Below are 50,759 nucleotides of genomic sequence, written 5' to 3' on the forward strand. Positions count from 1 at the left end.
CATGCAATGTAAAATTTTGCTACAGTCTTATGAATGACGTATGTAATATTTGTTTTTTAGAAACAAAATCAGGACTTGAAGATTTACATATAGTTTGGTGAACTAGGCAGTGAAAGTCTTAGATCTAGAAATGAAAAAGAACAGGCTAACGTACTTGTGTAAGCATTCCAGATTTTATAATTATTTGTTCTCCAAAAATCATAATTTTAGTAAATTTATATGGAGAAAGAATATACGTTTAAAGCAAAGTGCACGCACATTTTCGTATATACACAATCAGTTCTGTACAATGTTAGTAACTGTTTACATCTTGAAAAACTTGGAGAAGATGTAAGAATTTTTCTTTGGCTTTGTAGATGATTTTCGATCACATACTTTTCATGAGCTGAATCTAGATGGGATTCGGGGGGTGGGGGAGGGGGAGGGGGAGGGGGAGTTGGAGTTCCGCCCCCGTGGAACAAATCAAATTTCTTAAATTTCCTCGATCCCCTCCCTTAACAAACCTGAATATACCCCTCAAAATTATTCTGGATAAACGGATGGTTTTTATTACGTTTTAATATTGATAATAATCATGTATACGAGAGTTATTAGAAAAGTTCGCGGACAAGTTGACTTGTGAGCGGACTATTTACATGATACTAGCGAAACTTTTCAGATTTAACTTTTATTTTCTAAGAAATATGAAACGTTGTGTTTGTTTTAAATGCACCGTAAAAAATATACAGCTTAATTATTTGATGAATATGCTTCACGGAGCATGTCAGTTTTTTTTTTTTTTTAATTTTTTATATTTTGTACGCATTTTTCCTTATTAAGAAAATGTACCGTTGAAGTGCATAAAAATATTTTTAAACGATATTTCATATGACATCACAATAACTTATGAGGGTCAATTTATGAAGGTTTTAAGTTGAAGAATTTCTGACCGTTTTATCGCCGAACTTGGACGAACAACGCTTGAAAAATGAGTCAAAAACTTTGACGTCTGTTATATTTATGGACTTCTTGGAGCACCGGGCCGTCATTTAATTTTGTATGCACGCAGGAAAATCTCCGATGAAGACCAAAGGGTTCTTATATGAATGCTACTATTTTTTTTATAGGAAAAACGTTTACAAGTTGAATCACAGAGGTTTAAAGATGGAAAAACTGGGTTTCTTTTAGCCCTTGCAGCACCCCCCCCCCCCCCTTTACAGCCGGGATCTTGCACTTATAGATTTCGCTTATTTACCTCATCTGAAGTCGAAACTGTGTAGACAGAAATTTTTGGACCTAAATGATCTACGATATGCCACAAAAGGCATTATACAAATGCTTGACAAATAATGGTATGAACGTGCATTTTATAAATCGGTTAAATGTCTTAAAAAGTGTGTGGAACTGAAAGGTGTTTACTTTGAAAAAGAGTAACATGTTTGACTTTCAGTTGTTTGACGTCACCTGACTTCGTGGAAATATGAAATGTTGCTCCGTAAATCTAATTCACGCAAAGTAAAAATCGCTGTATCTTTTGGGAAAAAAAATTAAATTCACATGATTTTTTGCATACTTATTTTCAAATGGTAGTCATTTAATAAAAATACGCCATCCTACAAAGTTCACAGTAATTTTGCCGTAAATCACTGTCCGCGAAGTTTTCTAACAACCCTCATACGTACAGTTGATTAAAAAAAAAGGTAATGAAAAAATCATATCCATTAATATAGGTAGGTATTCGACAAGGGTAATTTAAGCGTACACATGTACATTCCTTCAGGCTTGTGTGTTTCGTATAGACTAGTTCTTAAATCTTTCACTGTATAATAATTTATCATAAAAGCCTCAGTGAAGGCATAATAATTTTTTTTTATTAAAATGATCATTTTTAAGTTAGAAAATATAAAACATGAAAATAACCCATCCGGTAAGCGGCAGGAGTGCCCTTTTCGCGGCGGGCGAATGCATTCTGCGTATGAATTGTCTACTTACCTGATTTTTACTTAGTTTGTGTTAATTAATGAATATAAAGTCAACTTTTTACTGCTATTAGATTTTATTTTGTTGGAGAAAATTAAAATTATCCATCAATTAAACGGCGGGCATATAGATTTCTTCTGCTACCGTATGAATTTTACGTACGAGTTATCTACCTTTACCAACATCTTTGATTTTTCGTCGATAAATCCGTAATAAAAGCTTATACAAATATTTTGTTGTGTGAATTATAATTATTTTATCACATTTAATCAGAATCAATCATTATTATATCGATATATAGCCGCATTTGCCGTGGGACTTACGTGGGACTTACGTGGGACTTGTTTTCCCCGTGGGACTTGTTTTAGTATCAGCGGAGAAAAAGTCCTTCTGCAATGTTTTGTTGTCAGTTAGATCATGTTTTCCGTTGAGTTGGCGTTATAAAGACGTCATTATTTAGGATTACTGTTTTAGATAGGATATTAGGTATTTCTATACAAATGGGTGAGGAGAGTTTGTTTTTAATTAGTGTTGGTTATTGATGTAATATTTGACTAATGATATCAGTTATGAGCAAAAATAAAAAAAATGATAGGCACACCCTATATGTTCATCACCATGATCATATGCATAAACCATGTTCATTATGATCGTGTACTGCAAAATGAGTGGATTATTAATAAATGAAAACACGGATGATTTATACTAAAGAATTACATATGTTAATCAAGGAAGGTAATAATAACTGATCCTGAATTATTAATGAAATTTAGGATTCATAAAACACACTGCATACATACATATATCACACTGCATAAATAAATATATGTAGTGTCATTTAATTTTATTTAAAAAAGAGAAATTTTCTCCATCAGGTAAAAATATTACAATACTTAATCATTGCAACACTGGAAATGTTTAGAGATGAAATTGTCTTCAAACATTTTGTTTTAATCTTCTACTGGTAGAATTTAGAATTATAGATTTGCACAACTTGCAGAAAAAAGATGTACAACTAACTGCTACATATTTATTGAAATTTTTATAGTAGAAAACAATTCAGCTTTATGAATCCTTATTTAGGAAGATGAAATCAAAGCATCATTGACAGCAATATGAAACAACCTTATTTCATCGAGTGACCATGTGATGTGATTTGGCCTCCTCAGTCACCATAGGTAATGAACAAATTGTGGAAGTGGACATGAACCAACCCATGTCCTTTGGTGTCCAGCGTGAGGTTCAGTTCCGCTTCCTCTGTCCCAATGACATTGATGAAGTCAAAAGACTGTGTACAGAATGGTTTCCTATAGAGTAAGTACCAGTAATACTACTAAATCTGGATGTGAAGGCTTATTTTTCAATATTTTTTAAAATGCCGTTTAAATCTAAATCTCTTCTTTGCAGTTTTGGCTCTTGGAAACATGTATTGAAAAACCTTAATTGGAATCAAATTGTTTGCAACTTATACTTATGAAAAAAAACAAACCCACCAATATTGGGATTGTCAAACTCTCTTTGATGGTTCTCTTAAACTTTTATGCACAGAAATCAGTAGTCTTCTTTGTGGTCAATCATGCATATTTGTATGGTCATAATTTTCAATTTCAATTTCAATTTCAATTTCTTTATTAACCAATTAAGGGCCCTCAAGGGGCAACATGAAGACTGTTGACATACAACATCCAATGAACATAAAACATTCAATAAACATATACAAGAGGGAAAGAGCTGGATGATTAAAAGAACTATGACAGACATGAACAATTAAATAATATATATGTATATATATATGTATAATTATGTATGTTTCCATACATTCAATATAGTGTCTTCTATATATTTATGTTAAACACCATATACATAAATATGTCAAGATACAAATGCACATACAAATTTGAAATAGTTTATCATATGATTGAAAAATTAAAAAAACCAATATTTGAATAGGAAATACAAATTAGGTCATATGTAGTATCAACAATGAGGTAAAGGTTGCAGCATTTTTGCAGTAACACTGGGTGAAAATAATGCTGTATACAGTATTTTATCACATACCAGAACATGTACTTAAAAAATGTAAGTTTAGTAATATCATGCAACTTATGATGTATTTCATGCTTTGACAGGTACCCTGACACCTGGTACCAGGAGATAACTTCTAACCCCAAGTTTTACTCGCTGGCAGCCACATACCATTCCAGGATTATAGGGATTATTGTGGTGGAGGTCAAACAGCTGGCCAACACCAACAAAGAGGTCAGCACACTTTTTGTATGACAATTGACTTCAGTGTAATGATATTGCCTTAATTAAGATTCATGGCTTATGATGTCTAATCAACTTTTCCTTTACTGTTGTAGGATGCAGACATTCTGGCTTCATATAACTCCTCAACTTGTCAGGTGGCCTACATTCTGAGTCTGGGTGTAGTGGTGGACTACCGGAAACATGGAATAGGTATATATTGTGCATGGAATAGGTATACATTTTACACGGAATAGGTATACATTGACATGGAATAGGTATACATTGTACACGGAATAGGTATACATTGTAGATGTTTTTCTCCATGAAACATGGAGTAGGTGTACATTGTAGATACTTTTCTCCATGAAACATGGAATAGGTATACATTGTATGGTAGATTCTTTTCTCCATGAAACATGGAATAGGTATACATTGTACGGTAGATTCTTTTTTCCATAACTTCTTTGATTACTGTAAACATATTACATTTGGCTGTGTATTCTTTTTAGTATTTTTGTGCGAAAAGCTGCTTCAGCTAAATCAAGTACATCTCTAAATGTCATTCATGTATGTTTAAGAAAAGGCACATACAGAAATATGCGAATTCAAATCCACGAAAACTTGTGACAAAATCTTTTTTCACCAATAATTGTACATGCTGAATCGCTAAATATAATACATTTACAGTAAGCTGTTTATGGCCTATTGGCTGATTCCCATTAGATTTTGATGTTACAAAATGTGATTAAAATGTTTCAAAATAAAGATTTCTGTCAGTATTACTTCTTTTACTTTTTGGATACTTTGCTGTTATATGATGAAAGGCTAACCTTTTCTCAAATCTGACTGCACATCAATGCCAGGCTGCAGGCAATATGCAAGTATATGTAATTGAATTTAGGTTTTTATACCCACTGCAAAAAAAGGTTCAGGGGTATAAAAGAATCATCAGTCTGTCTTACACATTATCATCAACATGGCTTTTATATGTATATAAAAAAAATTATACAAAGATTTATTGGGGTATTACATGTGGTCCTTCTTGGAAATCTGTAGCTAGCTTAAAATGCCATTTCCTTGATATTCAGTAAACAAAATGTATTACTGGGTAAATATGTACATATATTGAGTTTCAATTGTTACAAATATCAACTTCTTTTTTTCCAGCCTCATTACTGTTGGATAGCTTGATCTCATACCTCACTGCCAAGGACCGCTACAACTGTAAGGCCATCTATCTCCATGTCCTGGCCACAAACTGTGTGGCCATCAAGTTCTACGAGAGGAGGCGATTCAAGGTTCACAGTTTCCTCCCCTACTACTACTCGATACAAGGAAAGCCCCGGGATGGATACCTCTATGTCTTGTACATTAATGGCGGCAAGCCTCCATGGTCCACTTTATATCCTTTTATTCTTATGAGATGTGTAAGATAGTTCAGTATTTTATTCACTCAAGACCAGTTCATTGGTATAAGACGTACGTTCAACATAAGTAAATGCAAATGAACACAAAAACAGGCATGGATCACAAGTACAAGTTATTGTAATAAAGATAAGAATATACAGTAGGTTGTATAAGTTTTCATAGGAAGAGCAGACCTCGAGAATTTTCTTTAAAAAGTTTGAGTTTTTAGTTTTTCTACATACTAAGTATTCATCTGCTTTAGATCTTCATAATATCCCGTAGACAAAAACATTTTTCTATCATTTGCAAAATGTGTACATTCTAAAATATATCATTTTTAACAGATGATAAAGTGCTTTTTGTATATATATATTTTTTTTCATCCTTTTTTCTTCCTTAATGAATTCACTGATTATATCATGAACATGGGAGAGATTCTAATGAAGCTACAACCTTGTGCCCTACCAAGGCAGATCATACGGAGCGTACGTGGATGGTTTTGTCGTCTTCTGGCTGGGGCCACCTCTGACTAGTCATCATTCCATTTCCTACTGGGGAGCATCTCAAAAGAATGTGTTTTTATCAGGGAGCATCTCAAAAGTATTCTATGGATATGTATAAGAATATATATCTAGTACCATGGTCTTTCTTCCATTATCCATAAATGTATTTCTCAAAGTGTAACTTCTAAACTTTATGATTTTATTTATTTATGTGAGATATCAGGAATATTGCAGGATTTATAAAGATTAGTTTTATGTGTAAAAGTTCAAAATAAAACCACTGTATTCTAACATACAGATCTTAAGTAGTAATATTTACCAGTATATGTATTTGATAGGTGATCATACGATATTAAATATGCACACCAAGATGTGATGGAAAATTATTAGTTTTACTGAAATCATTTTTACTCTGTAATACAAAATGGAATTCTACAAAAAGAAAAAAATCATTGCTTATCAAGTTGGCAAGTCAGAGTATTTCGAAAATTTCTTCTTCTTTTTTTGATAATAATTCAAATAGATAATTCTCCTGATGTCATGTTACCAATAGTGGTATTTATTTTTGCTCTCTCTCTCTCTCTCTCTCTCTCTCTCTCTCTCTCGTCGTCCTTACAAAATTACATCATCACTGTTGTATACAAGTTAATTGTGTGCATTGATGACAATAGATAGTGCTTTAAGTTATGTAAGTACACATTTTAAACAATCTTAATTTTTCATTTTGATTATTTGATGAAGTTTTGCATGTGTATTAAGCAAAACAAACTTCTTAATTAGTGTGTGTATGGTTTGTATGAAATTTGTGAATGTGTTGATATAACATTTTATTCTAGCAAAGAATTTCATTTTTTTAAGGGTTTTTAAATTACTGCCTACTGAATATTCATATATATTGACACATATTGACACTGATTATTCATCATATTGACACATGGCATTATTTACATGTAAAAAAAAAATCACACATACAGGCACTCCTAATTGTAATTTCCTCTCTGATACCCTGTGTAGTAGTTTTAATGTCCATTCTAACTCAAAGGAAATGAAGTAAAAAATTTAAAGAAAATTATTCATGCCACAAGTCCTTAACATTCCACATAATTTATCACTGTCAAATTGAAGTCTGTTTTAAATTAGATTGAGATGATTGAGGCACTTTTATATCAGTAAGAAGATTTTAAACAATCCTGTTGAGGATATCAGTACAAAATGCTCTTTTGATCATGTATCATTTCTTCAAAAATTCCACCCATTTTTTATATTTTTGAAACACAGAACAACTAATAACCCACTGAAACAAAACCAAAGGGTTCCCTTTTCCAAACATGCCCATGGTGCATTTTTTGTGTGTCATGAATGGAAATTAATTTTATTTACTTTGAATATTTCTATCTTTGAAAAGAGACTGATTCTTCATGCCTGTGCAATTTTTCTTTGGTCAGAGTGCATGAATTTAACATATATGTAAACTACTTTAAAATGAGAAATACTTTTATATCCATTTTCGAAACTCAGTATCGATCACCAACAACATCATTTTTTATGTAAAACTTTGGGACATCTACACTTAAGACACATACCGGTACTTACGAATGAGCAACTGGATGAATGTATTGTCTGCAATGTTATAGATTGTATGATTGTGTTGCTTTTGATTGACTCTATTATGAGTGTATGAAAAGAATGATCTCATTAAGGTTCATGAGACAGTTAGCAGGGTATAACTTTGTTTGTTTCCTGGCATACTTATTTACTGATAAGTATGATCCCAATTTTACTTACTGAACATTTAGCCTTCTTTAGAGAAAAGTGTTAAACTTTTTATTTTAGCTTTCTTAACTTTATATTTATTCCTTTTTTACATTTACATACACTTTTAAGTTATTTTTTGTAGAGGAATGTAAAACTTTTCAGATTCAATACATGTACTGCAATTGCATTGAATATATCGCCATAAATTCAGTATGTTGATGAGATCCTGTAGAGTTTTTTTGTCCTAAAATGATTTCAATTTGTGACATGAAAATTGATGTCATATTTCATGTATCAATTTAATGCATAATAGATTTCTTGATGAACAAATGTATAAAGATTGAACCCCAAACCAAAGTCCTCTGTCAGTACAATTCATATCTTCTTCTCTTGAAAATGTTCCTGAGTCAAAATTTTTGTTTTGATGAAGATGAAGGTCATGATAATTTGAAAGTTCGTTGATGTTTAAGACTAGTACTTGTAAATAAATTTCATATACTGTTAGACCAGTAGGATTTCGGATTACATGTATAGGAGTCTTGACTCAGCTGGCTTAGTTCAAGGTTATGAAATTAAGATTGTACAAATCGTGTTTCATGCTTTTGGTCTACAGATAGCATGAGCATGACTTAGTTATTACCGGTACATGTACAAGCATTTGAAAAAAATGTGTGATTTAACAGTGGAATCTTTTTTTATTTGTATAATTTATGTTTACAGCATTCCTTAAAATCACAAAATTTCCATTTTCAATTGTTCCATTGAAAGAGAGATGATTGATTTAAATTGTATCAAACTGGGGTTGAATTTAGCTCAATTTTAAAAAGGAAAAAAAAAAAATAATAATAATTTTACATACCAACCTGTAGGTTGGTTCTGAATTAGGAGTAGACAAACAATTCTTTAAAAATTGTAAATTTTATCATTTTATTGATTTTTTTTTAAGGAAAACATCAATAGTGTAGAAAGAAGGACATTTTCATATCCATTCCATGGCATTTTCATCACATTGAAAACTAATATACATGTAGCCTCTCAACTCTCGATCCTCTTCATGTCACTATCCTACTAAATTGTCACATCTACAACATCTTACATGTATATGTCATGGTATTACATTATGTGTATAATATTATAATGTTGATCACAACGCCTGATAACTCACCATACCATCTCTGTGATATATAACGTGTTATATCACACATAAAGCTGAAATCCAACTTCACATGACTGTATTATGGCTAGAAAAAAAACAACTGTGTGCCATGAATCAGAAAATATCAATGTGTCTACAAATGTTGTTTAGGTTTCAAGTGCTAACTGACAACACCAATAAGTTGCATTTCGTCTGTGATAGTGCTGAACACCTGTTTGTATTGTACACCAAGATTTTCTCTGTCCTGTACTCTTAAAATTTTGATTTTTGTTCATCCTTTAGTTGTAAATCCATATTATCTGTATGATACCGATTAGTACCAAGTACATGTATGTATATGCCAGTTCAGAAAAAAATTATTATAATTATGGTACATGTAAGTTGATGTAATAATGACATTTGGATTTTTTTATTTTAGTTTTCTCTGTTTGAATGTAAATTGTCTTTTCTTTTAGTAAATTAAATTTCCATGACATAATGTCAAACTTAATTATTTCTATTTTTTTGACATTACAAATATATGCAAAAAACACAAAGACATCCTGAATATATTGGTTTTAACTAATATTTAAATGAGGGATCTATATGATTAAAAATAAAATTCAATAAAATGAATGGAAAAAAAAAATTGTACAGTATTAATTAATTAATATCTATCTAAGTTTCTATGTATATGAAAACTGCTATTATATTTTTCATGTGTTGACCATTTATAAGTCTAAGAATTGGTATAAAAAAGTGCATACATGTATTAACGTCTGTGTCATACCATCAATTCATTAGCTGCAATCTTTTCTGAAACACAGAGTTACATGTACTGGTACATTACAAACTTGATGTGTGTGTACAATGTAGTGTCAAAATCACGAAGCACCTTACCTTGATTTCATTGACTTTATACTTACATATAATACGTCCTAATTACTGCCCACCTAATGCAATTGAATTTATCAGGTGTAACCTTGCTCTTTCTTCTAATGTTACAATGCTTAAGTCATGAATTTTTAACTTAAATCAATCTAGAACACAAGCAATATAAAAACTGGTAAAATGTGATTGGATTTGCCACATCTATTATTACTCAAGAATTATCCAAAACCTTGAATTTTATTTGACTGGACCGTGTTCTTTTGATGTTTTTTTTAAAACAGAGTAACAAGTTAACCTGTTCCAGTAACAAGGGCAGTGATTGGGACTGATTGGTTTCTGTTAATGTTTGTATACAGAGTGTCCATTGATTTGTGAGGTTCTATTCCTTGTTATCTACACATTGTATGATTTGTTAATGTCTTTGTGTTATTGTTTTGGAGTCTAGCATTCATTACCATATTATTGATGAAATAAAAGAATCGAAATTATCAGAAAATTGACTTAGAGTTTATTCTTACTCTTCTGATATGGGGATTTAAAGAATTATGAGACATAAAAACTTAAACAAAAATTAAGTCTCTTGGGTAAGCTTATAGAAGTACCTGGAATGATGTTTATCTTTAAAAATGCAATGGGGTCTCAGTTTATTGCATACTTTAGATGGCAACTTTGCTATCTCAAAAATCATCACAGTCAAGAGCTAGAAGACATAAGATAATGATCTCTAAAGCTCTGTTTATGTAGAGCAGGCCAATATGAACTTAATCATTGTCCTATAAATTCAATCAAGGGAAGTGCTCTCCCCTTGACCATAGACTCTATGTGAGTGAAGTATGAACCAGATTGGACCAAAGGGAGAAAATTTTTCATAAATTCTGCTATTACCTTAATTTCAGACCTATAAAAATGGTTCAAGGTCACTGCAAACTCTTTACCCAAAGGTACTCTGGGTGATGTGTGATCCAGATAGGGCCAAGGGGAGAGAAGATATGCTCTTGACAAACAATTTTGAATGGAAAGATGGACTGATCGACACGATAAGGTGCCGCAGAGCATGGCCCTCATAATAATTAAATGAGATAAACAAAATGAAATCTTCAACGAACATTTTTATACCCCCCCAAAACGAAATTAGCCCGGGGGGGGGGGGGGGGGGGGGGTATATATAGGACAGAGAAACATTGGAAGTTCTTACTTCACACAAAAATTGATAATGACCTTTGGGTGTGTCATGACCTTGACCAAGGTCATTCAGGCCAGGGCAAGGTCACTGGCAGAAAAAGTGCAAAATTTCTTATGGTGAACCATAGGAAGTTTTAACTTCACATAAAGATTGCTTGTGACCTCTGGGTATGTCATGACCATGTCCCAAGGTCTCTCTGGCAAGGTCAAGGTCACATGCAGGAAAAGTGACAAAATTTAAGTCTGGTCCATTTCTTTCATTAGTTTACTACAACCATTGGAAGTTTTTACTTCGTAAAAAGATTGATTATGACCTGAGAGTGTGTCATGACCCTGACCCGACGTCAAGGTCAAGATCACTGACAGGAAAAGTGCAAATTTTTGTCAGCTTTGTATCTTTTTATGTAGAAGCATTAGAAATTCTTACTTCACTCAAAGATTGCTTATGACCTGATGGTGTTATCAACTTGACCCTAGGTCATTTGGGCTAGTTCAAGGTCATTGTTTAAAAATGCTTAATACCTGTCTGTGTCATGTCTTGTATTATTGGAAATGATTAGAAGATAAAATTTGACACAAAGCTTGCCTGTGTCAGGCCACTTAAAATTGTTAGATTCTCATCCCCACCTGCCCCTCTGTAAATGGCCCTCCCCCATGTATTTTATCTTTTTTTGAAAAAAAAATTGTGTGGAAAAAAATTTTTGGAAAAAAAAATGGGCTTGGTAAAAATTCAAAACATTTAATGGCTGCTTAACATATAGATTATCATTTGATTCTATTTCTAGTCATGTTTGTTATCATAAGGATACACGTCTTCGTGCATTAACAGTTATTAAAGTTGAAAAACAAGTGAAAAGCTGTCAATGTGACAGCAAACCGGGTTTTTTTTAATGTAAACTGTATCCATAATCCATGTCAACCGGTATCCAGTGAAATGGAGTACCCTATATGCAATATTTTGCAAAAAAATGACTAAGTTCAAAAGCTGGTATTTTTTTCATAAATTACCAGAAATCAAAATCCTCTGATACATGTACAATTGATCTGCAAAAGAACAACTTCCTATCTTGAGAACTGTAGGAGGAGATATCCGTACAATCAGGGTACCCTTTTGGCAGCCGCCCACCTTCCCGCCATTTTCACCATTTTAATAACCGGATTTTTCCGTTGGAAAACCCGGTTAAAAATGGAATTAAAAAAAAATAATAAAGCAGTTGTCATTGATACAACATGGACATAGCATCAATCATTTTCTATAATAGAAAAATACTGGAGTTATGATTTTTTTTTAGCGGGGGCTATCATTTGTGAGCTTCATCACAGTACCTCTGATTGCTTTAGCAATACAGTTTTTGTTGACTCAATACAGTTACATGTAATTCCTCTCATGAAAAAGAACATAGTTTATAATAACAAACAATTTTAATCTTTTATTTTGACAAACACTGTTCCAGCATTTTCCCATTCTGGGTCCGTTCTTCCAGGAACTATCACAATCACTAGTGAGTTCTGTTTCACATTCTTCAGAATCTTCCCCACTCGTTTGTCCATTTTTTCTAAACAATGCTGTGGAGGAAAATCATAATCAAAATGAATAAGTGCACTGATTTAACATCACCAGTATACATTCCTATTGTTTGGACAGAATTACTGGTACATGTATATGATACATGTAATAGCATTTGCATTGTAAATTTGAGTATTTTCAAAAAATTTTGAATTGTAAAAGAAAGCACTAGTACTCAAATTTATTTCAGGACTGATACACTCAATTTACGGATCCAGAATTTTTTTCCAGGGGGGGGGGGGGGGGTCCAAGGGATAATTGTGTTTTCCAGGGGGTCAAGGGCATGTTTTCAGTAGTTTAACTATGTGAATTTAATAAATATGAAATTACCAGTGGTGGTCTGGACCCCTGACCCCCCTCTAGATCCGTGCATGCACTTCAAAAACTGTTGCTACAAATAAGGTCTTACTTTAACTTTTTCCTGTGTTGTTTCTCCATTTATGTGGGGAAGATAGTTATCAAAACTGCAGTATACAAAGTCATGAAATTGCACATGAGATTTCACAAGTGACTTGGTTTTCTTGTCCGAATCTGATTCTATGGCCACGACTCCATTGTCCATTCCAAACTGATTTATTGTTGCTTGGTCTGTTACCATGGCAGCTACAAATTCATAACAAACACCAAACTATTACATGTACTGGTTATGTGTTACTGACTTAAATAAAAATAGTTTGTTAAACATTTACAAGTATTTCTCAAAATATGTCGCTAACCAATCTAATAATCAATGTTACAAATACCAAGGACATGTATTAATGCAATTGATAGGTATATTTTATTATCCTGGGATAGTCATATTCATTCGTTTATTGACAATCAACATCTAGGCATACATTAATGAAAATTAACAATATTTAACTAAATACAGACTAGTACCTGGTAAATATACAAAGTAACTAAAATTAGATAAATAATATCTAAAATACTGTGAAACATGTTCACCAAATTGTAAGTGGTCATTGTTTGCTTTCTCTTCTGATGTTAATTAAATTACCAGTTACTGTTTTCCACATTCAAATCAATCATGAAAGCAATTTTTCACAATCCACCTATATCCATATTTATTTTCCCTCCGAATTCAAACTAGTATTTCACCTTTATTTTCTGTCATCAATTTTTATGCAAAGCTTTGATATTAATTTTTTTTTTTAAGAAACAAAAAACGTAAGAGTACCGGTATTTTTACACTTTAAGTTTGTTTTTAGGCCCTTGATGTATGGTAATTTAATTTTTAGTCTGCTTTAAAGCTAAAAGGTTTTTTTTATTACACTATTGCTGCTTACCTGTTTTTCTGTATTTCTGTAGAACCTCGAACATGCTGTAGAAATATTTTCCCATTTTGAAGAAAGCGTTCTGTCTGGCAGTTATGTGAGATTTTTGGGAGTCAGGGTCAACATTCTCCTCTGTCTCCTCCATTTTGATAAGTTTAAACTCAGACACCTTTTCTTCTGGATTTTCTTCGGGCTTTGTTTCCCCCACTGTCCATCCCATTCTGACATCTCCATAATTTAGATCTGTGGCAAAGTAAATACACAATAAATATTCATCAGGTAATAAAAGACTTAACTTTTATTGAAAATAGCTTTTTTAAACCATGGTGAGATATCATTACCATGTAATTAATTCTTGTAGGATTAATACATGTAATTTGTATGAAAATGAAATATTTAAATTTAAACTACCTCATAAGAGATCTACCTATGAAACATATCAATTAAAATCATACTGTAAATTTCCCCTTAAAAACCTTTATTTATCTTCAACTCTATAACAGTGGCCTAAGTAAGTTTTGTTTCGTAAGAGAGTCAGTACATTTTATTATGCTTTGTATTCATACTGATCAATCTGAAGCTTCAACCTTTATAAGATAACCAGTACACGTTTACAGTTTGTACATAGCTGCTACATATGGTGCTTGAGCTTGTGTTGTTTTACATGTACATGTATATATAGGTAGTGTAGTACATGTACTTGATACATGTTTATGGTTTGTACAAAGCTGATACATATTTATGCTTTGAATACAGATTTTACATATGGTGCTTGAGCTTGTGTTGTTTTATACATGTATACAGGAAGTGCAGTACTGGGTAAATGTTTACATTTTATACACAGCTGCTACACATATCTATGGTTTGTATACAGATTTTACATATGGTGCTTGGGCTTGTGTTGTTTTATATACAGGTAGTGCAGTACTTGGTACATGTTTGTTGTATATTTATGGTTTGTATATGATTGCCACATACGGTGCTTGAGCTTGTGCTGAACCAGCTTCATGGTGGCTGTAGCGTCCTCCACAGAGTCGTGACCCCCAGTTCCTGCCTGGATTGTCTCCCTGTCAACAGATAAAACCACAGAAACTGAGCTTACAGGATACCAAATGCCTCATATAATATACATTTAATCATAATTTAGCGAGTCAATAGTAAATGTACAACAAGTTTGTGGCATTGAAGCTTCAGGCCAAAATATAAAAAAGATTTTCTAAGATTAAGTACATTTTCATTTTGACCAAATGGTCAGTGCTGAGGAAACCAAATTTTATCATTTTACGACTTAGAGAACTTTTAAAAATAAAATCAGTATGAATCATGGAGAAGAATGTAGCATTTACTTGACAAACATCTCTGTCAGTTTTTTCAGACCAGTCTTCATCGAAGTCCGCCCCGACAAGTTGTATATACAGCTGGTGTCAATCACATAGGGGTGGTACATCTGTCAAAGTCAAGCTGAATCTTAGACATAATGGTATTAACTAGATTTCTATGAGTTTTTAAAACAGCGCACAGTATTCCACTTAATTATGTAGATCAAGAGAAACCTGCCTAAATCAACACCCATGCAATCCATCCACTAAAATTTGTATGATTCATGAATCTTCACATTCTCATCCTATGCAATCTGAAAACTTGGTTTTTTGGGTTTTTTTTAACTTGCTTTAAAGCAAGGATTCAGTGTAATCAAAGAATAAAAATGTTACTGGATGTGGTCAACAATTTCATGACTTGTAATTCTACATTTATCACGTATGTAAAGAAGATAACTAGTTATTTTTAATGTTTTAGTTTAACAAAATTATAAATCCAAATTGATTAAAATCAGATCCTTAATTATCCTGATTATTGATCTATCACCACGAGGCTTCTGATTTTAATCAGATTCTAGGTATTTTACCGTATCTATATCTGAAATGAATAATAATAATAGTATTTGTCTGCACCTTAATTGCCCTTAGATCTCCCCCCAGGGACTGTCCACACAGAATGGCATTAGCCGGCAACAGCTCCTGAATCTTTTTCTGTACATCTGGCAAGCGTGTTGTCACTGGATCCATGATGGCCTTCGTGATACCGCTAAACCTAAAATATTTCAATTTTTGTGTCAGTGCTGTGAGCAGATACTTGTAATTATATTTTATGTATACTGGTCTCAGATGACTGCCAGTACCTTTCTTGTTCGGTCATATAACTGATTTTGAGCAAACAAATGCATGTGTAAAGATTTGATTTTTTCAACACGAGTAAATTCATTTTATCTGATCAAATAAGAAGTTTGGGTAAATTCTAACATCCGGTAATATTAATACATTCGGCGTGTTCTCCCGAAAGGCTTGAGAAATTGCAATTGTTTTAGAGCTGATTGCATATAACCAACAGTTAAGCTGGCTTACTCGTTTTAACCTTATTATTTTGTGTCAGTCCTATTAAAACCACTCCCCTTCTCCTTACACTCATCAGGATCTGACAGTGACAGGTATCAATAGATAGGTCATCTTCAGAGAACCTTCACTTCTGACCAATCAGGGAAAAACTTTCATTGTTTTAAAAATTCTATTGACACTTTTCAAAAGGAGAAAGAAATATTAATATATGCTTGTTTTCTTCATATCTTCCTGTATTGAAGAGTTACACCTCTCATAAAACAGATAAAAGCATGTCTGAGATTGGTTGGGGTATTTTAAGATTGTATTCAAATGTAGAGATCCTTAGAAGATGGTGTTTTGTTGATACCTGTCAGACCCTGACAAATGTAGGAAAGGGGGGGGGGGGTAATCATACTGAGTTAAAGTAGGACATACTCTGTGAGATAGTTGATGATTCTGTTGAATGGTTTGACAAATGTGTCATATATCGTCTCGAGTTTCTCATTGACAACAGACACACGTGTCAGCTCCAGCTGTCTGCTGACTGTCAGACACTGTCAAAGAAAAAAAACAAATCTCACTGTTTAAATTGTTTCAGAATTTGTTTCAAGATGATTTTTTTTTGTACTTTAATATACATGTACATAGGCAAATGAAACAATATGATACACACCATTTCACAATCTAATGCAAACATTGGACTTTTGTCATCCACAGGAGCATAATCTTCTTTAGTGAACTTAAAATTCAGTGTCCTTACTGTAAAAGGAGAAGATAAAATTCATAATTCTTACCATACTTTTACCATATTATCAGTAACTGCTATAATAAACAACTCACTATTTCATTACATGTATATGAAAATTACAGAGGTTTTTAAAATTCATTATATACCATTACTATACTGTACAGGTAGAGGATACTTTTCCTGCATTAGTTGAGCTGTGCTAAGTAACAAAGAAGTTCTGGAAAAAGCATCATCTTGATGCAAAGTCGGATGGAGGGGGTTCTCCTCAACAACACTTTCCTCTGGGGGCTCATCTGATTTGCTAGCCTCAGGCTCCTCTTCATTTTTTGTCTCAGGTTTTTTCTTTTCCACAGAACTTTTTGCTTTCATGCAATTTGAATTTTATTTGAATTAAGTATCTACAGGTCTATCGGAAACACAATTCAAAAATAAGAAATCATCAAAGTTTACAATACATCGGAGATGTGTCAGTATTTAAGATAGCCTACCCAGAATCCTTTGCTGTTGTGGGGGGAGGATGCAGAATAATTCTGTTGGCACAGTTTTGGCATACTGAGATGGGTTCACAATATCTATATGCTTAAATATTTACAGAAGAATAAGCAAAATGGTATATAAATATCTTCATATATGCATGAATATTTTAACTAACTGAAACAGAGTAAACAAATACATTTAGTTACATTTATATCAATTCATCCAAAAATTATGCTGGAATCATCAACATTTATGTATATGCACAAGTACTGACAAAATACATGTATTAAGCGATATTATATTCCTTAGGTGATAGTTATTTTAACAAGCCATCAGGTTTTAGATCTACAATTTTTGAGCATGTAATACCGTATATCAGGTTTTTTCCGCGTCATTTTTTTCCGCGAATCAGAGCCTAGAAGGGTATATAAAATTTACGCGAATCTAATTTTCACTATTTCAAAGTCACATTGTAAATATAATTTACAATTGTCTAAACCTGTGAGGAAAGTGGCGAAAAGTATCTAAATTGTCGCTCTTTGTAATGAAAAATTCGGACAATGAATCCATTTACACGTTTTCCTTAATGTGAAATAATTACCGACAATTATTTTCGGAGCCGCAAACAGTCATAAATAAATAGATCATGTACCGTTACATATACCAGTAGCTCAGGTATAATTAGACACCGGTTTATGCAAGGAAAGCGAACGTTTTAATTAGCTTGTCAATGGATTATTAAATAAACAACGAGGCATACAAATCTATTATCTGGTGCTTGTCCTCCGATCCCGCAATTTGTACCTCTAAGTAAACTAACTGAACACAGTTCACCGTACTTTTATTTACCTGTACACTTCATCAGGAAAGAGAGAACTCTATTACAAAAAGGAAACTTTGTATCAAATTTACGCTGATTTATTTTCCGCGATTCGGAAATCGTCGCGAACAAAGCGGAAATTGGATACACGCGGAAAAATCCTGATATACGGTATACTTACTGTTTGAAATTCGCTTCTGAGTGTGGAAAATGAGTCGGGGTACTTCTCCAGTTCTGTATTACTAACCCCGTTCATCACCATGACAACTATGCTGGCAACTTTTGTACAGCGGAGTAACTTGCACCATCTGTCAAACGTAAACTCTTACTACATGCTTTATGTAAAATATGTATAAGAGCTATTCCTTTACATAATGAGTAAGACAGACAAAAGACCAAAGCAAAAATTACTAGCACTGCCCAAATCAACGAGAAATTTTGATTATTGTATGCATCTTTTATGACTCTATTATTCCATATATATGGTAATGAAAACAAGATGTTGATAATACAAAGAAGATTTGCAAAGTATGCTTTTATTCACATACATTTCAACTTGAAACTCTTATTAACATTCAAAAGATAAACATTTTGAATATTACGACATCTATGACCAAATAAAATGAATACTCAAAGTTTCAGCTCTGATATGACTGGCCAAAGTTACACTTCAATTTAGAGTAAAGCCCCTTTCCAGAAAAAGAAGTAAGCAGTTGTACCTTGGTTTGATTTTACAAGCAGACCCCTGAACTGCAAACAGAATAAGACTCTGTACATCACTGACAAAGAGTGGAGGAATGTCTTCATCCTTAAGCTCAGTTCCAAAGTTTGGTGTGTTTTCTTTTGCCAGTTCCTCAAGAGTCAAGAAAACTTTTGGCTTTTCCTGGAATGAAATTAAACTACATGTAGTACCGGTAAACATATACTTCCTTTAATAAGACCCTTCTGTAATGCTGATCGAAAAAAAGTTGGGTTTTTTTTTCTCTCATCACATTAGTTGTACAATGTACATTTCTTTAATAATAAAAATTGAAAAAAAATATTTGTTTATGATTTTTCTATACCATTGATGCTTTTTGTCTTTCCCTTAAAGCTTGTCTGAGTTTCAGTAGTTCATCCTCTGCCATTTGTTGAAAGTTTTTAGGTTTTTCATTTTTGCTGCTTCCAGAAGATGTTTCAATGCCATTTTCAACATTAGTCTTGAATTCCTCAGTTTTATTCTTTTTATCTGGTGGTGTCTCTTCATCCTATAATGCACATGGATAATTTACAAATTGGTTAAATCAGACACTACTGTAGAATTAATGCTATAGTGAATTTTAAATTGACATTAAACACATGCAGATCCTCAGGATTTTGCAGGTGAGGGTAGAGCTTCTGGGGGACCACAGAGGTCCCAGATGCGATGATGAAATTTCCCATTGGCAGCTTCTGGGGATGCCAACTAGGAGCATCAGATAAATCAGAATAAATAATTTAAATATTGTTTGTACCTTTACCGTTTTGACAAAATGATTATAATTTTACCTTCATTAGACTATTGTAAAGACAGCAACATGTTCTGTGAATAAATTGTATATCATTTATAAATTTGAATATTGAAATTATATTGTACTTGCCTGTCATGTACTGTGTAAATTTGTTCATTGAGTTCCAATGGGCCAAACAGATATACAATGACAACCATTCCATATGATGGTTGGCACATTAATTGATTAAACACAATACAAATTTCAGACATCATTTTAGAACATTGCTTTGATTGTCAACATTTACTTTATTGTTGTGCAATATAAGGTCTTAAAGTAAAACATTAGTGTTATTTGGAATTGATTAATCCTTATTTGGTGCCTTATTAGATGCCTTAAATCATAAATGTGTTTATCAATAACTGAAGGATGAAAGATCAATCTGTCAAAAACTCTGGTTGTTAAGTATTTATCAAAAACTCACTTCTTTTTTGACAAGCTGTAAGAATGCAGCTGCCTTCCTCTTCTTCGATTCAACTCTAAAGTCTTTTTTCGTCGTCATAGTCTTACAAACGTTCTCAATCTGAAAGCACGGCGAACATTTTCTGTTCACATGTGAGAAAAAATAATCAATGTCACAATATTTATTTACTTAAATCGGTTAAAATTCATTGCAAAAAACATTTTTCTGATAGAGAACAGTAAAAAGTAAAATACAAACCGTCCTATTTCCGGTAGATAATTATTTTTAAATAATGCATGATTATGCGCGTTACTTCCAAATAAATAATTGTATGCATTCAATAAATTATATTCTAATAATTAGAATAAATATCTATTTATATGCAAACATTTACGTTGAAAAAATAGACACTTTTTAAAAATTTGCAGTATTTGGTTACTTATTTTACCCCGATCCCCCAGCGCCAAACTTCAAAAATGGTCTGGGTAGTGAGGATGGAAAGAAACAGATAAATTGCAAGGATATGAAAACAACAAAAGAACTAGCCAGGTGAGCTTATACATTTCAAGTTCGTCAAAGCCATAGTCATGATAATAAAAGTGAACAATAATTTTTGTTTATTGTTGTTATTGTCAGAGACATAAATAACATGTTATTAATTTATGTCTCTGTTATTGTGAATACACAATTTAAATATCTCAATATTTTTTTTTTTACAGAGAGCTTGGGCTGTTAAGACAAAGGAGAAATGCCGGCAATGATCGTTTCTCTAAAAAGAGACCTAGGTCAAATTGTAAGAGATATCCTTTATCACAGCCAATGTTTTGTAAACATGTTTCATCTTCCGTAGAATGTTTTCTTTTATACATGTATACCAGGATTAAATTAACTTCTCTGGTTAATGACTTGATTTACCGCTTGATTTACAAACATAAACATGAATTAGGGGGGAGGGGATTGTTATGTTTATATATTTGCATTACCTCATTACGAGTTTTTCTCTTGGCTTCATAGGCCAGCAGTTTTCATATTTGATAATCCTAGACTATGAATCAACATGCTGGGAACAAAAGAAGTTTCAGACACAAGAAATCAGTAAGAGATTGCTGCAGTGTTCTGACACCCTGTGACTTTCACTTTTTATAATACATGTAGTATGTCCCAATATGGCGATTTAAACTCATTATGAAATAGTATACAGTTGAACTTCGATATCTCAAACACTGATATCTCAAATACAATGGATGTGTTGAAGTGATTTGTAAGTCCCAACCACATTTTACCTTTGATATATTGAATACTCTGATATCTCAAAGTTTTTAAACAGTCCCATCTAATTCGAGATACCAAGTTTGACTGTATATCATTTTTTGTCGATTTATAAGGCATCAATCAGCCTTATATCTTTAATGTTATAGTTGAGTTTCCGGCAGTACTGCTGAATACTTTGACTGGTGTAGTTGAAAGTGAGTTCCACTACTATGTAATGCCTGAAGAACAGCCAATGTTGAGTGATTTTTGTAAACAGCTGACAGGAATAACACAGGTAAAATTAGGTCACTAAAAGCTAATGATCATATTCAATGTATGGATTTTTATTTGAATGTTGATAAGTTTTTGATAAATTATGGAGTAAAACCTTTTTCTTTACTGTTTCTTCCTTGGCTTCAAATGGAAATGGTTTTTATTACCAGGTATCTTGTCGAATACACTGCAGATATATGTATACATATTAAAGAAAGCTGTCAAATGTATCTTCATACAGTGGGTTTGGTTTGACTGAGCCCTTTATTTGTTTCATTGTTTGTCAGGAACAAGTTGACAATGGCATCCCACTCCGCCTGTGTTTGAGAAAGTTCTCTCACTGGTTGGACAAATTACAGAGGGAGAAAGGTCTCGTGTTTGATCCCCCATCAGAAGATTCCACTGAAGCTTCTTACACCACATTTGTTACTTGGTCAGGTATGCATCTAATGTAATAATGAAAAGTGAAATATAGTCTGTGTAATGAAAGAGCTTTCAATTTTCTAGTGGGCTGCTGCTGAAAAATTAGAATTTTTAAATACAAAAAGTCATGTCCATTTAAAGAGTACATGAATATCAAATATTGAATAAATTGTCATTGTTGCAATTAATAAAAATAATTGTCTTATGTCGTATGATAATGTTCATAGATTGGGATCTTGGAACTTGTCTTCTCAATGAGTGCAAGAGGAAGCAATTGTTAAAACCTTCACAGTTAAATAACTGGATCGACTTAAGAGCAACATACAGGGTGAGAATTTTTAATTATTAACAGTGGAATTAATAAATCGCTTCTTTATTTGTTAAAAAAATTGAGTTCTTCTCTTTTTTACAGTTGGCAAAACTACTTGTATTTTTCATAGTGTTTTGAAATGTGGCAGTATGCTTAAGATTCTAAACAAAATTTTGGTCTAATACTCATTCATTCATGGTCTAATATGATTTTGTTTTTATCATACTCTACAGTGATTACCGGTAATGTCCTTCGTTGAAACATTTTACACTTGGACTTTCATTTAGTTAACCATCTAATTTCCTGTTGCTTTTCAGAAATTCTATGACAGAAAACCAAATGGTTTGAATGGAGCTTTGCAAGACCTTGGGATTGAGTTTGAGGGTAGAGAGCACTCAGGTACACTTTTAGATAGTTAGAACTCATATCAAACTTCAAAAGTGTTGGAACAATTGACAAAATTTATATAGAATTGTCAGATTAAAAAGAAGAATTTCAAAATATTTTTTTAATGGTGTTTACATGTGCATCAACTAAACAACAACTAAAAGCACAGATTTAATGCAGAGAGTATTTTATAAAATAAACTTCTTATAATACAAAAGTAATCTTGTATGATAGTTAGCTAGATCTCCAGTGATGTCATATTTTGGTAGTTTTACAGAGAGAAGAGAATAAATCTCTATTTCAAAAACAAAAAAAATCAGGCATAAATTTAGCCCTCTGTAACTTGAATTTTTTACCTCTGTCGACTTGTTTCAGGTATTGTTGATGCAAGGAACACAGCTACCCTGGCCTACCGGATGATGTGCGATGGATGTGTCATGAAGATTACCAAGTCACTCAATAAAGGGGTAAAGACCAGTATTATCCAGCTCAAGATCTAAACCCTTACAGCAATTCTATGTGACACTTCAGTGTGAAGTGTTGTGTAAAACTGTAGAATTTTAAATACAAGAGTGAGCAGCAATGTGATAAGTAAAGAACAATGTTCTGTAAACTTGAACTCAAGAAGCTGCAAATTGATTTTAATTTGAAAAACTTTTAACTAATTCTAAAATATGTAAAAGTTAATAACAATTGTTGTAAATAATTTTGTGTCAATATATAAGAATAAATGAATTGTGTTTTAAAAGTTTGTTTGTTGTTTAATTCAGAGGAAATCACAAAGTCTCCTGACATCTAATGCACTGGTCACCAAGGAAACAAGAAGTCCCACAAAGACGCCGTCATCAAAGCGAAGAAAACTGACCAATGAGGAGAGAGATGAGGACATCATTATGGCCACCCCAGATAAAAACAGTGACAGCTGTATAAAACCAATTCTGAGAAGGTCACCACGGAATTTGAGTAAGATGCAAAATAAAGTTGTCTCCCCTGTCAGAAAATCTCCCAGAGATTCGAAGAAGACACAGAATAATGCAGGTCTCTCTGTTGTTAGGCGCTCTCCCAGGTTAATGAAACATAGCAAGGAGGTACCAAGTGTTAGTTCAACAACAAAAGTGTCAACTCCAAGGAAACATATTGTATCTAAGGGATTCTCAGCTAAACAAATTTATGTGGATAGTATTAATAGTCTGCAAGCAAAACCAGGCTCAGAAACATGTAGTGGAAATGGTGGTTTAACCAACAGAGACAGAAATGCAACAGAAACAAGACAAAATTGTGGCAAAAGGCTGAATCAAAATAAAACTGGAGATGTCAACTCTTGTAATAAATTTAAAAATCCTGATGTAGAGCTTGGTGTAAGATTTAAAGTACCCAGTCCAAATACTGGTATTCAGACTTCTTTTTGTAAGAAGTCGCCAATGAATATCAGCAATTCTTTCATGAACTCCACCAATTCAATTCTTAAAACTCCAGACATTAATACCTCAACATCAATGAAAGCAACACCACCTATGTGTAAATGTGGTCGTCGATCCAAGAGAAGAATGGTCCAATCTCCTGGACCGAATCTTGGACGATTTTTCTTCTCTTGCTCAGGCGTGAAATCAATAGACAGAAATGGGTGTGGTTTCTTCAAGTGGGAATCTTCCATTCAAAGCAGTGGCTCCTCAGGCCGACATCAAAGTTTTGTTTCCAAGTACAACTTGTCTAGCCTCTCCAAACCTTTCACCCCTGTGTTTCAGCAGGGAGGTGGATGTAACAGCTCTGCTCCTCAAAAACGCAGTCTCGGGGTTAGATCCTCTGCAAACAGAAGCTGCATACGTTGATATTTGCCAGTACATGTAGTGGCAGTACTGAAAAGCACATGTGTGAAGATTGTTTGACATATTTTCAAAATGAACATATTGTATACTATACCTGACATTATTTTAGCAGAATAAATATGCTTGTAACTTTAGTACCGGTAATTAATTAAAAAAATAAACTGAACAAGAAGTTATCATCTGCAAACTGAGGCTGTATACAGGGATATTGTACAGTGAGCCTTGCCTAACCAGGACTATGAAAGTTGCCAATAAAAGACATGCCATTTTTTAATATAAATCATTTTAATGACTTTTATCAATATGAATTGTTAGATTTTGAATTGTACCTCATGTATTTGAATTTATGTTGATCAACATTGAACAGTATTTCTCAATAAAATTTCACAATTTTTAAATGTGTATTCTGTACAGCTTTTATGAAAGAGAAAATGATAAACAAAGATACTTTAGGAATTACTATTTCATCACTTTGATTTAATATTTTGACCATGCCCCATCAAATAAGATGCATGTATTCCCCTTCACGTATAACACATCCATGCAATTATAAGAATGGTACATATGCACCGGATTTCATATATTTTTCTCATAATAAAAATATCATATGTACCCTCTACCTAACATAATGTATTAAAGTGTATTATATGTTAGAGAGTACTAGTATATATTATGAGGAAAATATATAACGTCAGGTGTCTGTGAAACGGTATGGCATATGCATATGGAAGAGCTCGGCAATGCTTGTTAGAAAGATGAAAAATTGCATCTTCATTACTTCAAACAACCTTTGTTGAGTGATGTTGGACATCCGAGAAATATATTCTCATTATCGATTTATCTTTACCCCCCCCCCCCCTTCTTTCCTGTAAAACTTACGAAGTTTTGAGATATTAGTCTGCGTACTCGCTATTGAGATATATATGTTGCTCCTAATTTTAAATTCCTTTTTAAAATCATATTGCCAGTAAATTAAAAGCAACAATTTTTTGTTTATAAAAAATTTTCGTTTGTAAATTTATTATAAAAGTGCATATTAAAAATAAATACAAATACGTATAAAAGGGTTCAAGACACACACAGTAGTTCATAAATAGACATACATATATTAGTAGAAAATATTATATAATGAGACTTATGTTCTGTCTCAATAAATTGAAACTTAAATACGTATAAATATGAATAAGCTAGGAGACTAAACTGATTAATTTTATCACATACAGCCATCGCATTCTGTCTTACGTATACAAATATCTGACACATGAGTTAGAAGCGCTTATGAGCTACGATCTTTCTTTTTTTTTGGGGGGGGGGGGACACCCCCCTTTCCACGCACTGATCAGTCTATGTCCACGAACTCTCGGATCAACTGTTGACAATCTAGGAGAGGGTATTTCCTAGCAACGACAGTGCGCATGCAACTGACAATCTCCATTGGAAACGGGAGTTCAAAGGCGTTTAGCGCGTCTGTCTCCTCTCCAGCAACCCTTATCACGTCTGAACACAGTTTCTCGTCGTCTGAATACACGTTCTGGTTCCCGCCAATAACACACAGCGCCCCCTGATGCATGAACAAGCCAAAGTTCTTTCTGGAGAAATTCTTTAGTTTTTGGATCACACGGTGGCCTTCCCTAGCACTGAAAGAGATTACCTCTCCGTTGTCGCAGACGATACGAACCGAGTCCGAAAACTTGATAGCACTGGTGAACTTTGGAGGCGTGCGGAGGTTGGCGATCAGCGAACACGTGTATGTCTTAGTGTCGAAGCACTGGATCCCCGCGGATTCCTCTGTAAAGCTCATACATCCACCAACGATGTAAACTTTATCGTCAATAACCACAGCAGAACTTCCGTCCACTCCAAACTGAAGCTCCCCAACCTGTTTCCACGACTCAGACCCTATGTCGTATTGTTCTACACTATTTAAGGTCCCAAAGTTGTAGCCACCAAAGACGAACAAGGAATCTGGCACTGCGACCATTGAGTGTCGGTATCTGCCAAAATGCATTCCAGATCTTTCCCGCCATTGTGAAAATTTAGCTGAGTACCGTAAACATGTGGACATATTAGCAGTTCCACCGGTTATGTATATATCATGACCATAGGAACACACCGCAAAATCTTCTCCTATATCGGCAGCAATTGTCTCAAGCGCGACCCACTTCTTGCTTGAAAAACTATATCCAATAAACTCAGTTACAACTGTTCCACTGCTAGCCAGACGTTTTCCTACGACTGCCAATACTTGTTCTTGCTCTGTATTGGTCCTGAACGGCTTTTCGTCCCAGATTAGCTCTTGTCGTCTGGATGGTAGCGCGTGGTACTTGATGGCATTCTTTACCGCCATTTGGCAAGCAGAATGTTCGACAACCATTGGATGCTGATCGAGATGGTCCAGCAAGAATTCGAGAGAGACGGAAGTAAGTCGAATGTGAGAGAAAAGTTCGGGAAAGGATGATTTCCTGCGAGCTTCGTCTGCTGAGATCCACCTCAGGAGAGCTTTGCAAACAACTTCTTCACCCGAGACACTCAAACATTCGTCGCAAAGTAGAGATTCCAAATCGTCTTTCCCAAGCTTCAAAAAGTCGTCGGTTTCCCAAACATCATCGAAAATGTTAAGAATGAAAGGATAACTGGTTTCAATAAGTGTGTCCACATTATGCGATTTACCCATCTTCCAAATTCCCAGGCAGTTGCTGGCATCAATGTTCTTCAAAATGAATTCTTCGCACTTGCACTGTAAGCTCGAGATCTGAAGCATGTAAGCGATTTGCAGCAGTTCTCCAACAATCTCCGCTGACACGATGTCTTTGTCGAGATAGATATACTGTAGAACGTCCTCAAACAGTTTGGAGTCGATATTATGAAGAGTAATGGACATTGTGTTGGATTCTTTCATTCCTGATGAAAACATGGCGTCGAAGTACGTTGATACAGACGACAATATAACGCGATGACACCGGAAAGAATGGTTCTCCACATTGATGATGACGTCAGTGAATCTTTGGGACTTATACATCTGGCGGAGTCCATTTATCAGACAGTTTGTTATGTCAGACGAAGAGGCCTCCATCTTCCGATTCCTTGTCTGCACTGTTAAAAGAATGTACTAGATTAGAATATGGATAAAAAAGTACTGTTAGAAAATGTAAACGAATCCATAGATAATGGTCCAATAGGATTCTGCAATTGTTATGCTGATATTATCTATGTTAATTCCAGTAACATATCCACATGTTCTTGTATTTGTACGTTCTGGTATTCGAATATGGATCCCATATCATATTTGTGGATAATGATGAAATTTTATCCAGTTTGTTAAATCGGAGGTCCGCAGGCCCATAGAACCTGTGGCTCGGAACCGTGTTTGACCATTACATGATTTTTTTTTTTGGAGGGGGTAGGGTTGTATTGTTTTTCGTAGTTTTTGTTTTATATGGGTTTTTTGGATAAGAGTGGGGGGGCTGCTTCTGTTGCTGGTTTTTTTTATACCGACCTGTGTAGAACTCGTGTGACGGAGTAGCATTTCAGGACATGCACACAACAATAACAAACGCAGGAAGTCAACTACCTATATACATGTAGTTGTCTTTTTGTTTTGTTTATAGCAAAAGACACAAACTTGTGTTTTTGATTTTTTGTTTGACAAATCACAGAAGCCGTGCAAGCAAAGACAAGTCACATGGGCCTTTCTCCCTGAAAAGTCTCACAAGATGGCAACAAAAGGTATAAATTGCATGGTCAATTGATTCGTTAATTATCATATCAGTTTTTTTAAAAAAAACTGTCACTCTAACGACAATTAATATAACCCGTAAAATGAAGTCAGGGTCTCAATTATTTTTTTCCCCAGAGAATGTGAGACATCATAAGACACTCCCCCTCCCCCCCCCCCCCCCACACCCAAAAGTAATAAATATTTTTTACGGGTCCATGCATTACGTATTTTTTTTCTTCAAGATAAACTGTTTCCATTTTAAATGTATGAATGTATAATATGCTTAATGACATTCGTTTTCCGCTTGTGTGGTATACAAAGTAATCTTCACATACTGCAGACAGAACAATTTGATCGCTAATGATAGCAGTTCCTGGTATGTAACGATGTTATGATAATCTAGATATCAGTAATGTATACAGTAGATTACGTGTAATGCAAACAGAACGGTTGGTCTTCATCACACAATGCCATGTTGACCGTAACTGGCCTGCTCAAGCAAGGGTGAGACTTTACCATTCATGTACGGCAATGTCTTTGGTACGACTACAGTCTACATGTGCGCTGATCCAGAAAAAATTCTTGGGGAGGAGGGGGGGGGGGGGTCCGATGGATATTTATGTTTGCCAGAGAGGGGAGGGGGGTCAAATTTATTCAGTAATTTTACTAAGTAAATTTTAAAAAAAAGGATCTTTCCAAGGTGCCCCGACCCCCCACCTCCTCTCCTCTAGATCCACGCATGGCATACATTCATGTTTAATTTTTAAAGAAAATATTGTTTACCATATCTATGTAGTTTAACATTTCTATGATAAAAAAATCAAATATTGATAATCACGATTTATTAACTGTGATAAAATCTAATCATGACACAAAAATCTAAAATCTTGACCCCTCGAGTGTCATGTCATAAATCATAAATGCTTCAGGTTCGTATAAAATTGGCACCTAAACTTGTTTTATAACAAATTAAGTATTTTGAAATTTATAACTCTGTTTTATATAATTCCTTGGGGATATGTATATATCCATTCAAAGGAAACATGAATTGGTTAAAACAAGAACCAGAAAAACGTAACATATGCCTTGTGGCATTGACCTCGTATATCAAATATGTCAGTGCATTTTTCAATGTTATTAACAACGGATTTGATTAGCATTCATTAAAACAATAGACTGATGCAGTAAATTAGTATTCCAATATGTATACAAGCATGTACAACTTCAACCAGAACTTTGATATTAAGATAATGAAAAATCGTTTTCTTAAGTCTTTATTTTAATTTACCTTGTATTTATTTTGATGCATGAAAAATAGAAGTCAAAGATCCATTCAATAATATGCAACTTTTATTTGTATCTATGTTACATTATGTCATAATTCACAAATCTTCAAAAAAGAAGAAACAAAAATCTGCATGTTTACCTTATTCGTAGAGCCTTAAATATTCCTGGTCAGCTGTTCATTGTTGCTACCCCGCACAGAAACACATGCTTTCTATCTCTCCCTCTCCTGCCTTTCATTGACAAATCGATCCGTGCCCCGACACGTTTTTATCCTATATCATTCAGTGACGTAACATGACGTAACGCCTTATGTCCAATAATCCACGGGCTTTTGTAGTGGACAGCAAATAATTACCAAGTGCACATTGTCTATAGATAGGTTATCGATAGTGAGGTATCGACTCGTGTGTGGAGAGTTTTAAATATAAGTGTTTTTGTGGTCAGTTTACATATCCACTCAGCATTTTAAAAGAAAATAAACTTAGGACCTACTATCTGACCAGTTCTTTTTAAAACGATTTAAAACAGGGAAAAGTTATAAATAATTGACCAAAGTTGACATCCAGATCATATATGAAATAAATGATTTATTTTTTTTTTTATGCGAGAATCTAAAAATTAAAATAGTTATTTCATCTTTTTATGTTAATAATTGCTTTTTGTGTGAAGTTCGATATTATAATGTTTTTTGTAAATGATATTTCCACCTAAATAAATGTAGGCAGCAACAGATCAAGAGTAACTTTTCTTTGACGCTACTGCAACGAAAAACTTTGAATTGATCGAAGTTCTAAATGTATCTTATGTTTTTCTTTGGATAAAAAAAAAATTGGACGGAAATCTGTGTTAACCCATTTTCTTCTGGTTTTGATCCCGATTTACTGAAGAATAAAATCATTATTTTGTCATTACACTTCATAATGAAAATCAAAACGAGAAAAAGTATCATTGTTTAATATCAATAGATTAGAATGAATAGGCAATAAATGGATTTGTTGATGCCAGCTATGTTTTTTTAAAATCTTTAATTAATTTTATTTTATTGCATAATGTAGGTTTTATCAATAATCTGGGGATGTGGAGCGCAGACACTTGTTTTTCAGACAAAGCTACCCAATAATATATGATAATATTTTGTGAAAAATATTTGGGTAAGATTTATCATAGAAACAATTGCGTGTAATTGTCGGAATAATTACCAAAGTGTAAATTATAAAAGGGTTATATATGTATGTCTCTGGTCTGATCGTCTAAAAATATCTAAAATATAAATTTTTCAATCATAATTGAAAATATATGTCGTAATATTATGGACAATCTTGTTAAATGTCAGCTTTATTTTTTCCCGTAAGAGCTTCACCAGTGAAAATGGGGTGGTTTTTGTTGTTTCTGACTTTTGAAAGGGAAAAAAATATTATTTTTGATAACTCTTACGCTAAGTTTGGCCTTACGATCTAAGGGAAATAACTCTAATATTTTTCCACGTGAGGTCAAAAGGTTACAGGCTGCGCAAAGAGGCTGAATATACTGAAACGCTGTGCACAAAAGACATTCTTACTACAGCTGATTTTTTCGACTTATAGGAAATTTCTGAGAACAAGAACCTACTGTTTAATGTGACGATTTTTAAGGTGACATGGGGTAAGTGTGTACGTTATTCAATACACGGTAGTAAACGCACTGTCGACCTGCACGGTTGAATGGTTGTGTATACACTGCCAATGACGTGCTTTTTGTCAACATTAAACAGCTGATAAGCCATTCGTTAAAAAGCATAAAAGATAATTCTCGCGATGTTTGATCACTTTATGTAAGATTAACTACACTCGTGCGACTAACAATAGAACTTATTTCAAAACACATATTAAAAAAAAATGAGTGTGAAGGGCGGGGGAAGGGGGGGGGGGGGTATGCATGCAGTGGTACTGTAATATCTCCAGACAGCATCAGTAAAAAGTACTGAATATTGAATAAGCACGCAAGTGCTACTCATGATCAAAATTAAGAGTTTTCCCTCAGAAGATAGTCTGTTTTTGTCTTAACTTCCTGTTGTCTAGGATGAAAGACTTTAACTTTATTCAAGCTGTTTGTAAAGACAGAATGTCTTTGTGGGTGATCTAAAACAATGACTAATTAATTACAGAAGACACTCAGATTTCATCAGAATTGCTGATATAGATGCTGCACACAATGACATGAATACCATTCAAATTTCCACACAAAATTCCTTCCATGAATAAACCCCCCACAAACAACAAAGAAATAATTAGGTCATATCATTTTAAGGTTAAGATTAATCAGGTAATAGTTGGGCCTAATAGTTATACACAACTTTAAAATGAAATATGAATCTAACCCTCAATTGTGGGGTTTCGTGTAATGGTTAACCACCAACAGATAGTAATTTAGAAGCCTGCAAAGTTGTTATCTAACATCGGATTAGTACTTCGATGAATAAGTTAAAAAAAAAACCTTTAATGATTTTTTCATGTTTTTGGTGTTTTGAATTGATATTTATTTGTAATGGATATTATTGGTACGATGTTTGATTTAGAAAGAAATTATATGAAGATTTATGTTATTTCACTATTTCAGTGCACAGAGAGAGAGAGAGAGAGAGAGAGAGAGAGAGAGAGAGAGAGTAATAATATTTAGTTTAATAGGTTTAGTCTTTAACTGACTGTTCATGTAGAATGTTTATCTTTAGTGTGCATTTAAAAAGTAGGTAAAACAAAGTTATTTATGGCGTATCATCCTACTTCAGAAATACACAGATACACAGAGAACTGTTGGGAGATATGTTGCTTTCAATATATATTCAAAGGAAATTTAACTTCCCATGTTAGACTTGCTTTAAATAAGCCAATCATAATATTAACAAAGTCTTTATATGAAGTCACTTTTTGATTGCATGATAAAGCATTCTTATTATGCCAATTGAATTGTACATAAATTATTGAAAAAAAAGCTGTTATCAAAAGAGTTATCCATCCATTTTATGGTTTACATTTTAAATTTTGTAAAGACATTGATTCGCATCTCTTTTGAGAAAGGAAAAAGAGAGAAAGAAAGAGAGAGAGGGGGAGGAGTGGGGGAAGGGAGGAGAGAGAACTAATATTGAACTTATTCCGAGTGCGAAATGGAAACTTGTCTGCATATTATGTCCACAAATCCAGGAGGTGTTGACCTCAGAGTGTATTTAAAGCTGACAAGCTAGCTAGGCTCCGGTGCTACCCTGGCAAGTCTGAACCTTAAGGTCATCAATGGTGTTTAATTTTTGATAAGATCCAAACCAATAAAGTGAACAAGAGCTAAAAGTCTGATCAAGTTCGACGACATTATTGCCTTGAAAAAAGACCTGCAGGTTTTTTTTCATTACATGCACAAGTGATCACTAATACTGTGAGTTTGTAGTTATATCGTTATTATACTCTATGCAAAGGAAGTTTTGGTATACACACAGCCATGAGACCTTTAAAAAAAGAAAGCATTAATTTAAAAGTACCATTGATAGCTCTTATTACTTTATATTGTAATGAAGATTAAGTAAGTTTTTCAAAATATACTGAAAACGCTTCAGTGGAATCATTCTTTCTATGAAATATACACAAATGTAATAAGCATAATGTATTTGTCTAGATCTACTGTCACTGTATTCTGTATATGATGCAAGTTCTTATATACATGTATTGGATGAATAAACATGAGACAGTTCACTGTTACTTACAGTATGTTATACAATTTTAGTGCGCGTCTACACAAGGATATAGATAATTATTGTTCTGGTTGTTTGTTTTCAAATTTATAATCGAGGTATTTTGGGTTTGATTATTATAAACAGAGGAGCTGATATTAAATGGTTAGTGTGCTGTAAGGAATCAACAACAGTTAATCTGATTAATCCACATAACCATTTAAATGTGCTGACTGAAGTGGATGTTTCTATTATCAGTATAGCTGTATTCTGGTAGAATTAGATGAACTCTTTTGTAATAGAGATGAGATTAACCTGAAAATCCATGGAAATCTATTTCTTGAATCCATTTTGAAATTAAATTTTTTTCATTTCTATTGCAGAGTTTTCCCACACTGGAATCATATGGCTGGCCATTTATGGGACTATACTCTCTGTGTCCAGAGCATTCTTCATCTGCATCGACCAATGACTAAACTGTGCTTATCTTGTATATTTTCAATCAGCCTTGCCGAATTTTTCAACAGCAATAACCTATATCTTGAAAAACTTTTATGTAAGAAATGCTTGCACAGGAGCAAGATCAAGAAGCCAGAACTCGCCATGGATCCCGAAGCAGTGTGTCTTCCACCTCCTCTACCTCATCTGGAGGATCTTCCTCGTCCAGTGACTCTTCCATTTCCATGCCCCCTGCTCCAGATGGGGGTTATGGCTGGGTGATCGTCTTAAGTGCTTTCCTTGTTTCTTTTATCAGTGATGGATTGACGTTGTCGTTTGGTGTACTTTTCACAGAGTTGTTAGAGGTTTTCAAAGAGAGCAAAGGAGTGACTTCCATCATTGCTTCCCTATTCTATGGAATTCCTTTACTGTGTGGACCCATAGCCAGTGCCACCGTTACCAAATTAGGATGCAGGAAAGCCCAAATCTTGGGAGGATTAATCACAAGTGTTGGGGTCTTTGCCAGCGCTTTCGTTGACTCGATAGGGCTTATTTGTTTCACCTTTGGCTTTGTGGCAGGATTTGGGCTCTCCATAGGGTATGTTAATTCGTTAGTTGTTGTTGCATATTATTTTGAGAAGAAGAGGTCAATGGCCACAGGTTTAGCTGTGTGTGGGTCCGGAATCGGAACATTTGTCTTTGCTCCATTTCTGGAGTTCCTTATAGAGGAGTATGGATGGAGGGGATCATTTATTATCCTCAGTGCTGTGACCTTGAATTTAGTTGTGTGTGGAGCACTGATGCGACCCTTGGAATTTACTCCCATGGAAGAATGGAAGAGAAACCTGGAGAGATTTGAAAATATGTCTAGGACTATATCAAGAGCAAGTCTTCATGATAGAAGTCGGCATGCTAGTAACTCGGATGAGTTAGATTCTGATAGCGAGACAGAGGACTTGAGTCGCGTAGAGCAGCTGAGCCATTCTCAGGTACAACTTCCAACTTTTATCAAGAAATCCAAAAATATTCCACCTGAAATGTTGATGGACATAAGAAAAAATGGCAGCAATTTGCAGCATATCTTGAAGCAATACTTTCAGTCTTTGGATGCAGAAAACACTGAACTAAAAAATACATCCAGCCCAGAAATACTGCCTAGCAACAAGCTAATGGTCACAAGCGATGACCATGTTGTCTTTGCAGATGAAGAGGGAAACATCACAGGCCAGGAAGTGAAAAGAAGGAACAAGAAGAAGCCAAGCAACAGCATCTCAAAAAAGAACCCAAGCCCGCAGACAATCATGCAGTATTATCCACTGTACAGGAAAGATCTTTTCTACAGAAGAAGTTTGAACCGATTTACATCGACTCCACAAATCCGATCCAAGAGCTGTCCAGAGCTGCACCTGGAGATGCTGGATGACAGCTCAGACGATGAAGGTGATGACTATTGCTATGTGCCCAGACTCTTGAGGCTATCCAGACACATCAAGAAGATGTTCAAGATGATGTTCGATTTGAAGATTTTAAAGACTCCATCTTTTCTCCTGTTTGTGATGTCCAACTTCATCCTGTATTTCTGGTATGATGTTCCGTACGTATTTCTGAACGACATTGCAAAAGAAGATGGAATAGAGAACCCAGCCTTCATCATATCCACTCTTGGAATCGTGAACACTTTCGGACAGATTATCTACGGGTTCATCGGCGACAAGAACATAGATCTGACGGTACTCTACGGTGTGTCCATCATCTTCTCAGGGCTGGCCATCATGGTTGTTCCCTGGTTTATGTCTTTCATTCCACTGTGTATCTTGGCGGGGCTATTTGGATTCTTCATCAGTGCCAACTATGCATTGAGTACTGTGATCCTGGTGGAAATTGTGGGAATTGACAAGCTGACCAACTCCTACGGACTGACTATGATGATGCAAGGCGTGGCCAATATCATAGGACCCCCTGTTGGTGGTAAGTCAGTAATTTGATTTCTGTAACAAAGATTCTACATGTATCTATGTGTAGCAGTCCTTCTAATATTTATTTCCTCCCCCTGGATGCACATTTGTGGCTCTACATGTTAAATTCCTACCCCAGGAAGCATATTTGAGGTTCTACAGATACTTTCTGAGTTTCTGTGTTGATTTCCTTCCCCTAGAAGCACACTTAAAATTTTCCGTGTTAAAATATTTAAATTAATGCAGTTTTTGTGTATGTATTTTTAATAATCTTTTTAAGATCTTGTAATTGCACTGATGTTTAGAAATTTTATTGATTTGCCACTCTCTGTAGACTTTCAAAGGAATTTTAGATTGACCTTTTGTATCGATTGGTTAAAAAGTTTTGCAAGCTAGATTAAAATGAAAGGAATTATAGTTCATAGTTTTGTGCTTTAAATCTGGAAGTATGAGAAATACATTGTATTTAATAAAAAACTTACAAAGTGCATTTAAATCCATGTTCTGAACTCTAATAAAAAGTCATAAGTGAAGTTTTTATTTAGTTGCTAATGGTAATATACCTATCTTCCTTTTGTAGAATATTAATTGCGTGTTGATTTTCCAATTTATAGAATTTACTCATCCTAGAAAACTTGATATGTCTTGTCCTCGATAAACTGTCATTAAACATACCAGGCGTTACAGGATTACGATCTGGATACCTTGATAATAGTGTGCTTTTTTACAAAAACCACAAATTTGAAACAGCTTTGACATTTTCAGAGAAAAATACCTCGTTAAGTTTGATTTTTTTTTGTCTGAAAATAATCCAAGTCATTGTATTCAGTGATATTTTCAAGCACTAAATATATATTTACTTCTAATTTTATTATACCTGGTGTAAATAATAGAAAAAAATCCCCCAAATTTTTAGTTTTGTAGGCACTGTTGCATTAGTTAAATGCTGGCATATAAAATATTGAATAATCTTATTGCAATATTGAAGAGAAAAATTAGTTCAATTTTTAAATTTAAAGTTCACAAATGATTGATTGTAATTTTGTTTATTCCTTTATATCAAAAATATTTCACTTTTATAACACATAGCCATATGACACAGTGAAGAGCAGAAAAATGGCCTACCACATTTTAAAATTTTTAATCTGGGGAAACTCCCCTACCACATTTTAAAATTTTTGGCCAGGAAACTCAAGATAATGGATTTTTTAGGGAGGGTGGGTGGGGGTGGGGGGTTGGGTCGAGGCTATGATAAAAATTTGTTTATTGGTTGGACATTCAGATTGTTTTTACCTTTAATCAGGGTTATTGTATGACATGTCTGGCTCCTATGACCACACCTTTCTGGCCGGCGGCATCTTCATGGCATTTTCTGGTCTGCTGTTGCTCTTTGTGCCCATGGGAAAATGCCTCCTGTCACTATTTACTGGAAAGAAGGTTGTCAGCAATAGGGCTCCAAAAGAGCGAGAGATCTTGATGGAGGATCCAGAATGTCGGAAAAATCTGACTGAAACGTCGGTGTGAATTGGTGACTATGTCTGGAAGTCTTACCACATACCTGTGAAGAGATATCCTTTTTGAATTTTTTAACTTTATTATTAAATTGTAAATGTTGTGTTTTAATATTTATCTTTGGCGACTGCTTATCCATATACATGTGTATAATTTGAAGAATTTTCATGTTGGCCTTGCTTATATTATTTAATATTGATTTCTTTTTTTTCTTTTACATTTATGGCCTTTCTTAATTTATACCTTTTCAAGAAAAAAGAAATGTTATTTGAACTTGAATAAGTCAACTTGTTAATGAATGTAAATTTATTTTGTTACTTAAGTTTTGTTATTGAAATATGGAAGATATTTTGATCTTAACTATAATGGTAACATCTGTATTTACATTACTTAGATATGAATACCAGTAGGTAATCCTTGAATTTTTGTCGTTGTTTGCTGACTGCAGTTGCAACAAAATGCTGCACTGTAGTGCATAATATGTATTTTTATCCTGAAATGCTACAGCTCAGTTGATTATTTATTGTTTTGAGATACAAAGTCCCCACTAGTACATGTACCATGTACCTTACAGATCTGAATTACGAGTCAGCTGACCTCTTGTCAGTACATTTATTATTTATTAAATTTGTTTATACATATTTTATTAATCTCCCATACTCATCATTTAAGTACTTTGTATCCTCATTTCATATGACTCGCCACTTAAAGTAGAAATTTTGTATGTAGGACTCATCTTGATAATAAGTTCTCAAGTACAATGCTGGAATTGTAAGTGGTGCAAGATAGAGGACACTACTTAAGAAGATGCAGGTTATTTTTAAACTGATCTACCCTGTAACTTCCCATTTATCACACAGGAAATGTGCTGTGGCCATCATTTCACACAGTAGCACATGTACACTGTTATGTTTTGTTGAAACCCTTGATTAGAAAAAAAGTATTACGGTACATGTATATACTACCATTAGTAGCTGTGGTGAAAAATCTTGTTATTAATTTAGTTTCCTGCATTTTACATTAATTTTTTTATACAAAGTGCTGCTTTTACACAATCTCTAATGGTTAACACTCATCATACCAATGGTCTTAATGCATGTTTTATGATTTTGTTGTTTTTCTTTATTTTATATGGATGAGAATCATAACAAGTGGGGAATTTTTATTTTTTTTGGCAAAAAGCCAGGCCGCCATTTATCTAGGTTAATTACAATTAAAACCATATGTTTCTCACTAGAAGAAAAAATCTGCAACTTGCACTGCACTGCAATGTTTGGTGCATTCTGAAGAATTTGGCAGTTTGATTACATCGCTGTGATCAAACGATGTACTGTCTTTGTTTTTGCCAATGCTGTGTTGGCAGAATCACTTTCTAATATATTGTAATTGAATCTGGCTCTATAGCCACTGTAAGCATTTAATGTAAATGATTGAACACTGTTTATTGATTTCTTGGGGAGCATCTATACAGTCAAAGGATCAAGATTCAAGAATATATCGATGATGCTCCATAGATCTCTCTCTGGTTGAATGTGAAGATTTTCCTACAATAAGAAGGGGATCTTTTATAATTATATTATATTATATAACAGGAATTTGGATCATGTAGCCAACAGACTCGGTGTGTCCCATTGTGCATTATGAATTATGATCTGAACTTGAAAGTATGCCAACAGTTATTGGCTTGATTGGAATCTAGCAAGAGAGAAAATAAAATATCAAAAATGCATCATGCATGGTACACACCACACAGATTACTGGTAAAACGTGTATAATTATATAAAGTATACATACTGGATAAATGCAGTTAAATAATTCCTCTGTATAGTGACTGAAAATTGAACATACTACTGAACTTTAACTTCCGTGTTTTATTGTGATCAAATATTGATGCATGTTTTCTAGACAAATATTTCAACATAATTTGGGGGGGGGGGGGGGGGGGAAGGAATAGTCTGGCCTCACCTGCTGTTATGTTGCATTGTGCATTGTTCTTCATATTAATCAATGATGATTGATTTTTATATTTGTTAATTTCCGTGTAGAGAGGTTAAAGCTTATTTTGAATGTACATGTATATAGCTTTAAATGACCATATTGATGAAACGTACATCATGTTCATATTTTAATTCTTGTTTATGTATTAATTAAAGTGTGGGAGATACATATTGTTCCTTAATGATATCTGCTACTGTATTTACCGGTAATATAAAAAAAATACATATATTGATCGTTAGTTACAATGTTATGAGTTAAACCTTGAGGACTAGGTAATCTCATTTGAGCTTAGTAAGGAAAGAATGCATCATAAAGACTTTATGTATTTAGTCAAAATTTTTCCTAGAGACAGGTTATTGACATATATTTTCTGAAAGATTCAAACTTAAAGAAAAGCCCAAATTTGACTTAACAAATGATTTTTTTAATTAGGACAGAATTTGAACATGTTTTGTTCAAGTTTTTATAAATAATTAAGGACGGTGTACTACCGACGGTTGGCCCTTCTTATCTTCACCTCCAGAAGATCTAGGGCTGTTCAAGGTGAAGTGGTCATTATAAACTGTTCCGTCTGTAGCTGCTGGGTATTTATGGCACCCAGGGCGCCTCTCCCGGTCCTCAGCTAGTCGGTTAGCTCGTGTAATTTTTTTTTCTGTGGGTGCATTTTGTTTGGTTTTGTTGTCTAATCACCTACTGCAGGCAGGCAGAATTTTTTTTTTTTTTTTTTTATGGGGGGGGGGGGGGGGTGTTCCAAAAAGTCCTTTTTTTGGGGGGGGGGGTTGTTCCAAAAAGTCTTTTTTAAGCAGAGGAATAGGATCACAGCTTCAATTATATATACAATTTTAAAAAAAAAAATGAAAAATAAGAGAGGATAGATACCCAGGCAAAAAGTTGTGCCCTCCCCCAATCTTTAGCTTTCCATCGCCTTGACATAGTATGCGTTTATTTAGGTTGACGAGGTTATAAAGGAAAACGCCGTTATAAATCTTTGGATTGAAGTTTACATAGCAGGCTTGCATTGTGTATAATTTGCCATCAATGTTTTTTATTTGCATAACTAAAGAATTGGTGCAGCCAATAACTTCTTTACATAGATACGTATTTTTAATGTATGATTATTTTTTTTTAATTAACCCCATTCTACGATGTTGTACATTCCACTGTCAAGCGAAGGAAGAGTTGTCTTTCGTTCTTTCTGTTACATTGATTGTATTGCATGATTTTGATTTTCTGTCTCCGATGTCTATATGTACTTTTATTGTAATGGTTTGTTAACCCTAACAAAGAGTTAGACGGATATAATTGTTATGATATTCAAATTACTGTTACTGATGTTTGCTGTTGTTATACAATTGTGGAATTAAAATTTTACCAATGATATTTCTGAATCGTTTTTTCCCCGACAGAAATTTTTTAATCTAGAAAATGTGTAAATTCAATGAAAAATTTAAATTTTGACCTTTTTGTTCCTTTAAGCAAAATTTTTACCATAGAGGGCGTTATAAAATCACTGAATCTAATTACATTTTAAAATTGTCCACCGAACATCAATGTTTACGTAAGGGCAGTTATATTATATTTGCTATACATAAACAAAAGCACACTTTCTCTTTTTGTAAACTCAATGTGAAATCAATGTCTGTCAATTAGATGAGCCATGTCCGATTTGCCCGTTTATATTTTGCTTTCTATACATTCGAAAACATTGCAATTCGATCGATGAAAAACTTTGCATGTCCATTTCTTAGCGATAATATATATCAAAGAATGTGGATGAATTATGCAGCCAATATGTCTTTAATAGAATGGATAAGAGAAATGGAATACTAATATATTAGTTAATAAAATGAATCATATATATTGTTAAAAGGACAACAAGGTTTTCCGGAATATTTTTACACAAATAAAATTGTAAGAAAAAAGTGTCGGGCATGCAGATACTTGTAGCCTACAATAAACATTTCGAGGATGACTCGAAAAATGCGTATCTTTCCCGTATAAAAAGATCAAACTACCCCTGCTTTACAATTTTTAAGGAAACACAAGTGTTAGCCACCGATTATTTTATAAAGTGGACCTGACCTCCATATTTTTGTGAAAATGTGTGAATGTGTGAATGAAAAAGAACCAATTTTAGACATCAAAAGTTTGGAGCGATGACGCACTTTACCTTAGGTATAATATTTTGAGACCCAATTAACATTCGAACATTTCACGAAAATTATTCGTAAAAATACATTTTTGTATTGTATCAATATTAAATTCTAATTCAAGGTGACAGCTTCACCTAAATTTATTATTATGTTATTTTTTACGGGATGTGGGAGTGGGTGGAGATCCTTTATCAATTAAATGAAAAATTATTAACTAAAATAAGAACCGTCCAAATGAATCTTTTGGTTGTCTTTGATAGAATATTTATATATTTATGACAGCAAATTCAAAATTATTAAGCTAGTGTCTAAATCGAATATTTATATATTTATGACAGCAAATTCAAAATTATTAAGCTAGTGTCTTTTTGCTAGTAAATCCTTTTATCAATTTTCTCAGAACAAATACAAAAAGAATCCATGTGAAATACCCTAGAGCGTATATTCTTTTTTGATTACTGAATTTTAAATTTCAGAAGCAATGTGTGCATTCTAAAAATCAATAAAATAAAATAATGATTTTTTTGCATTCAACATTTATCAACATCAGAACGTCATTACATATTTAAATATTTTTGCAATGCAAAAATATATTCATTTCTTTCTTGCATGTACACATGTTTCTGTTTGCAAGTATCTATCCGACAGAAAAATTTCTTATCAAAATATAGATTATATATATAACTGTCACTATTCGTTCTCCTTAAACACTCGAATCTCGAGTTGTGTTTAATTGTGGCTGCACAACTTTCAATGAAAATGCAGGCAAAATAAACATGACTGGGATCGGGACAACACTTCATGGCTATATGAATGCATATATTACCTGAATATAGGACATAGAACTCAAGGACATCAGATACCTGTGGCTTATGTGCACATGAAGTCACCATTATTTGTTTAAACACGTAAACCTAGTTATGTGCTCGTATAGATTGTTTTAACTTTAAAGTGTTTCCCTTTGAAAATGACAACTCTTGGGCCAGATATTCAAATACGTAGATTAAGTGAAATCTCGGTGTATTCCGTTTCAATGGGATGTCAGTGTGACCCCCCCCCCTCCCCATGCAAAACTTAAGCCAGCATTTTTAGAGACCAGTTATGATGTATCTTAGACACCTGTTACCTAGATACATGTAAATGAATGCTTGTAGGTAGGCCATTCTTTGGTGCATGTTTGTTTCCGTAAAGGTAAAACGTCATCCAGAAAGCGGCGTTTAAGTTGTAGAAAGTCAAGTTGAGTTATTCCTCTTTAGCCCATGTTAATTTTAAATCTACTTTCGAGTAATATTATTCATTAAAAGAGATGTTCAGTTGTGCAGGGGTGCTAGTAAAGTAGTTACACAATCATTTACAGGGCTTTTCCTTTCTTTTAATTTACAAACTAGAATACTAGTACCTAATTTCTACCCTACCCAGTGAAGTATATTTATATGATTAAATGCAGTGTTTTTTTAAAACTAGAAAATGCTGATAGAATCATATCCTTTTCATCGCTTTAAAGAAAATTTATATTTTCCAAACATTGCGTGCATGAAAGTTATGAAGGTTTCACACAAAAAATCCCAAAATTTTATATCAAATTTTATGCACGCTTTTAAACGATGGCTATGCTTAATATATGTATAATAATAGACATTGCAGTAGTTTTACCCGTCAATTATGCCAAATTTCAATGAAGAAAAATACGTACAAAATTTGCTAACAAAACAAACGACATTAAAAGGTACCGCGTTATTTCGCCTCATGTTAAATTTCACCCCTGGCGACGAGACGGGAATGGTTGTATTACGACTTTGACATCGCTCTAAATAAAGGTCGAAATGATCAGACAAATTACAAATAAACATGTGTACGTTTTGTTCGCTAATATTTCCAAAGTCTGCTTTCTTTACAATCGATGCATAGCATGCGGGTTGAATAACCCCAATCATTCGGGGGACGAAACCAAGCGGTTTCCTTTTCTAAACATTCCCGTGATGCATTTTGGTTTGTTTTTTCGTTTGCCCAAAGAGAAATTATTTTTATTTACTTTGAATATTTCTAACTTTGAAAGGAGACTGATTCTGCTGGTGTAAATAGGAGAAAGTCCATAACTTTCTGAGATAAATGATTTGTATGGAACAAATTTTGATACTGTAATTACAAAATAAATCGGACCAAGCAGCTTTAAACCCTGTGATTTTTCAAATTATTGCCATGCCAGATTTATTGCACGATATACTAGCATTTGGGCATTTAAGCGTATTTTCTACCGATTGCATATTGTCTGTTAATTCTTCTTCCGGCTTCAAAACTTGGAACATTTTCCCCACACATTGAACTCGTTTCCAAGTTAAGGAGGCTGGATGGTCGTATAATTAAGCGTCAGATCTGTGTAGAATTTTAAAATATTATTTGTTTAGCTTTAAACAATTACAAATGTATTCAATAAAAAAAAATCCATATGATTCATCTTTTAAATCTGGGTATTTTTCTATATGTTTATATATTTATATATAACTCTTCTTCTAAAGGAAATCAATGCAGTCTAAAAATAGCTATGACCATCGAGCCCTATTATTTTGAAATGTTTAACTTGCAACCTTGAATTCAGTAGTCAGTACTACAGTACTTCTCATTAATTATAACCGTTATCGAACTACAGGTCAATGCTCACTGTTTATCTACTATTCTGGTGCTTTTTTCTTTCTGTTTTTATCAAAACTCTATATAACAGCCTAAACTTTTCACGGTATGGAGCCAACAATTGGCACAGAAAGTCTTCCATAAAAGCTAGTAGTGACATTTCGGAAATTTTTGTTCTAAAGATTCAACATTTCTCTTAAAAGCATCGAAGATTCCCTCGGAACCTGCCTTTGACCTAATACCCTTCCCCCGAACCGCTTGAGTGGAAAATGAGAGAGAGAGAGAGAGAGAGAGAGAGAGAGAGAGAGAGAGAGAGAGAGAGAGAGATATCAGGTATTAATTTTTCAACAATATCAAGCTATAATTGAACAAGGCATTGGGCTTTATTTGATATCGTAATCGATTCATGACCTTGAACCTTGATTTCAAGGTCAATTTGGTAGGTTTTATCATTGATGACAATTATAGCGTGATGTTATTTTTCTAGGACATTCGCTGCACGAGAGGTACATGTGTTCTAGGTCAGTGGTTGCATTCTAGAATATGCTTGACAAAAATATTATAGCATGATGATACACTAAGCCAACGCTTTCGAGTACACCCAGAAAACACTCGTTATTTTGACCTTTTACATTAAAGACGCCACTGTCTTGACAACGGGTACAAAATGAAAGTACCCACAGTTGTACTTTACAGTACGCATGGTACTAGTTGTACCTGTACGTTGATTACAATCATTGAATATGCAGATTACCTTTCAAAAAGTGAAATTGCTTGACAAATATTTGACGGACGATGATCTGCTGTCAGAACACTTCAACCATTTTGCACTGTTTGGCGGTACCACCCCGTAGAAGGCGTAGCTTGTAGGCTTACTACGTCAATTTTCTCAACGACTTGACTTTCATCAATAATGGTGCTTAAACTGCACGTTTTTCGTGGAATTATATTTACTTGTACATGAGAGTCTTCACTCCATTTCAATACCATGTCTTTACCATTTGTTCTCGTATTTCAGCGTTCACAGGTAAAATAAAAAGAAGCTCTTGTACCTATGGTTCGCCTGGAACAGCAATCATGTTTGAATTTGCAAAAGCTTTTTCTCTGCATAGAAGTTCTAATTAAATGAGATAAGGCGGGATTCAAGATTCTCCATATTCTATTGCCAGGCAGAAGCCGACATTCTTCTTTTGAAATTTCCAAACTTGGTTTCTTATGTATAGTATTCAATCAGATGTCTACGTATCTAACGCACGAAGATAAACAGCGTGCAAGATACTTCACAAACTGGGGGCATGTAGCCGCAATTTGACGAAAGGTTACTATTAACTATATCAGAAAACAGTCTACTCATTTTTCCAAACGCCCGTTCTTGTAAATATCGATTTATCTTAGAGTCTTCTTGATTTCGAAACGATTTTGCATCACGCATAAGACACGGGGTATACCTTTAACTGTGCCAGTGCATTCTGTCTTAATTGATTGGAACCATGTTGTAAGAGCAATGTTTACCTGTTAGTTACCTGTTGGCATTAAAATCTTACAATCTCAGCAGTGCAGGGGAAATTGGCTAGACGGAGCAAACTTGACAACTTTGTCAAACCTTACTTCATTTAGTTCCATTCGAAAAGAGGGACGAGGGTATTCAAAATAATAACATTAGTAATATGGGAATAAAATACGATATTGCGTATGACAAAATATGAACTGGTCATATCTATCACGAGGGAGGGGGGGTATATGACCTCTTTAGTACACGTGCTGAGGACATTCTTCACAATGTCAATGTTTGTCATACCACATTGTCCTTCTCTTGTTTACCCTTATAATTAACTGACCAACCCTTGTATGCTTCACCCGACTCTTGATCAGAAAGGTCATCTATGACCCGCAGAAACCACCCACGATCAACTGTAATTCCAAGGACACAAGATTAATTATCATATTCAAATATAATCTTTTGGATACTTTTACTGATCTACGCTAAGAGGCCAAATCTGTAACCAGTGTAAATTTGACTTTGGCTATCGAAAGTTATGCATATTTACTAGTTCGCTTGGACTATCTTATTTCAGAAGATTATCCTCGTTGCAATTTTCATCTGATCGAAAGAGGAATATTCCTTGAATCTCGCAAAACAATACCTATCCAATCAAAGCCATTGGGTCGTGCTTCAAAAGTTCATAGCTTCAATTTATTCCGAAAATTTTATTTCTATTTGCAAATTCCAAATTAATTGTTTTCACCTTTTTAGTACATGCACATGTAATTCTAAGAGAAAAAATACACCAGTGAAGCTTGATTTATTGTAAGCTACAACAAAAAATATTTCAAGACATGATTAATTTTAAAATGACCGCGATATTATTTTCTCTATAAATTTTGGTTGGGTGGTTTTCGCAATTACGCAAAGAATGGTAAAAACGTTCATTTTGTGGAATATTCATAGTTGATTTACAAGCATACTTTACATTTAATTAGTTTTCGTCCAGTTGGTGCCGCTGATTTCTAGTGAGACATTTTCTTGTTTAAATAATGCAACAATTATTTCGATAATTTTTCGATAAACTACTGCAAGTCGATCGATTAAAATATCTCTCTCTCCTTCTCTCTCTCTCCTCCTCTCCTTCTCCTCTATCTCTCCTTTCCTTCTCTCCTCTCTCTCTCTCTCTCTCTCTCTCTCTCTCTCTCTCTCTTTCGTGATACTTGTACACTGAAAGACCGAAATATCCTCTACCATTAGTCGTTTGAAAACTATGTCCCAAGACATAGGTATAATCGTCTTCAGTCTTTTTGAGAAAAAGAATCAACAACACGCATTCGAGTTTGTTATTTTAATAACACTTAAAACATTAAAAACAAAAAAAATATAACAACAAAGTATATGCCATTCTTACTTTGAGAACATTTTTCCAGTGTAAAAAATATATAAAAACCGTTCCCACGTTAATATAACTGTAAAAAAAAAATGGTCACTTCAAATTTGAACGTCCATTCCATAAATGTCTATAATGTCAAGTTTCGCAACAAAACAACGATAATCAGGCCTGTGTTACATTTACGAAACGATTTTGCAGCTGTATCTCTTGGAGTCGAACCTTTTGGCGAAACGAGTCACTTCGTATAGACAGGACCCGGGGGTATCCGAGTGTCCTATCCCGACCACCAAGAAACCGTTTTTCCGATGAGCCACGAGAATCTCCTCTCCATTTTTCCCAAGAAGCGTGTCATTATCCTCACATTGTCGGAAGCACATGAACATCTCGTTGCCAAATTTCATTCTCACGAGTGATGAATATTGTCCGGAAAGTGCATAGTTGATGGTTTTCACATCATTGTCTTTGAAAGTAAAATTCGCACTGCAGGCAACAATTTTCCCGGCTTTGTCAATAATTGCAGCTCTCTCGATTTTTCCATTCCTGGTAAGCTTCAAAAGTAGGTTTCTCAAGTCAGAATCCATGGTCTTAAAACTCCTTAAATTGTCTTGTTCAATTCTTTTCGAAGAATCCCAATTTTAGAGTTTCGTTGAATTGCAGTTGGAGAAATGTTGAGCTTATACTCTCAAACTGAAGTCGAAGAAAGAAATGAATAAGTTTGAATCTTGGTCGACTATTAAACAAACTTCATCATACCTTTATCATTTTAAACAAGGAGATTAAATTTGCAGTTGAAAGCTCCGCCCACCTGTAACTGAGGGGGTATATATGCGGCAACTACGTCACACAATATTCCTCTCACGGCCTCGGCCTTGCGTGGACAAAGGGCACTTGCTTAACGGAAGTCAAGGGGAATGTTTCCGTTGTGAAGGCACATTTTCTTTAAAGAATTTAACTAGGTCTCTGTGTTATCACAATTTTTGTCAGTCCACGGAGGTAATTGATTAAAATGAACTCGAATGATCCACTACCTGCCTTCTGAAAAAAGAGAAAGAAAAGGTTAATTTTTGCAGTAACAAATTCACTTAATATATTTCAAACCTCAGAACTGCGCGAGTATCATTTATTAATAGCACTAGTAATTACGTATGGTTTAGAATATCAGAAGACGATGTGATAGATTCAATTTTAACTTGCTGATCTCTTCAACGAAAAACTTGATCAGCAAGAAATGCGTGCTTTTTAGAGAGAAATACAGAGAAAGGCAGAGTTCTGAAAACAATCGATTCCATTTTTCCAAAAAGGGTTTCAATCTTTTCCTTTTTAACATTTTGATATGAAATATATTTTAGAATTTCTTAAGTTTTGATGTAATATGCAGTGCATACATTTATAGGTTTCTCAGTGCACATCGCCATGAAATATAGCATTTTGAGCTATAGTAAGTAAGAATATTTTGTATCTCATGAGATATTTGCTGATATCTGTTGAACTTTTAACCTCGACAAGTAGCATCTTAATATGTAATATGTCCAATTGTTCTACAGATGTCGGCGTAAACACAGCAGGCGTTGTCGAGAAAAAAATCCCCAAAGTAGCTTAATTCGGAGGCCTTCCACACCCGACGCAAGATTATGCAAAAAGATTTAAAGGAGTCCTTTAAATCAAGTTTGCATTACAATTTCCCGTTTGCAGGGCTTTTGGGGGAGGAGGAGTTGATTATTCATACAGAATTTATATTCAAAGACCTATTATTTGTATATTACATGTTTTTATGAAGTTAACAAGAGTAGCGCTTTGTGATATATTTCCATTTAAATAACAGTTTACGGAACATAAGCGACATGATGGCTTGAATATCCGAGAAAATTATTCTTCATGAGAAAGGTCAAATAAAAATAAGTAGAGGGCAAAAAAAAAAGTGGAAAAAACAGCAAAACAAAAGTATATGACTTTTTCACCTTTAGCCAAAACAGATTAAGAATCACATACCGGATTACTGGAGTACTCAACTTATATTCGTAAAAGCAATATAAATTGATAAGTAACGTGTATGAGTAGTTTGCAACAGCATTTGATTAACTGCAGTCAACAATACCCGTGATATATGTTTCTCATTGAAATAGTTATGCAGTGAATTTTATCTTTGTAGTTCAAACTCAAAATCTCGAAGTCATTATTGTGTGACCAAGACGGTAAAGAATTTGAAGATATCTTCTTATTATCATTTATTCAGTATCCTTTTTAATCATTTCAAAGAAACAGTTTTTATAATTTCATTGTGTATGCTAGGCCTACCGGTATAATGTGGAAGGAGTCAAAATAAGTTTTGCTTACACGAGCTTACACCAAATTCATTTGATTTGATCAATGTTTAGATTAGACTGACGGTTAGATTACCGTTTGTAGATTATAGTTTGGCCGAGGATCTAGTCTGTTCCCTTACTGGCGGCCTGGCTACGTTTGAACACTTTTAACGAACACTGTGGGACAATAGCTCTGAACAGAATTCAGTCTTTGCAATGAAGTATTATAATATATTTGCAAAAATACATCAAAAGTATTGAACATAAAGCCTTTTTTCGTCGTTTTTTCTTCAAATCATTGTATGACAAAGTGCTAACCATGTATAAATTCAAAATTTAGGCATTGAATCTGTTAATTTGATAACACCCCCGCCTCATCCCTCCTCCACACTCCTTGCTGGAATCCATCGGTCGTCGTCTCATAAAGATGTCTTGTCATCAATGTCTTAAAACTTAGGGAAACAGATTGCTCAACATACTTTGCATAAGATCTACCTTAAAAATCTAAGTACCATTTTAACCATAAAGTATATTTTTAGTAAAAAAAAAAACAAATTCAAACTTGAATATTTTCCCATTCTATCGATATTATATACAGAACTCTTCGTCTTAAGAAGATTAGCAAAGTGTAAAAAGGTCATGACCACCCAGTCCTCTTAAATCTCGTGCTAAAAAATCAACACGTGCGTGAATCAAGTTTGGTTACGTCCGTTAGTGCAACCTAAAGTGAATCAAGGGACATGTGTTAGCTTTTTTACAATACCTTACAAAACCTTCTCTTCTGCAAAACACCATCATTCCATCATCGCACTAGCAGCAGTGTCTACAAGCTTGAAGATTGTTAGACCTGATGTAGAGAACACACATACACCGTATTTATATATATTTTCTCTCTCTTACGGTCAATTAGATCTGCTAATTGCGCTCCAATCAAATCCTACTCTACTTTCACTCAGAAGACCCGGATTGAATAGTCATCACCTTGCTGTGTCACAGAGCAAATAAGAATATAATACCTTTTTTTTTCCAAAAATCTTATTCTCTGCTCATTGCAAAAGTTGAGGAAAGTTTGGGGTAACCAGAATTCGAAACTGGGACCGCTGTAAATCTACTTAGGTCTTCTACAACTCAACGGGCTAGCCATATGTATATGTACACTCTGATAAAATTACACCTCGAGATCTAATTCACATATCAGGCACGTAGCATCGTTTTTAAAAGTGGGGGGGGGGGGGGGGGGGGGCAGGCTCATCCATAAAATGTTGGCAAGCAAAAAAAAAAAAATCAAAATCAAATTTTTTTCTAATTCTTCAAAATCCTAATCCTAATAGAACTACCCGGGCAAAATACACGCATATATCTAATATTAATATCGAATTTGTGTAATTAAGCAGACTCACTAGGCAAGGTCATTTTTTTAATCCTAGTATTTATATTTCTTAGATAAAA

At 34.0% G+C, this 50,759-nt stretch overlaps 5 protein-coding genes and 1 long non-coding RNA gene across 7 annotated transcripts; 3 read left to right on the forward strand and 3 right to left on the reverse strand.

Annotated features, from left to right (window-relative positions):
* Positions 1-2,333: 2,333 nt before the first annotated feature.
* LOC105340306 (N-alpha-acetyltransferase 60) lies at positions 2,334-10,400 on the forward strand. 2 transcript variants are annotated; one of them, XM_011446268.4, is made up of 6 exons: positions 2,334-2,463; positions 3,043-3,273; positions 4,089-4,218; positions 4,323-4,419; positions 5,377-5,611; positions 6,026-10,400. In XM_011446268.4, exons 2-6 carry the CDS (start codon positions 3,164-3,166, stop codon positions 6,147-6,149), a joined length of 696 nt encoding a protein of 231 aa, XP_011444570.1. In that variant the 5' UTR covers positions 2,334-2,463; positions 3,043-3,163; the 3' UTR covers positions 6,150-10,400. The 2 variants fall into 2 exon arrangements, with proteins under 2 accessions (XP_011444570.1, XP_011444571.1); XM_011446269.4 differs by having other exon boundaries at positions 2,336-2,445.
* Positions 10,401-12,485: 2,085 nt separating this feature from the next.
* On the reverse strand, positions 12,486-20,453 carry LOC105340307 (RNA exonuclease 5). The gene is made up of 14 exons (XM_034457519.2): positions 20,297-20,453; positions 19,408-19,590; positions 19,063-19,226; positions 18,525-18,651; positions 17,535-17,625; positions 17,193-17,408; positions 16,972-17,057; positions 16,734-16,852; positions 15,876-16,014; positions 15,270-15,370; positions 14,902-14,990; positions 13,936-14,166; positions 13,059-13,252; positions 12,486-12,648 (listed from the first exon to the last, which is right to left on the reverse strand). Exons 1-14 carry the CDS (start codon positions 20,372-20,374, stop codon positions 12,505-12,507), a joined length of 1,962 nt encoding a protein of 653 aa, XP_034313410.2. The 5' UTR covers positions 20,375-20,453; the 3' UTR covers positions 12,486-12,504.
* Positions 20,454-20,677: 224 nt separating this feature from the next.
* LOC105340363 (ERI1 exoribonuclease 2) lies at positions 20,678-25,143 on the forward strand. Its single transcript, XM_034457521.2, has 9 exons — positions 20,678-20,824; positions 20,995-21,068; positions 21,290-21,370; positions 21,694-21,821; positions 22,087-22,237; positions 22,450-22,550; positions 22,850-22,931; positions 23,295-23,386; positions 23,690-25,143. The coding sequence occupies exons 1-9, from the start codon at positions 20,799-20,801 to the stop codon at positions 24,746-24,748; spliced, it is 1,794 nt and encodes a 597-aa protein (XP_034313412.2). The 5' UTR covers positions 20,678-20,798; the 3' UTR covers positions 24,749-25,143.
* Positions 25,144-25,785: 642 nt separating this feature from the next.
* On the reverse strand, positions 25,786-30,023 carry LOC105340309 (kelch-like protein 24). The gene is made up of 2 exons (XM_011446272.4): positions 29,890-30,023; positions 25,786-27,838 (listed from the first exon to the last, which is right to left on the reverse strand). The coding sequence occupies exon 2, from the start codon at positions 27,816-27,818 to the stop codon at positions 26,085-26,087; it is 1,734 nt and encodes a 577-aa protein (XP_011444574.3). The 5' UTR covers positions 27,819-27,838; positions 29,890-30,023; the 3' UTR covers positions 25,786-26,084.
* Positions 30,024-31,237: 1,214 nt separating this feature from the next.
* On the forward strand, positions 31,238-39,549 carry LOC117684629 (monocarboxylate transporter 9). Its single transcript, XM_034457522.2, has 3 exons — positions 31,238-31,391; positions 33,828-35,850; positions 37,141-39,549. Exons 2-3 carry the CDS (start codon positions 34,008-34,010, stop codon positions 37,359-37,361), a joined length of 2,064 nt encoding a protein of 687 aa, XP_034313413.2. The 5' UTR covers positions 31,238-31,391; positions 33,828-34,007; the 3' UTR covers positions 37,362-39,549.
* A 7,398-nt stretch (positions 39,550-46,947) lies between these two features.
* LOC117684631 (uncharacterized) lies at positions 46,948-50,472 on the reverse strand. The gene is made up of 2 exons (XR_004598340.2): positions 50,074-50,472; positions 46,948-48,042 (listed from the first exon to the last, which is right to left on the reverse strand). It is a non-coding gene; the product is annotated as an uncharacterized lncRNA (long non-coding RNA).
* Between the last annotated feature and the right edge of the window lie 287 nt (positions 50,473-50,759).

Source organism: Magallana gigas, chromosome 7 (assembly GCF_963853765.1).
Source record: "Magallana gigas chromosome 7, xbMagGiga1.1, whole genome shotgun sequence".
NCBI classification, from domain to species: domain Eukaryota; kingdom Metazoa; phylum Mollusca; class Bivalvia; order Ostreida; family Ostreidae; genus Magallana; species Magallana gigas.

Bases quoted from the DNA above. Each gene is read 5' to 3' on its own strand.
- LOC105340307 (XM_034457519.2), bottom strand. From the start codon at position 20,374: ATGACGACGAAAAAAGACTTTAGAGTTGAATCGAAGAAGAGGAAGGCA. The intron at 17,409-17,534 runs GTAGGCTATCTT...ATTGCATGAAAG, and splicing joins ACAACAGCAAAGGATTCTGG to CAAAAAGTTCTGTGGAAAAG. The intron at 12,649-13,058 runs GTAAGACCTTAT...TTTCCTCCACAG, and splicing joins CAACACAGGAAAAAGTTAAA to CATTGTTTAGAAAAAATGGA.
- LOC105340363 (XM_034457521.2), top strand. From the start codon at position 20,799: ATGAAAACAACAAAAGAACTAGCCAG. The intron at 22,238-22,449 runs GTATGCATCTAA...TAATGTTCATAG, and splicing joins CACATTTGTTACTTGGTCAG to ATTGGGATCTTGGAACTTGT. The intron at 22,551-22,849 runs GTGAGAATTTTT...GTTGCTTTTCAG, and splicing joins ACTTAAGAGCAACATACAGG to AAATTCTATGACAGAAAACC.
- LOC105340309 (XM_011446272.4), bottom strand. From the start codon at position 27,818: ATGGAGGCCTCTTCGTCTGACATAACAAACTGTCTGATAAATGGACTC.
- LOC105340306 (XM_011446268.4), top strand. From the start codon at position 3,164: ATGAACCAACCCATGTCCTTTGGTGTCCAGCGTGAGGTTCAGTTCCGC. The intron at 3,274-4,088 runs GTAAGTACCAGT...ATGCTTTGACAG, and splicing joins ACAGAATGGTTTCCTATAGA to GTACCCTGACACCTGGTACC. The intron at 4,219-4,322 runs GTCAGCACACTT...TTACTGTTGTAG, and splicing joins TGGCCAACACCAACAAAGAG to GATGCAGACATTCTGGCTTC.
- LOC117684629 (XM_034457522.2), top strand. From the start codon at position 34,008: ATGCTTGCACAGGAGCAAGATCAAGAAGCCAGAACTCGCCATGGATCC. The intron at 35,851-37,140 runs GTAAGTCAGTAA...ACCTTTAATCAG, and splicing joins CATAGGACCCCCTGTTGGTG to GGTTATTGTATGACATGTCT.